General features: G+C 36.8%; 4 protein-coding genes across 4 annotated transcripts; 2 read left to right on the forward strand and 2 right to left on the reverse strand.

Moving 5' to 3' along the window:
• Positions 1-20,720: 20,720 nt before the first annotated feature.
• On the forward strand, positions 20,721-25,157 carry LOC141668570 (histone deacetylase complex subunit SAP18-like). The gene is made up of 6 exons (XM_074475502.1): positions 20,721-20,947; positions 22,306-22,338; positions 23,368-23,478; positions 23,967-24,062; positions 24,743-24,820; positions 24,898-25,157. Exons 1-6 carry the CDS (start codon positions 20,813-20,815, stop codon positions 24,928-24,930), a joined length of 486 nt encoding a protein of 161 aa, XP_074331603.1. The 5' UTR covers positions 20,721-20,812; the 3' UTR covers positions 24,931-25,157.
• A 3,201-nt stretch (positions 25,158-28,358) lies between these two features.
• On the forward strand, positions 28,359-30,172 carry LOC141663706 (gibberellin 20 oxidase 2-like). Its single transcript, XM_074469501.1, has 3 exons — positions 28,359-29,079; positions 29,201-29,522; positions 29,667-30,172. Exons 1-3 carry the CDS (start codon positions 28,520-28,522, stop codon positions 29,928-29,930), a joined length of 1,146 nt encoding a protein of 381 aa, XP_074325602.1. The 5' UTR covers positions 28,359-28,519; the 3' UTR covers positions 29,931-30,172.
• A 34,384-nt stretch (positions 30,173-64,556) lies between these two features.
• Positions 64,557-66,815, reverse strand: LOC141665314 (uncharacterized). Its single transcript, XM_074471294.1, has 4 exons — positions 66,718-66,815; positions 65,478-66,630; positions 64,956-65,384; positions 64,557-64,574 (listed from the first exon to the last, which is right to left on the reverse strand). The coding sequence occupies exons 1-4, from the start codon at positions 66,813-66,815 to the stop codon at positions 64,557-64,559; spliced, it is 1,698 nt and encodes a 565-aa protein (XP_074327395.1).
• Positions 66,816-68,645: 1,830 nt separating this feature from the next.
• On the reverse strand, positions 68,646-69,296 carry LOC141665315 (uncharacterized). The gene has a single exon (XM_074471295.1). The coding sequence runs from the start codon at positions 69,294-69,296 to the stop codon at positions 68,646-68,648; it is 651 nt and encodes a 216-aa protein (XP_074327396.1).
• Between the last annotated feature and the right edge of the window lie 2,793 nt (positions 69,297-72,089).

Below are 72,089 nucleotides of genomic sequence, written 5' to 3' on the forward strand. Positions count from 1 at the left end.
CTTTATCATGCTTTGTTTTCTTGCACTCTGAGGCAAAGTGACCAGGTTCATCACAGTTGTAGCACTTGATCTTTGTCATGTCTACATTCCCATCTTTAGAGTCATTTCCATCTTTTCTCCCAGTTGACTTCCTTTTACCTCCAGTGAACTTCTTCCTGAAACTTATGTTGCTCTTAGACTTCCTGAATTGCATTCTCCTGAAGCCCTTAACCAGCAATGCGGCCATTTGCATGACATCAGAATCTATCATGTTCTCATCAGTTTCAGGATCAGTATCATCATCAGGATTTGATGATAAATCTCAGTATCTGATTCTGGAAAATTGCTCTTCTTTCGTACAGCTCCAACAGACTTTTCTTTTGAAGTTTTATCATTTACTTTCAAAGCAACAGATTTCCCTTTGTTGCTTTTCCTCTCTCTCATTTGCTGAACTTCCAAATCATGGATTCTCAGCATACCATAGACTTCATCCAGAGAATTACTTCCAGATCATACTGATGTCGTATGATTGAAGTCTGAGTCTCCCATTCTTCACTCAAAGCTCTCAAAAACTTGGTGTTTGAATCCTCTCGATCATACACCTTTCCCACCAAAGACAGATTATTGAGCAGGGTCAGAAATCTGCCATAGATGTCAGTGAGACTTTCATCAGGCTTGGCCTCAAATTTTTTATATTCTTGAATCAGAATAGCCCTTATGTTCTTCTTGATGGCCATGGTTCCTTGACATTGAGTTTCAAGAGCATCCTAGATCTTTTTGGAAGTCTTGTAGGCTATAACCATGTTTGACATCACAGAATCAAGACTGTTATGCAAAATGTTTCTTACCTTTGCATCTTTCAGCACAGCTACTTTCTCTTCTGGTGTCCACTCAGTCTTCTCCTTCAGCTGATAATGTTCAGCAACAGTGGGAGTTGCAGGCACCAGTTTTGTTGGCATGAAGGGTCCATCATTGATTACATCAAGATAATCTGGATCTGTAGCTTCCAGGTGCATGAGCATCTTCACCTTCCATATTGGATATTCAGCCTTTTTCAAAATGGGAATTTTAATGCTTTCATACTTGTTCAGAGACATGTTTAGATCGTTTCTGATTATAAATTTATCAGTGAGATCCGATACCAATTGTTGCCCAGTGAAGATACAATTATTTAAAGGGGATTGGATAAAATTGTATAAATGTTTCGAACAAGTAATAAAATATAACAGCCTTTTATATTTCTGATAAAAAACTGTTACAAAATCCTCTCAAGAAATACTGATGTTCTTGAGAGCTGCTAGGTCGATTGATAATCGAGATCGATACACTAAGTGATGACCTAAACTGTGTTTATATATTACACAGCTACAACAAATCAATCTATGATATGCATTATCAAAAGCTAACTGAAACTGATACATATCTTAAACTGAATTGAAAAGGTCCTATAACTCAGACGTAAAGGATATTTGCTCCACATTATAAGGAACAGAACATATCCTCTAATGCTGACTGTCTTCAAATACTGATGACATCCAAATGTTGATGACATGCCAAATCTTGACGATACATCAGATCCTGATGACACCCGAACAGCCAGATCCTGAGCTTCTTCTGATCATTGAGAATTTAATGTGTAACATATTCTAAGTCAAGATCTCTACAAGTCACAGATTAAGTGTTATAGAGAAGTCATTTGAGAACTCCGGAATGACTTATCGAGAAGTCAGGAAAAGCTACTAGAGAACTCAGAGATATCAACAAGCCAATTTGAAGACATGAAGAATGGAGATATCGACAAGTCATTTCTTCACTAGAGAACTCAGAGTTATCGATAAGCCAATTTGTCACTAGAGAACTCAGAGTTATCGATAAGACAAGTTGTCACTAGAGAACTCTGAGTTATCAATAAGCAAAAGTGGAGACATGAAGATGAGAGATCTCGACAAGCCAAATTTTCTAATAGAGAACTCAGAGACTTCGATAAGTCAAAACAACTATAGAGTGATTAGAGATCTCGATAAGCCAATATACTTATCGAGATGTCAAGTTCTCTATATACCAAACTGGAGATCTTAAGGTAACACTCAAAGTACAAAGTGCAGATCAGTTCAATATCCAAGATTATCAATCAACAAACAATCTAATCAGTTGGATTGCCAAGTCTACAAAAGCAGTTTGAAGAGTACCAGATCAAAGGCCAAGATTAACTAGCAAAGTAAAGTCATAGGCGTGCAAGATTAGCAAAGATACACTAAGCTACAAATAGAAAGATTCGATTATCTAAAAATAGGGTTTAGTACATGCCTTTGCATGTTGTGTAAAAAATAGTGTTCACTGTTCTGTAAAGTAAACACTGGATGCTTTGTTAGAAGTAGAAAATTTAGATCAGAAAAATCTTGTATTCTCTCAAGGAAGAAGCTAAGCTCTTTATCAACAAAGAGCCTAGAAATTTTGTAGCAAAATATTCTTAATTTTAATATAAAATTAAGTGAGTTTTGAAAGATTCATGTTCACTATTTTATCTGTCTAAACTCAGCACTAACACATTTAACTACAAGATTTTAATTTACTTTGTACATTACCATAAACACTTCAAGAAAAGCAGAAAAACACAAAAACACATTCACCCCCCCCCCCCGGTCGGTGTGTGATTCATTATCTAACATCTTTAACATCACCCACGAAGATATCGGCTTCTGTTTTTCATAGACATCATCGATTTTTAACTGATGTCTATTGACGTTTTTCTTGTAATGTTTTGCCCCTACTTATTCAAATTGACTCGTTCTTAACCCAAGATGATCCAATACCAAATTTTGACTATAACAACTAATCCCAAATTTCGTATGACGTTGTAAACAAAATTTGAAATTCCAATATCAAAATCCAAGCAAATGAGGGCACGTTCTCAACCATGGTTGCGTCTTCAAAATCTTATCCTCCGTTTTGACCATGAATGCGCACTTTATCAATAAATACCCATTCTCTTCTTGACAACTTTAACCTTGATATTTTCAAGAGAGACTTACCACTTATGCACCACATCTCTAAGTTTAAGTGAGTTAACTCGGCGTAGAAACAAAAGTTATTATACAAAAGTGTGCACCTCCTGCAAGGCATTTCGTACTTCAAAGTGTAATCTAACAACAATATTATGGGGATTATCCTCAATTATTTCATCCCATAATAGCCTTTTTTTGCACACACCCAAAATCTTTGATGCTTCCTCAATCAAAAATTCCATTAATGAACTAAGCACAATAATAAGCATATTAAGAAAGCTGCACTTTGAGGGGAAGGAGCGATAAGAACATAATTCTAGCTCTTCGATCTTCAAATAATAAATAATTTTCAAAAGAGTTTCAACAAGTAAACCACTTGAACTTTTTAAGGTTTAAAGAGTTGAATCTAAACCAGAATAGAGCTTTTAAAGTTAAGAACATGGATAACCCATAAAAACACAAGTGTGGAGGTTGAGAAAACCTCTAATGTGGGGAGGACACATCTGGTCGGTGAGGGTGATCTTCTACCAATGACACAAATATAATTTTTTCAACTAACGCTATATAGTTAACCTCCTACGTCTTTCCAAATAAAAATCCAAACTGATGATCTCGTCTTTTCCACAAATAATGTGATTCATGAATGATAGATCAACTTAAACTATAAGAACAGTTCTTAACATATAGTTTAAGTTGACCTATAAGAAATAAGAAATTAGGATGCTTGTCGGTCGACTTTTCTTTGTTGGTCTTATAAAATCATCTCACCTTCGAAGGGCTCTCTCTCTTTCGGAGCGTCATCTTCTTCTACAAAAGTAGCATCCTTGGAGGGCGCATCCTCTGTAGAAAGAACCTCTTCCTTGACAAGACTTCCATCCTTCAAAGGTGTTGTAACATCCCGTCTTTTCAGACTGATAATTCTAAATCAAAAGTAAAATAAAACTTAATTTATTGATCACTAATCTTATTACAAAGGTGACTATTACAAAAGCGCGGCTATCGAAAGTCCAAAGGTCAATATACACTAATTCTAAATCCTCAAACTCCAATGCTATCCAACTCGAATCTTAAAATGAAACCTAAAATTGTAAGTAATGAGTTATACAGCCCAACAAGAAATCAATCGATCCAACTAGTAGGCCAAGTAACATATACACATAAAACAAAATACGATAATCTATACAATACGATATACGAACCAAACACTTTTCATACACTCCAATATTTTTATTCTTATTCGATACACATAATACACATAATCACATAACAAAAATAATTCAAAACCCATAATCCATATCACGACCACTACAAACCGGTGATAACGATCCTAAATTTTCTGAAAACTGACACTACAAAGTGACTACGGTCCTAAGTTCTTATTCAATATTTTCACAAATCCTGGCATAAATCAGAGATCTCAAATTTTCGTCTAGGCATCAAATATATACATTGATACATCTTTTATATCATATAATATTATCAATATATGATCACTTAACCCAAGTTTTGATGATTAAATATACACGCATAATATACAATTTTAAAAAAAATTCTAGCAAGATCAATCGAAAATTTACCTCAAAATCAGACCAGATCTGAATTTGATCTTTTTAACCCACTAAACGATGTTTTCTTGGAAAAACACGAAACACGGAAGTTTTAGAGAACGAAAAGACCTTTCTGAAAAGTCTAAGATCAACGAAATCTGATTTACCATGAATTTTCTATGAACTTTATAAGACTGCTGATTTTTGTGCGAAAAGACCATACAAATTTTGATATAAAAGATGAGGATAATGAATAAGATTTTTTATAGCGATACAAAACCATATATCTTAATCTACAAGTTACCATATTAGAATCTGCTCCAAATTTAGGCTCATTAGTCTAATTCAATTTTAAATCCTAGTCATTATATAATTTTAATCATTTTTCTATTATTTCATTATTAATATTACCCTAAAAATTACGGGATATTACTTACTACCCTACTTAAAAAGAATTTGGTCCCCAAATTCACAACAGTTCTATACGTTTACGCCTTCTAATTTCTTATAGGTCAACTTAAACTATGGTCCATAAGAACGCATCCTAAGGAATGTGCCAGTCTCATACCTAATACATTATGAAAGATAACCCGTTCTTAATACCAACTGTAATTGTAATACCCTACAAACCGGGGTATAGATTTGGGGCATTACTAATATTAACTACTCACTAATCTTGCACAAGCGGAACATAAATAAGATAATCACCCCGAACTACAACTACTCAGGATCTTTTAAGGTTAAGATTTGAAAATAAGAAAGACACACTAACTTTATTACAAACCAGTTTAAGAATAATCTGTCTCAAGAACTCTCTTTGTTACAAAACTTTATTCTAATTACATCTCATACTAAATATCTTTTATTCAACTCATCACTATTACTTATCCTGTTACACCTGATCTGGTAGCTCAAAACTCTCTTCTGGGATAGGGATGAACACTCTTGGTATAAGAGGGTCCCGCTGCTTGACTCGCTTCTTGACTATGCGAGTTCTGATGGGTTTCATTCTCTACCTTAACTGTAAAAAAATAGGAATAACAATAAAGGGGATGAGCCAAAATTGCTCAACAAGCCTGCAACAATATATATATATATAGTGTAAAGGAGAAGAATAAATGAATCGGTAAGCTACTGGTTTGTACAACCATCTGTTTTTGTAAAGAATAATAATTTGCCAATATTGGCGAGTGCCAAATGAACAAGACTGGAAATAAGAACCAACATATGCACTATAACCCGCTGATCAGTCCGGATATAATGCGGATCTATACCCAACTGCATAGACCCTACCAACATAAGGAGTACTCAGACAACTATGGCCTATTAATTAAAGGTCTGGGTAAAACCCAGCCCGTATCGTAACCATCCAGTCCAAAGCTTAGCATCCAGAACAATCGGAATGTTTTTGATGTATCCCAATATCAGGATATATTAGAGTATATATAACAAGGATAAAATTATTGGAATATGAATAGAGGATTCAATAAATTAGGAGAAATCAAGAATCGAAATGAAATATAAACAAGAATCAATAATTGCGTAACAGTGTATATGAACAAGAATTATCAAAGTGTAACTAACATGGAAAATGGGGTATAATTCACTATTCTGGACTTAAAATAGGGGAAAAACTTGCCTTGCGCTGGTTCAACTCACCACCTTCTGTCTCCTGCTTGATATGCCTTGTTGATACTGGATCAATCATAGAAAGATAGTCGTTTAGATAACTTACTTCATACGCGTATCTCGAATTGATACCACGTAACCTTAATTATCTACCCATACGTTTCTATCTGACTCGCATATCTAAACATATAATTACAGAGCACATAAGTTTCATATAATCATGTAAAGCACATAGCACATAAAGCATATAATGGATTTTTGAACTTATAAATATTTTTAGAATTGATACCAGACTCATACCTGTATTAACTAACCCTATTTGATTTTATTAATAATTTTTCAGGATTTATTTAAATCGATTATACCTATATTAGGGCTTATAAACAATTAACTATCATAAGACGACTCTTTTTCGGAATAAATTATGACTTACAATTATTTTTATTGAATTCGTTTCATTTTTCTGAGTTTAAGGGTCTCCGTTTCAATTAAATCGGACTAACGGTTTAATTACTACGAATTAAACAAGATTTAATTAATTAATAATCAATTATAAATAATTAATTATAATTAAATAATCCTTAATTATATTTTTAAATAATCATTTAATAATTATTTTATCTTAAAATAATTAATTCTTAATTATTAGAATTAATTACAATTATTCACAAATTATTATCACTTACTCGATTAGATCGATTACTTACAAATAAATAATCGATACAACTAACTGTTACGCTATTTATCGAATAAATAATTATTATTTGAATCATAATCTAACTCAACGATTAATTACTCGTATAAATATGAGCTACTCGCATTACTCGTATTATTATCGAATTATTATTGTTATTATTACAACTTATATGATTAATCGATCATCTGTATTTAACTATTCGATACGAATAATTATTACTATATTCTTCGAATAACTATCGCTCAAATAAGAATAAAGATAATAATCCGACGTATCATTCACTTATTCGTATTATTTAACTAATAATCGAAACCTTAATCATATTATTCAATTATTTTTAATTCTTATTTATTAATTAATTACCTAATTATTAATTAATAAATAACGAAATAATAATTAGATAAATAATTAAATACTTAATTAAATAACTAATTTCGAATTTCTAAATTAATAAAATAATTTAGAAATTATTATTAATAATTTTCAGAATTTAAATCTAATTTTTATTAGATTTTTAGAATTAATTAAAACTGATTTTGATTTTATAAAATATAATTAAATACAAAATTAATCAGAAACAGGAAATAGGGATTGAATTCAGGTTTTCCAGGATCAAACCCGGATCAAAACCGGGTCGAAAACCGGGTCGACCACGGGTCGTGAAGAACACGGCTGCCCGGCCAAAACTCCGACGTCGGCGGTCTTTTTTCCGGCGAAGAAAACGGCACCGATACGGGATATCCTAGCTTTCTTGTCCGTGATTTCTCCTCGCCAAAGTCCTGCAACCCAGCTCCTGCACATCTCCTTCTTCATCCCTCGTTCCCGGCCGTTCCCGATTCAAGACAACGGCGACGCCGCTTTCCGGCCAACCCGGAAATCGTAACGAAACTTAGCATAATTATATGGAAAATAAAGCCCTCGACACCTAGAATCTAACTGTGCTATCAAATTCAACCAACATCAAACGTATAAGCCTCAATCAATCAAAACCCGATTCGAAAACGGGTTGAAAACTCAACAACACAAATCACAATTCCGGGAATTGAAAAATTAATTAAAAATACGCCTAATCATCTACAGAACCTGGGCAATCTATTCATATAACTCTCATCAATCAAAACACAACGATTTGCAAATACCCAAATTAGTTCAAGAACCCTAAAAATCGAATTGAAATTCGAAGCTATAAAACATGAAATTGGTTACACGAATAGAAAGTAGAGATCAAAAGGATCGTTTTGGTTATTCACATGATAGATTTGGATAACAGAATCACCTTCAAATCAAGGATTTAATTCTGTAGTTGTTCTTCACCAACAAACCCTAATTCTTGATTTTCTGAATTTTTAATAATAATTAACTAATTAATTAATAATAAAACAGCTATTTATAGTACTGAAAAATATACCCCTAAATAAGATTAAGGGGCTAATTATACATTTAATAAAAATATTTGGCCCCAATTTTTATAATTTTTGGGTATTAATAATGAATTTTTAAATATCCGATAAATACAAAATAAATACTAAAAATTCCCAAAAATTATGACTATTACAAAAATGCAAAGAAAAATGATGTATGATAATTTCATGATCATATAAAAATAAAAATGTGATTTTTATGGGGCTTTTGGCACCCGAAGGGGTCCGGAAAAGTCATTTTTCGCGAAAAAGGTAAATTTGTAAAACATCTAGGGGTTCAAAATAGCGATATGGTATAGGTCGTTTTTGGCAAAACAGGGCCAATGATTTTGTTTGAAATACGGGCTTTTAAAACACTGTTTGAGCTGTACGGGGTTTAATATAAAACATATAACTTACGATAAAACACTCAATAAATATCCAAATCACATTCAGATCAAAACAGACAACACGTAGCACATAGCAATTAGGGTTTAATGACTCAACACATTTAATCACATAATAATACACATAATTTATCTTTATTATAATATAATACAAGCGTAATTTTCTCGGTCGTTATATTCTCCCCCCTTAACAGGATTCTATCCTCAGAATCACGCTATGTAAATAACTGAGGATACTTTTCTAACATATCACTCTCGAGTTTCCAGATTGATTCTTCAACCACTGGGTTCCTCCATAAAACTTTTACTAACGGTACAGACTTATTCCTTAATACCCTCTCTTGCCAATCTAGAATTCTTATCGGCTGCTCTACATATGACAAATCTGCCTGAAGTTCTATTGGCTCATATTCTATTACATGCCTTGTATCAGGGTTATACTTCTTGAGCATGGACACATGAAATAAATTATGAATATGCTGCATATGGGGTTGTAAAGCTAATTTGTACGCAACCTTTCCGACTTTCTTCAAAATTTCAAATGGTCCGACGTAGCGAGGTTTTAATTTTCCTTTGTTGCCAAACCTAGTTAGTCCCTTCCATGGCGATACCTTTAGTAGTACATGTTCTCCCTCTCGATAGTCCACATCTTTTCTGGATAGATCTGCATATTTACGCTGTCGATTCTGCGCTACCTCGAGTCGCTTTCGGATGAGTTCTACTTTTCCCTGGTCTGCTGAATCAGTTCTGGACCTAGAATCTTGCGCTCTCCAACTTCATCCCAACAGGTAGGTGATCTGCATTTTCTTCCATTTAAAGCTTCATAAGGTGGCATCTCGATACTTGCTTGATAGCTGTTATTGTAAGAAAATTCCATTCGCGGTAAGTGATCGTCCCAATTACCTTCAAAGTCTATTGCGCACACACGTAGCATATCTTCAATTATCTGAATAGTCCTTTCACTTTGCCCATCCATTTGTGGATGATAAGCGGTGCTCATGTTCAACTTGGTTCCTAGACATTCTTAAAATTGTCTCCAAAATCTTGAATTGAAACGGGGATCTCGATCCGATACTATAGATACGGGTACTCCATGACGCATCATGATTTCCTTGAGATATAAGTGTACTAACTTGTCCAGTGAAAACCTTTCGTTGATCGGAAGGAAATATGCTGACTTCATTAATCTGTCAATAATAACCCAAATTACATCGTGATTTGCTTTAGTCCTTGGAAGTCCCACTATGAAATCCATAGCTAAGTGTTCCCATTTCCATTATGGAATATCTAGGGGTTGTAGTAATCCGCTCGGGCGTTGATGTTCAGCTTTAACCCTTTGGCATATATAACACTTACTAACCCAATCCGCTATTTCTTTCTTCATGTCTGGCCACCAAAAGTTTTTCTTCAAGTCTCTGTACATCTTGGTGCTTCCGGGATGAATTGAATATCTTGAGCTATGAGCGTCTTGTAAAATTTCCGCTTTCAATTCCGGTACATTAGGTATCCAGATTCTCGAAGCAACTCGAAGTATTCCTTTGGTATCCTTCTGACTGGTAATCTCTTCTCCTGTCAAATTGTCAATTTTCTGATCCATTACTTCTTCTTGACACCTTCTTATCTTTTCCAATAATTCTGTCTGAAAAGTCATGGCATAAATCGTTTCAGTAGAGCTTTCTGGAACACGAACTTCAATCTCCAATTTATCGAGTTCCTTGATCAAGTCTTCTGAAGAGGTTAACAGGTTCAATCGTTCCTTTTGACTCAGCGTATCTGCTACTACGTTAGCTTTTCCTGGATGATAATTGATTGAAACATCGTAATCCTTGATTAACTTTAGCCAGCGTCGCTGTCACATGTTGAGTTCCTTCTGTGTGAAAATATACTTCAAGCTTTTATGGTCCGTGTAAATCTCACATCTTTCGCCGTATAGATATTGTCTCTAGAGTTTCAGTGAGAATACAATTGCTGCTAGTTCGAGATCGTGCGTCCGATATTTCTGTTCATGCGGCTTTAGTTGTCTAGAAGCATATGCGATCATGTTGCCATGTTGTATCAGAACACATCCAAGTCCTCGATACGAAGCGTCGCTATATATGACAAAGTCTCCTTGATCATCAGGTAAAACAAGCACAGGTGCAGTTACCAATCGATTCTTTAATTCTTGAAAACTTGCTTCACATTTCTCGTTCCATTCGAACTTTTCATTCTTTCGAGTCAACTTCGTCAATGGTGTGGCTATATTTTCAAAATCTTTAACGAATCTTCTGTAATACCCTGTTAATCCCAAGAAACTTCTGACTTCCGTTGGAGTCTTCGGTCTTTCTCAATTTAAAATAGCTTCAATCTTCACTGGATCCACTTGAATTCCTTCAATACTAATGATGTGTCCTAAAAATTGCACTTCCTTCAACCAAAATTCACATTTTGAAAATTTCGAATAGAGCTATTCCTTTTGTAATGTCTCCAATTTCATTTTTAAGTGCGCTGCATGTTCTTCTTCCGTCTTTAAATAGATTAGAATGTCATCAATAAATACAATGATAAACTTATCCAGATACTTCTTCAATACTCGGTTCATCAAATCCATAAATGCTGCAGGTGCATTAGTTAATCCAAAAGCCATCACGAGAAATTCATAGTGTCCATACCTCGTTCTGAACGCAGTCTTTGGAATATCTTCTACCTTGATCTTTAGCTGATGATAACCTGATCGTAAGTCGATTTTTGAAAACCATGTTGCTCCTTTCAGTTGATCAAATAAGTCGTCGATGCGAGGTAAAGGATATTTATGCTTGATAGTTAACTTGTTCAGCTCACGATAATCAATACATAGTTGCATGCTACCGTCCTTATTTTTCACGAACAATACTAGTGCGCCCCATTGGGACACACTTGGCCTTATAATTCCTTTGTCGAGAAGATCCTGTAATTGCTTTGCTAATTCCTTCATTTCAACAGATGCCATTCGATATGGAGCTTTCGAAATTGGTCCAGTCCCTGGTGCCAAATCAATAGTGAACTCGATTTCTTGATCCGGAGGTAGTCCTGGAAGTTCATCTAGAAAGACGTCGGGAAACTCACAAACTACACGAATATCTTCAATCTTCGGGGTTTCTTTTTCGGTGTCCAACACGTAGGCTAAATAGGCTTGACATCCTTGATGTAGCAATTATTTCGTCTGTATTATTGTTAAGAATCTCTGCTTTTGCTTTTCACATTTAAATGTTACCGTTGTATTTTCTTCGGTTTGCAATTCCACTTTCTTATTTGCGCAATCAATCTGAACATTATTACTAGCTAGCCAATCCATTCCTAAAATAACATCAAATTCTCCTAACCTGAAAGGTATCAAGTCAACTGAGAAATGACATCTCCCTACTTTAATATCACAACCTGGGCATACTCGATCTACCGTAACCTAATCATCATTTGCTAACTTTATCACTAGTACTTCATCTAACCATTGAACCTTACAGTCTATCTTAGAAATAAAGTTCTTATAAATAAAAGATCTCGTAGCTCCTGAATCAATCAATACTTGAGCATTTACGGAATTCACAGGGAGCGTACTTGCAACCATATTTGGACTCTGCACAGCTTCCTTCATTGAAATGTTGAAAGTCCTTGCCCTGGGGTGATTTTGTGGTGGTAGTGGAGGTGGAGGTAATGCTAAAACCCTTGGAATGCTAGCGGCCATTGTAACTCCTCTGTAGTCCTTGGCAATATGTCATTTTCTTCCGCACTGGAAACAAGTGACTTCTGCCTTTCCCATTGGACATTCTCCAGAGTAGTGTCCCCTCTGCTTGCACTTGAAACACGTGACATTTGGCTTGTTGCAAATCCCAGTATGCTTTTTACCACATATTCTACAATCAGGTATAGGCGGTCGGATAAGTCTTTGCTGATTCGGGGCTGGGATTCGATTACCCATCCTCTGGTTGCCCTGTTCTGGTCTCCTGAAGTTTACCTTTCCCCGGGCTTGAAATCTCGGCCTTCTGTTGAAACGGTTCTGGGAATTTCTTGGTCCCTTCTCTTTCTGAGCTGTTTCACTCTCACCTTCAATGATCATGGCTTTCTGAACAATAGCCGTATAAGTTTCCAGCTCAAATACAGCTACTCTTCTACGAATCCATGGCTTCAATCCCTGTTGGAATCTCTTGGCCCGCTTTTCATCCGTATCCACTTGCTCAGGAAGAAACCTTGCCAATTCAGTGAACTTGGTTTCATAATCCGCGACCGATAAGTTGTCTTGCTTCAGTTCCAGGAACTTGATCTCTGTCTGATTCTTCATGTAGCGAGGAAAATATTTCTCCAAGAAAAGATCAGTGAATCTATCCCAGGTCACCACACCTTCTCCTTCCAAAGCTTTATTGGATTCCCACCAGTAATTAGCTTCACCCTTCAGAAAGTAGCTAGCAAAATCCGTCTTCTGTTCTTCCTCAACCTTAACCAACGCAAAAGCTTTTTCTATCTCCTTCAACCAAGCTCTCGCCTTTGTAGGATCTGCGGAACCGGCAAATTCCGGAGGCTTTACCGACTGGAATTGCTTGAAAGTAACTACAGGTGCTGCTGGTGGTACTTGATGTTCTGGATGAGCGGCTTGCTGTAGCATTTGTTATTGAAATTGTTGTTGTTGCTACTGCATCTGTTGCTGCATCATCAGTATCTGCTGTTGCATCATCAGCATCTGTTGTTGCATAAGATGAAACATCTGATCCATATGATTGTTATCGTTCTGACCCTCGTTATTTCCTTTAGATGAGTCGGGTCTCGTTTTTCTTTTAGGTATCATATTTCTGATAATAAAACAATGGGTTCTTTTAATAACAATTTACTAAACAGGTGTTATGGAATAGAAACAGTCTTTATAATATTAAAACAGCATTAAAACAGTTGATATGGGGAAGAAAACAATCTATTAAATATCTAAAATAAGTGAGTAAAAACAGTGCGATGTTTAAATAAATCATTTTAAAATAATTTAATTTTTTTTGTAAACATAAAAGGTACAACATGATTGTAAATAAAAATAACATTTTAAAATATGCAACAGTAAAACAGTAAAATAAATGTAAATGCTTAAATGACTGGAAAAATAAAATAAAGAAAACGTGAAAAAGGTTCATCTTATATATATAGGTAGGACACCAGCTGCATGTGTCAATGCTTGATACAAAAATCTATAATATGTCAGTCGTAATGCTACTGCTATCAGTCAAAACTAGTAGCTACACTCATACAAACTAGTCATACAATACTACGCTGCATCTATCTACAGATAATATACAAGATACAATACTCCACTGTCTGCTGAGATCAGAATCCAGGTGGCACACGGCTCAGCTCCTCCTGCAAAGCCTCTAACACTGCCTCTGGAAGTCTCATCGCTCTGCGATACGCTGCCTTTGTACGTATGTCCTGCTGCCTCAAGTCAGTAAGCTCCTGAGAACCAGCCTTATGGATCTGGCATAATCTCTCTCTCAAGATGTAGTCTGGTCAGAGTGCTCGAACTAGACCGTCCTACTGTGTCTCAAACAACCCAAGGATCTCCCTACACTAATTTTGCCATCTAACCCTCTCCTCTCTCTCTGACTGGTACCGCTGATATGGAACCATGCGAGGCTCACGAAGATCTGTACGGGAACCTCGAGAAGGCAATGGTAATGTCTAATCCACCACTACCTCATCCATAAACTCTGGCTACAGGAACTGGTATACTCCGGGCACAGGGGTATAAATAGCTAGCGGTGCAGGAAATAAAACAGGCTGCTCCTGGGGTGCATATACAGGTGGCTCTAACTCTGGCTCCATCTGAGGCATCTCTGGAATCTCAAACTGTGGCACAGGAACCTGTGGCTCTAAGTCCTCCCACTGTGGAATGCCAATCATATCAGGAACATCAAACATCGGAAACTCCAATGGTGGAAAATCAGGTATATCCGGCTCAAAATAAGGGAAATAATCAACAAAGTCTGGTACTTCTGGTGCAGGGGGTACCGGCAACTGCTCTGGTGCTGGACCCTGTGATAGGGGTGGAGGTGGTGGTAATGGAGGGAAAACCTGCAGTGATGTTGGGGCTAGTACTGGTGCTGCTACTGAGTCTGACTCAGTCCGCTTCGCAGATGATGCTGAAGAAGCCATCTAATATACACAACAATAATAACGCAAGAACAATCAAATCACAATCCTAGATCTCATAACTTCTAATCACATAAACAAACAACCCTAACATTCTTACTTCTATCTTATATGATCTTCCTATCTTATCTTAACTCTAACGTTCTTGTTTTCAAGGGTCAAAACCTAAGCTCTGATGCCAACTATAACACCCTCTAAACCCGGGGTATAGATTTGGGGCATTACTAATATTAACTACTCACTAATCTTGCACAAGCGGAACATAAATAAGATAATTACCCCGAACTACTACTACTCAGGATCTTTTAAGGTTAAGATTTGAAAACAAGAATGACACACTAACTTTATTACAAACCAGTTTAAGAACAATCTGTCTCAAGAACTCTCTTTGTTACAAAACTTTATTCTAATTACATCTCATACTAAACATCTTTTATTCAACTCATCACTATTACTTATCCTATTACACCTGATCCGGTAGCTCAAAACTTTCTTCTGGGATAGGGATGAACACTCTTGGTAGAAGAGGGTCCCGCTGCTTGACTCGCTTCTTGACTATGCGAGTTCTGATGGGTTTCATTCTCTACCTTAGCTGTAAAATAATAGGAATAACAATAAAAGGGGATGAGCCAAAATTGCTCAACAAGCCTGCGACAATATATATATATATATAGTGTAAAGGAGAAGACTAAATGAATCGGTAAGCTGCTGGTTTGTACAACCATCTGTTTCTGTAAAGAATAACAATTTGCCAATACTGGTGAGTGCCCAATGAAAAAGACTGGAAACAAGAACCAACATATGCACTATAACCCGCTGATCAGTCAGGATATAGTGCGGATTTATACCCAACTGCATAGACCCTACCAACATAAGGAGTACTCAGGCAACTATGGCCTATTAATTAAAGGTCTGGGTAAAACCCAGCCCGTATCGTAACCATCCAGTCCAAAGCTTAGCATCCGGAACAATCGGAATACTTTTGATGTATCCCACAATCAGGATATATCAGAGTATATATAACAAGGATAAAATTATTGGAATATGAATAGAGGATTCAATAAATTGGGAGAAATCAAGAATCGAAATGAAATAGAAACAAGAATCAATAATTGCGTAACAGTGTATATGAACAAGAATTATCAAAGTGTAACTGATATGGAGAATGGGGTATAACTCACTATTCTGGACTTAAAATAGGGGAAAAACTTGCCTTGCGCGTACTTAACCTGGTTCAATTCACCACCTTCTGTCTCCTGCTTGATCTGCCTTGTTGATACTGGATCAATCATAGAAAGATAGTCGTTTAGATAACTTACTTCATACGCGTATCTCGAATTGATACCATGTAACCTTAATTATCTACCCATACGTTTCTATCTGACTCGCATATCTAAACATATAATTACATAGCACATAAGTTTCATATAATCATGTAAAGCACATAAAACATAAAGCACATAATGGATTTTTGAACTTATAAATATTTTTATAATCGATACTAGACTCATACATGTATTAACTAACCATATTTGATTTTATTAATAATTTTTCGGGATTTATTTGACTCGATTCTACCTATATTAGGGCCTATAAACAATTAACTATCATAAGACGACTCTCTTTCGGAATAAATTATGACTTACAATTATTTTTATTGAATTCGTTTCATTTTCTGAGTCTAAGGGTCTTCGTTTCACTTAAATCGGACTAACGGTTTAATTACTACGAATTAAACAAGATTTAATTAATTAATAATCAATTATAAATAATTAATTATAATTAAATAATCCTTAATTATATTTTTAAATAATTATTTAATAATTATTATATTTTAAAATAATTAATCCTTAATTATTAGAATTAATTACAATTTATTACAATTATTCACAAATTATTATCACTTACTCGATTAGATCGATTATTTACAAATAAATAATCGATACAACTAACTGTTACGCTATTTATCGAATAAATAATTATTATTTTAATCATAATCTAACTCAACGATTAACTACTCGTATAAATACGAGCTACTCGCATTCCTCGTATAATTAACGAATTATTACTGTTATTATTACAACTTAAATGATTAATCGATCATCTGTATTTAATTATTCGATACAAATAATTATTACGATATTCTTCGAATAACTATCACTCGAATAAGAATAAAGATAATAATCCGACGTATCATTCACTTATTCGTATTATTTAACTAATAATCGAAACCTTAATCATATTATTCAATTATTTTTAATTCTTATTTATTAATTAATTACGTAATTATTAATTAATAAATAACTAAATAATAATTAGATAAATAATTAAATACTTAATTAAATAACTAATTTCGAATTTCTAAATTAATAAAATAATTTAGAAATTATTATTAATAATTTTCAGAATTTAAATCTAATTTTTATTAGATTTTTAGAATTTATTAATACTGATTTTGATTTTGTAAAATATAATTAAATACTAAATTAATCAGAAACAGGAAATAGGGATTGAATTCAGGGTTTCCAGGATCAAACCCGGGTCGAAAACCGGGTCGACCACAGGTCGTGAAGAACACGGCTGCCCGGCCAAAACTCCGACACCGCCGGTCTTTTTTCCGGCGAAGAAAACGGCACCGATACGGGATATCCTAGCTTGCTTGTCCGTGAATTCTCCTTGCCAAAGTCCTGGAACCCAGCTCCTGCATATCTCCTTCTTCATCCCTCGTTCCCGGACGTTCCCGATTCAAGACAGCGGCGGCGACGCCGCTTTCCGGCCAACCCGGAAATCGTAACGAAACTTAGCATAATTATATGGAAAATAAAGCCCTCGACACCTAGAATCTAACTGTGCTATCAAATTGAACCAACATCAAACGTATAAGCCTCAATCAATCAAAACCCGATTCGAAAACGGGTTGAAAACTCAACAACACAAATCACAATTCCGGGAATAGAAAAATTAATTAAAATACGCATAATCATCTACACAACCTGGGCAATCTATTCATATAACTCTCATCAATCAAAACACAACGATTTGCGAATATCCAAATTAGTTCAAGAACCCTAAAAATCGAATTGAAATTCGAAGTTATAAAACATGAAATTGGTTACACGAATAGAAAGTAGAGATCAAAAGGATCGTTTTGGTTACTCACATGATAGATTTGGATAACATAATCACCTTCAAATCAAGGATTTAATTTTGCAGTTGTTTTTCACCAACAAACCCTAATTCTTGATTTTCTGAATTTTTAATAATAATTATCTAATTAATTAATAATAAAACGGCTATTTATAGTACTGAAAATAATACCCCTAAATAAAATTAAGGGGCTAATTATACATCTAATAAAAATATTTGGCCCCAATTTTTATAATTTTTGGGTATTAATAATGAATTTTTAAATATCCAATAAATATAAAATAAATACTAAAAATTCCCAAAAATTATGAATATTACAAAAATGCAAAGAAGAATGATGTATGATAATTTCATGATCATATAAAATAAAAATGTGATTTTTGTGGGGCTTTTGGCAACCGAAGGGGTCCGGAAAAGTCGTTTTTCGCGAAAAAGGTAAATTTGTAAAACGTCTAGGGGTTCAGAATAGCAATATGGTATAGGTCGTTTTTGGCAAAATAGGCCCAATGATTTTGTTTGAAATACGGGTTTTTAAAACACTGTTTGAGCTGTACGGGATTTAATATAAAACATATAACTTACGATAAAACACTCAATAAATATCCAAATCACATTCGGATCAAAACAGACAACACGTAGCACATAACAATTAGGGTTTAATGACTCAACACATTTAATCACATAATAATACACATAATTTATCTTTATTATAATATAATACAAGCGTAATTTTCTCGGTCGTTACAGTAATAGCCCACCATTTCTGACTAATAACTCTAAATCAAAACTAAAATAAAACTCAATTTATTGATCAATAATCTAATTACAAAGATGACTATTACAAAAACGCAGTTATAGAAGTCCAAAAGTCAATATACTCTCCTCGAACTCCAATGCTATCCAACTCGAATTTTAAACGAAGTCTGAAATTGTAAGTAATGAGTTATACATCTCAACAAGAAATCAATCGATCCAAGTAATAGATCAAGTAACACATACACATAAAACAAAATATGATAATCTGTAAGATAAACAAATACTTTCCAAACACTTCAATATTCTTATTTGATAGATACAATACACATATCACATAACAACAATAATCCAAAACCCATAAAACAAAATATGATAATCTGTAAGATAAACAAATACTTTCCAAACACTTTAATATTCTTATTTGATAGATACAATACACATATCACATAACAATAATAATCCAAAACCCATAATCATACTTATAATACGCTTTCAATTATATCATTTAAAGTTTGAAATTTCAGGATCACACTTGCCTATCTTATATTGCTTTATTAAAAGTAGTATATTGAGATTTTGATATTTATCTTCATTGCTCATTTCATGCTCATATTATGAGCCACGTGTTGAAATGAAATCAAATAACAACTCCAAATAGTTAAATTGTTAAAATCTTTCCGTGAAAGACAGTAGCAAGGCTTTTTAAAGTATACTTTAAAAAATAAAATAAAAACTAAATATATCACTATTTCATGATTGTGATATCTTATTTACAATACTAATTGTAATATAAATCCTATGTTATAATATACTAAAAGAATTCATCGAATTAACCTACATATAATATTCAAAACACAATTCTCAATTGAGTAACATGAATGATACAATAATAAATTGATGAAACTTTTAAGAAAAGATATATTAATGATCACATCTTAAGTACAGTTTGTAAACTAATACAACAAAAATGACGCTTGAATTTTCAAGTGATGTATATTAATAAATATGTAAATTTTCATTTTGAGTTGTGATATATGATGTTTTTTCGGTTTTTCAAAATATATCTCATATAATATATATTTTAAAATAAATAATCATCATATAATATAAATTAAAAATATTAATATTAGTAGATTATATTTGACTCGGATCCTTATAAACTATCCGATTAAAAAAAGAAAAATATGATATTGACTCATATTTGGTGCGGACTTTTAAAATCGGAAATCGGTTTACAAAATTTACAGTTGTTATAGCACCTCTTGCAAAATAAATAAAATATTTATTTAGTGATAAAATTTTCTTCACATTATTCCTTTTTCGCAATGATTTATAGGCTATAAAATTGAATCTTCCAATCTTTTATAGCTTAATTGTATATTAAGGTTGAAAATATTATAAATCAACAATATTGATTCAACTCCTGCAATACTCATGGGTCATAATTTTAATACATACTTGAATTTATATAATATATTAGAAATATAAATATTATTCATATTTAATAGATACGAGCTTGTATTACATAATGTAAGTCAAATATATTTATCGTATTACCACCTAGTTGAATATCAAGATTTAAGTTTATTAATTAATATTTTTGATCTATATTTTTGTATTAATTAGTAAAAAAATATCCAATGTCTTATTTATAAATTAATAAGTACATGTTTTAATAAAAGGAATTTAAAATGTAGAAGAAAAACCTGAAAAGATTAATCAACACTAGAGTTGGTGTGGTTTGTTATTTACGCGATCAGCATTTTCAATATTTCAATATCAAAAAGTAAAAAATATTATGTCGTCCCAGATTCTGGGTTCGATCCTGACTCACCCCGAGAATTGTTGTGAACAGATACTCATTTTTAAGGCTATAAGCCAAAATTAGTCAAAAAAAATAAAAAAATTTACCAAAAATATTATTTTTAATAAAAATATTTATAAAAATACAGATACGGGTTATATATGTCGTTGATATTTATGAAAAAATACCTTAGAAATAAAGTAAAAGAAATTACAAGTACTCCGGACGTGGAGACCTGAGGCTATATTGCAGCCGTCAAGTAAGGTGAAGTACAGAGAGAGAGAGAGGAGACAGAATAGGATGGACGGGCAAAGAAGAGGCGGAGGAAGACCTTATAATTCGGGTTCGGTTCGGGTACCACCCGGAGCTCCACACCATGCTCCACCTCCCCCTCCTCCTAAATCACTCAATCAAGAACCCATCGATCGCGAAAAGGTTCGCTCCTCGCCCCACTCTCCTTTTGTGTGTGTGTGTGTGTGTTTTAATCTTTATGCTTTTCTTATAATTATTACAGAAATTTATTCAATCTGATTATTGTTGTATATATGTATTAAAGATATCATCTTTTGGGGTTTATATCTGCTGTCCATTGTTTATTATTCTGTTTTCAAGGCTATGTTTCTTTTTAATTTTTCATTCATTGCTGGCTTCTGAATTTAGGTATTTTATTAAAATTGGTGATTTTACCGTCTTTTTTAAGTTAGCTAAATACACAGATTATTTGGAAACACTCTCGATGTTATGTTCTTTTAAGTGCTTAAGTTGTGTACTTATTAGTAGAACAAGTGAACTGAAATTAGCTAATGGCAGTGTTGTTATGTACTTTTCATGTACACTTTTCTCTTATATTTTCTATGCAATGACTTCCAAATCAAGTGAAATGTCCTATTTGTGAACCAAAGTGAAGTCGTAACTAGTAGAACATATGGGAAATTAGTGGCTACTTTGGTATTGTAAAATTGGAGATAGTCATCCAAGACATACAAAAAATAGGATAAAAAATGTGGCAATGCTTGACCCCATGTTCTTTTAGGTTCTACATTTGAGCATTCTGAGTCATGCTGACTAGGGAAGATGTGGCATACTTCTGTCATTAGATATCACAACATGCATGAAAGATATGAAGAAGGGTAAAGAGCTTTACAAAAGAATTGAGATATGCGATTTAGAACATAGCTATTTATTTTTAACATTGCAAGATAATTTTATATTTTCAGGAGGATAAGAACTCAACTTGTAAAAGCCTAAAAAGGAAGACTACCCTAGTAATGCAAGCTTCGTTTTATCCCACTTAAGAAGCTCGCTAAAAAACCTTGTCATTGAATTAAGCATATAATATTCACACCTGTAAAATAAGAAGAGAGGATTTAATATAAAGCATCCATCAAGAAATGTTATAAACCAGCTAGAGCATTGCTAGGAGATTATTTGTTATGTGCTTCTCCTTAGTCCTTAGGATATGTGCTTCATCTGATTATAACAAAGAAGTTTTAGTACTTTGCTCATGCAAATTAAAGAAGATGATTCTCCTCCTTTGCTTAATACATTCATGTGAGGACTACACTTGTTTTAAGATGGATATTCTTATTTCTTCTAAAACTAATGGACATCATCCTATTTTGCTTCTTATTTTGAATCTTTCTTTTTCCGGGCTGAGTTCATTTTTTGGTTATAATGCTATCAGCTCCACACTTCTCTTTTTTTTATATATTTTCTGGAAACAGTATTTGATAAAAAAATAACTTCCAACCTGTTGTCTTTAATAATACTGATTATTTCATGGTGATTTGCAGACATGTCCGCTCTTGCTTCGTGTTTTCACCAAGGTAAGTGAAATCCTTAAAAAGTAGCATAATGTGCCATTGACACAATTTACTTTACTTTTGTTTGTAAGTATTGTTAATGTAACCACTGATTATCTCTTGTTAGCGCATTGTCTTCCTCAAAGGCTGCATTTCCTAAAATCAGAATAAATTCATCGTTCGTGCATCTATGTTTCTGACTGTCTGTTTGCCTGTCCACCTATGTGTCTGTTTCTTAAGCTTTAAAGTAATTAAATTTACCTTCAATTAAAAAATGATTAGTTTGTCTAAAAAGTGGCTAGTCTGTCTACCAATGTATCTGTTTCTTAAGCTTTCTGTTCGGGCCGGGGATCTCAAATCTCATACCCGCCCCCATAGGAAATATTTGGCCCATCCCTGCCATGTTCCCGCGGGGATTTATTTTCAATCCTCATCCCCGCCCCACGGGCAATGTGTAGTCCCTGCCCCGCCCCTTTTAGTAATTTTTTTTCAAATTAATTATTTTTAATGATTTTTATTTGAAATATTATTTGTTTAGTGTATATAATTTTGTTGGAAATTCGCACTACATAAGTAGTTACTAAAATGTGATATTAGTTTAGAAGATTTAGAATATTCTCTAAAACATTTAAAAAATAATTAGAAAATTATAAATATAGAATCATATAATATGAATATTGTATAATATTATCAACAAAATTATCAATATTATATTGTAAGTTATAAACACACACATAGCGGGGCGGGACGGGGCGGGTTCACCCGCGGGTATCACATACATACCATACCCGCCCCATATATATGCGGGGAAAATACTTGGTCTCCACTCACTGCCCCATTCCCCATTTTATCGGGGCGGGTTCGGGGAGGAGGGGGGGTCCCCATATTCCCCACCCCATTTAGAGACAGGTTTTCACGTGGTTTATGGTTTCCTAGAATTTAGACTAAGTTGCCGTGAAATAAATTAGTTACAAAATCGTATGTTAAATGAATATGTCTTTCAGTAGACAGTAACTAAAAGATTCATCCCAAATTTTAATGTAACTTTTGCAGGTTGGTGCTCATCATTCTAATGAAGATTTTTCAGTGAGAGGGAAGGAGCCTAAAGATGAGGTCCAAATTTATACATGGAAGGATGCCACGCTCCGCGAGCTAACTGATTTGGTACATATTTCCTTCTCTACTTGTATATGCAGATTTAATGATTTTGTTCCTGAAATTGTAGTATTCAATGTATTATTAATACATCTCACTTAATTGAAGTTGAAGTTAGCACTTATTAGCGTGGGTGCTGTAATAGTACCTGCTAGTAGCTTGTAGATGTAGTTAATTAAATACCGTGAAGCCTGAACCCTTACTTGGTGCTGCTTATCTATTTATGTGAGCCTTATCAGAACTTTATTATTAGGCTTCCTCGATACTTCTGATGGGGTTCTTATGGTTAGCAAGCCGGATGGGCTAAACTGGGGTAGTTCACCTTATCTGCTCCCCCTATAAAGTAATAATTCAAATGATGAACAAAACCATATTTTATGACATATGATCACCAATATTTAAAACCTCACATGAGTCTGCTTGCATGCTACTTTTATTTCCTGAGAAACTCTAATTTGGTGATTATGCCTTATGGTATTGGTTGTGGCTCATTTCAGGTCAAAGAGGTTGCTCCAGAGGCCAGAAGAAGAGATGCAACATTGTCCTTTGCTTTTGTATATCCTAGTAAAACTGGGCGGCTTGTAGTTAGAGAGGTAAGTTTCACATTTTATTGGATAATAGTTGTTTTTTTTCATGTGCGATGTATACTCAGGCACTCGACATTAGCTTGTGCATTGTGTTTTTATTAAAAGAAAAAATTGTCAGATATTGTACTCTAGTCATTATTGACACCTGGTTTAGTGGTTTCACATCGCTCCTTATTTTTTATGTAAATCCTTTTCAGTTTTCAAGTTCTTGAAATTGTAGATTCCAGAACATAACATTTTCCTTCCATATATACCCTAAATACCGGAAAGAGTCAAGAATGTGATGCAGGATAAGAATTTAAATACAAAACATTATGGAATAAAACAGGAACTGATGAACTTAGGTGGATTAACCATATAAAATCCACCGTCTTAAGAGTTTCTCTGCTTCATCAGAGGTTGTAATTTTTGTGAATTGCAGCTTATAACTATAGGGAAATTTCTAAATAAATGATTCAGTAAATTCTATAAGCTAAAGAAATATGCCAGGATTGCTTGCAAATTGCAATATTATATAGGACTCAGACTTCCAGTTAAAATTATACACAAGAATATAGAAGTAAGACCCTTAAACATTTAAATACTTTGTCCAAGGGGTTGGCTAAAAGTTTCCTGCGAGTCTGGATAGCTAGCAATGTATAATACTTGTATGGCTCATTATTCTTTAATTTTGATTCTATTTAAAGGTCGGAAGAACGTCATCTGTTCCAAATCCAAGAAGACCGGACGATAGTAAATTGGCATTGAGAGACGTTGACTTCGAAGTGAGTTAGTGTCTCTTTGTGTTAACATATAATTTGCAAACCATGAATTTGTTTCCATTGAGCATTGTTAATTACAGATTGGAGATTACCTGGATGTGGCGATTCTGTAAAGTGGATCTTCTTGTGCTCAATCATCCGGCCCCTTTTCTGATCCTTGAATGTTTTGCAGAACAATACTCTTAATTTTCCTGTTGATACAATGGCTCTCTTGTGTTGATCATATTATCTTGATTCTTGATGGAATCTTGAGAATGACAATGTCGGATTCAGAATACACTTCTAGATTGTGTATCCGGTGCTTGATTTTCTTATATATTAATTGTCTTATTTATTTGCATTTAGACTTTGATTTCCTTTACTTCGAAGTGATGTAATGTGTATTAGAAGTCTACCGGCATCTAATGTTGACGTTATATGACAATAGAAGCAGTAAAGGCGTAATGCATATTAAAGCGATTGTGCAATTTAAGAAACATCTTCTGAATATGTTATCTCAAATAAAAAGCAAGAAAAGCTTAATATCAGCTCATGTGATTACGTACGAGATTGGTTTTACGCTTCCTACATTATTTGTCCTGTTAACCACTGTTATTTAACATGTGAATTATGACAATGTAGTGTTATCATAGTTTTGAGTGTAGTGTAAGTGTTAAAGTGTGGCTAGCTTCAAGTAGAAATGCATGTACATCATTACCTCTCTGGAAATCTCTAACAAATAAACTGTTGTAGAAGTCTAATATTATTTGTAAAACTTCATGGCCTCATTCTATACACTGGTAACTCAAATCCCAGACCCATGTTCTAGGGACATGAGGCAAACCTAAATCTATCATCTTCATCATAAAATCTCATGGGGGTAAAATCCACCAAGTGTTTGGCGGAAATTGGCACCAATTTCTCAACATTTTCATCAAATACTTGCTCACTTTCTTAAAGCTTCTGGTGACCTCCTTTCCTTGCAAGTGAATGTTGATGTAAATTCCACATGATTCCTCCACTCTTGCCCATAGAATTTTTATCTTTCTTTCTTGTTTTTTTCCCTTACGTAACAATCAGAACTATTTTTTATTTTTTATACACCAAAAGCCTGGAGCAGAGGAATGATGTTTATGAATTATGATTATGATTGCATATTTATTATTGCTACTTATAATGCATTTATTATATGCCGGATCTCAAATATGATCCGAGCCTAATACTCCATTTCCTTGGTAATATTTTATGTTGCTGATTTTTTTAAAGATATGTCAGTGTGTCTTGGCCAAGAAAATTGTGAATCAGGGACCTTTAGTTGTTTGGGGGCCTGAGGCAAGGTAATGACCTCATCTGCATCAAAGCAAAATTGGTCCCTGGGCATGATGTACTGCGAATCTGATTCGATAACTTATGCCCAAACAAATATATGTCCTAAAACTTCTTATCTATCTTCAGACAAGATAATCCTTGATAACCTTTGCAAGTCAATCAGCAATCATATTAACTTGTGTTTTTCCCACCTAGTTTCAAAGTTCTTGTCTTTCTAATATTTCAAGGACTTGAGTGTAGCTCACAGCTGCCCTGTTAGATCTCCTCGACTCACAGCTGCCCTGTTAGCTTCACCAAGGATTAATCGTGCCAGGGCTATCATCTTGTTGGCCATTCTGGCTAATCATCAGTACGACATAAATTTCATGAAAATTTACCAAGATTTGTGATTACAATTTTTGCATTATCTGTTAAGTTTGATTCTATTAATCTCAAGTATATAGAAAAGAAAAGCTATCGAAATTATGAATCACTAAAGCCGGATACAGTAGATATTTATGTCACTCCTTTTCTTACACGAGCAGCAGTATTTAACTATGTTGTTTGGAAAGGCAGAAGTCTGGGCAAGTGCGCGCACATATGCATATCTTGAATCTTTATTTCTGTAACCTAAATACAAATTGGTTTTGCAAACTCAATATCAAGTTTGGAAGTCACTGTGCCATGCTCTATTGTACTAGCCAAGAATGTTACTATCGTAACAAAGATATATAACTAATATCACTGCTGTCTTGTCTTATAATGTAACATCTAATTCAAGTAATTTTAAGCAACAGTCCAGTGTAAGCCATCACAACACACACACACACACGGTTATATACTTATATTTCACGTTTTGCATGTACAAATAATCCAATATCACTCTTGCCTGGATTAATTGGACTTCTATCTCTACCTGTTCTTATCCAGAAATGCATGCATGTTAATTGTTATATAAAGGTAAGTTGGTCACTAGTTGATGATAATCACTTAATTGTCCTACTGAAACTAGTAATAAGCATGCGAGTTGTGACATTTCCTAATTTCCTCATATTCTTTAATTCTTTTCTAAAATGAACATTGAACAACTTGTTTTTCTTTATTTTGCAGGGTAACTGCAGGCTTTATCTGGCTTTTAAGATTGTATATCAAATCTTAAGGATCTAATTTACATAAAACTAAACCTGGCCAGTAAACTAACCACACAATCAAACAAATTCGGATATGATTCGATCATGTAGCCCTTTGCTCAAATTTAGTATTCTTTTTTCACCAGATTTAGTTCATATCAATTTTGAATATGATCCATGTATCAAATTGTTTTGGTGGATCCAAATCAGACTTTGGACAATATTGTTTGTTGTATACCCCTGTTAATGACTAATGAAAAGACTATTGACAACTGCTGTACTCTAAATTATAAAAAAATATATATAAAACAAGTGGTATTTTTTTGTTACTCTTCAAACAAAGAATAAGTTACTCAGATCACTATCAATCTCTTTTGAAGGAGAAACTACATTTAGAGATAAATGTTAAAAGGGCACAAAATTGTTAACATATCCTTAAAAAGAACATGGTCCACTAAAAACACAAAACAATATAAAACTTACTTTGTTATCTGACTGTGATTTGAGATGTGCAGCAATTTATTACCATGAAATAAGCTTCTGTTCCCTAAAAATTAGATGGAGATCAGTGACACGGGTTGAATCATCATCTTCATTAAAATAGAACTTCTTTCCTTTTAAAATCTACCATTGTCAAAAGTTATTCTCCAAGTAGCTCAACTTTAGATATGTGTTCTATATATCAACTTTAGATATGTGTTCTACAAATCAACTTTAATCTCTTGTATCTTAGATTTTTAACAAGTCACAGTCAGTGTTTACTGTTTGAATTTTTGGCTTCACAAGAGCTAGCTTATGCTGCTAGAGAAAGGTATTCATTATGATTGTCAATAAAATATATTCTTCACGGAAGTTCTAGTGATTAGAGTTGATATATTAACTATTACTGGCCCAAGACAAAAACATGCCTGGACAATACATAATCCTGCTAAAGGTATCCCATGAAAGAGAACTCTCTCTCTCTCTCTCTCTCAAATTGTATGCTGTTAAATTATACAATCTCTGTATTACCCTCTATATAGAAAAACAAAACACGCACAGAGGACGTAGTGTCATGCACACTAAATATATGAAAGGGATAGAGAAGAAAGACATAATAGTGAATTCTATATAAGATTCCAGCTTTTGTTCATCGAGTTCCACAAGAAACGGCTTTGGCTTTTCTCATTATTAATCTAATTCTCTATTCTCTCATTCCCACCAACCACCCATCTATTTTGAGCTATAGCATACATGCATCTATATAAATAAGACTCCTGAAACTGTTTTAAGTATCTATTTAAACATGCCAATGCTATCTCCTATTTCACTTAAATCTTGGTCTTCACCGACTAAAGATTTAAAAAAGGAACAAAAAGAGTTTGTATTTGATGCATTGCTTCTTCAAAATGAATTAAACATACCTGCACAGTTCATATGGCCTGACCATGAAAAGCCTTCTGCTGATCAGCCACAGACACCTCCACTAGTTGTGCCTCCCATTGACTTAAAAGGCTTCCTCACTGGTGATCCTGCTGCCATCTCAAATGCCATAATGCTCATAGACGAGGCCTGTCAAAAGCATGGTTTTTTCCAAATTGTGAATCATGGAATTGATTCGAAACTTATAAATGAAGCTCACAAGAATATTAGCAGTTTCTTTGGATTGCCACTCTTGGAAAAGCGAAGAGCAGAGAAAAAGGCCGGTGATGTTTCTGGATATGCTAGCAGCTTTACCAACAGATTTTCCTCAAAGCTTCCATGGAAAGAAACACTTTCATTTCAATATTCTGCTGATCAACAATCTGCCTACAAAGTTAAAGATTATTTCTCAAGTGTAATGGGAGATGAATTTAGACAATTTGGGTAGGAAATTTACTGACAATAAACATGTTAACTTTGCTCCTGATTCTTGAGCTCTAATTACTCAACATATGACACACAAGAGTACTCTATTTTTTATATTAATTTATCTTTCTTTTTTTAGGAGGATTTGCCAGGAATATTGTGAAGCTATGAGCAATCTCTCTCTTGTTATCATGGAGCTTCTTGGAATGAGCCTTGGTATTGGTCCATCGTATCTTAGGCAATTTTTTGAAGGAAACGACTCAATTATGCGGTTAAATTTCTATCCTCCTTGCCAGAAACCGGATCAAACTTTAGGAACTGGACCTCACTGTGATCCTACATCCCTAACAATTCTTCATCAAGATGATGTTGGAGGTCTTGAGGTGTATGTTGACAATCAATGGCGGTCCATCCTTCCCAACAAGGAAGCTTTTGTCGTAAATATTGGTGACACATTCATGGTAAGTTCAATATCCGTATTCTACTCTTATATCACACAACAGAAATATAAAATATGTCAAGTGAATTAACTTTGAACTAGCTGCAAATATTTAACACTGAACAGCATGGACATTTATTAAGGTACTTCTGTAAATCTGTATCAGGCTCTATCTAATGGAATTTACAAGAGTTGCTTGCACAGAGCTGTTGTAAACAATTGTACACCAAGGAAATCTCTTGCTTTTTTTCTTTCCCCAAAGATGGATAAGGTGGTAAGGGCGCCAGAGGCATTAATTAAGAAAGACGGTGCAAGAAATTTCCCAGATTTCACATGGTCGACTTTTCTTGAGTTTACGCAGAAGCATTATAGATCAGATATGAACACTCTTGAGTCCTTTGCACACTGGCTTCAAGTTCGAAATAAATAAGAGGAGCATAAGAAAGTAATATGTAAGATGCGCCCGCTCTGCTGCACTTTATGATTTGGCCAGGCTGAGATTGTAAGAATTAAAGTTGGTGAACTGGAAAGAGACAGGGCAGAAGAGACCACAAACAGGGGATAAGTTAAGGCCTTGGGTACGCTGTTACATTCTTGGACTACTAATTTAGGAGCGTAAAATAATATAAACATGTAAGAGGCAAATTAATGAATAAAGAGAATTATCAGTTATGTATCGGGTCTTCATTTAATCTGTTGTTTGAATAGAAGAATTCAGCTTCAGTTTAATTTTTCTTTGTAGGTTCTTCCAAGTTCTGGTTGTAATTTGACAGTTCTGTAAATTCCTTATCTAATGCCTTGCTGGATAAATAATATACTAGTTTTACCAATGACTAGCCAATGCGTTTAGAAAACCTCAAGGTAATTGATAAATTTTGATGTATATTTGTACTTTCATTAAAGTTCGGATACGTGTATTAATCGGATTCACAAGTGCACCTTATCACATTCATGTCCCATTAGAGTTTATTATTGTTGTTGATTAGCTTTTGAAAAGAACCCAACAAAAACAAGCTTTCTTATCTCTTACACACAGAATACACAATACAGATACCCACCACCGTCTTTAAAGAGCACCGATTAGCATCTAGACAACTGCAGCATCCCCAGGGCAATCAGTGTTAGTATAATAATAGACTGCAAAAGCTTCATATGCTTAATATATAGTGGCATGATGCATTATTACATTACTTGACCAAATTTATCATGTAGTGCTGAAAAGTTGTGAAATATAATTTACATGGTCATGTTTCATTACCTACTAGCTCGTCAATTATATAGTCTTTTAATTTTTAAAGATATCACCGTTTATCTTCAGGCCATGGTAATGCATACTGGATGGAAAGAAGCTCAGTCAGGTGATTTTTCATCTAGAGCCAGTCAAGTTGCAAGTTTTTGAAAGTTGAACTGGGAAAAATACTGTACGATACAAAAGTAAATATTTTGCATTTACTGAACAAGACAGCATAACTGCACGGTGTGTTAATGGATCTAAAAGATTATCTTTAAAATGATTTTCAAAGTTTTAAGATTCAGGGAAAGCTTAAGTCTTTTGTCTTCCATTATTTTCCAGTACCCATGAGAAGACCTAATTTCGATGATTTAGAAAGGTAAAATACAAATTTTGATAACAGGCTTGCAAATTTACATTGTCAACCAGTACAAACACTAAGACACTAGTGGAGATAAATTGTTACGGTACAGATTTAATAGTTAGAAGAAGCCATTTTGGTACAGAACAACTGCCTATTGGAGTATCTTAACTAGTTTATAAAAAATCGTTTTATTAATACTCAGCCTGAATGTTCTTGTCTTTTCTTTAGAGGTAAAACTCATCATGTCTTTTATATGTAAAATTCGGGTTAATTTATACTGATACATATCATTTTCAAATAACTGAACGATCCTCTGTTCAGAAATTAGTATGTTTGTTTCACAATTGTAATTCTGAGATCGTATTTAAAGTGTAAGAACTAAATTTCTAATATGAAGTTAACTATACTTGGTTGTTGGCCCCTCAGTATTTCCCAATAGTTTCCAGAGCTGCATTTCCATTATTTACACCATGTTCCGAGTTGAAGACATTTAAGCATATATACATCTGTAACCCTCTCTAATTTGACGAGTTTCCTCGCGAGAATCAGGCTGTAAACTGTTAACGACTTCTATTCTACAAACCATACGACAATCAAATATTTAGTTACTTGTTTCTACAAGAAAAATTATTGGTAATTAGAACTTTAGATGACTATGAACCAGTGTCTTAGATATTTATGTAATTATTAAACCAACACTAGAGAGAAACATTCAAAATATTCTAGCTGCAAGAGTTCAAGCAGACTCAAACATACCAGTGGTAGCAAGACATTGACATGGGAAAGGAAGATGTTATGAGAATATATATTAAGAACAGTGACACCAAGACAAGTTATAAAACAAAAGATCAGACAATCTTCTTTTATCTGAATATAGTTTTAAAATCAAACAAGTTCATTAAACAAAATTAAATGGACATGGGACGGGGCATGTATCAGTAACAAATAGTATGTTAGCATTAGATATTCCAGAAAATGCCATAAAAGTATTAAATAAAATAAAATAGAGACTGTACCCGTTACTCGTAAATTGATATATGAAGTAAAATTCTGTTTATCAGAAACTAAGTGCACCTGTCCCCTTTCTCTTGCCCTCATTCCATAGTTCCGCCGGGTCTTGATAAGTAATAGCATCTAGTTAATCTGTTGGATGCAGCTGAACAAAATAAATTGCTGCCAAGGTAAAACAATTCGGTAATCTGATTTAGGTTGTCAGTTTTGTTGGCAATAGCTAATGGCATTGTAATAATTTATTTATTTAAAGAATATGAATTCTTACACAGGTTGTCCAAGAGGTAAAGATGTGCTTATGCATATAAATGTCAGCACAGAAAAATTTAAAATCTTTATTGTTTCCTAGATCATATGTAACAGTATGTATAATTACAGATTACTTTTTAAATATAATATGTTTAAGGACAAATTGACATTAGTAAAATTCGGACCAAATCAACTCAGCTACTCAGCTTAATGTTAATAGTAGACAGATTTCATACTGTGCCCCCTGATCACAATGTGGCTCAGTCACTGCATATCTGAACAATTCCGATATGGCGACCAATAATATGTGATGATAACATTTTAACATCATGGTATAACACAATCAGAATTATCATGAAACACTAAGAAGGTATCAAAGAGAATCAACAACTGCAACATAAAGTATGTATTCAAAGCTGCTGGTAGTAGCTATTCCAAGAAATATCACTGATTACCCTTTACTAAAACATTGGTCAGGAGAGTTGCTTAACTATTATGCTGTTGATAACAAGTTTGAGAAAGTTAAAATTTTTAAGTCAGCACTTTGACATATATACTCAAACCACATCATATGAATTAATCAGCAAAGAGATAAGATTCAGCATTATAATTGATAACCAAACTTTACTAAATGGAGTATAATGTAAGCAGCATTATATAAGTATTGCAACCTTTTGACCAGATTGAGGACACGCTTTATACTCATGAATCTATGCTTAAATAGCAATATCTACTCCTGGTCCCTATCGGTTGTGGAACGCTCTGCTTAATACGTGTTTAAATCATACAAGCTATCTTTTTATTCATATACGTCCACTAACACTAAAGGTTAGAGCAGAGATCAGGAAATTTTTTGTTTATGATAGTGGTGAAAAATTAAAAGGAGACATCAGACACGTATATTCAGTTAAAAGGAATATCAGTCCAGCTCAACGTTGGTGCAAGTTCAACACAAGCCTAGGCAGGCTGAGGGATGAGGATCAGCACACAGTCACACACACATGCACGCATAATTTGTTTTGAATTATGAACTCAGACAAAGCCTGTCCCTTCTTCAACCAGTTTTCTTCTTACTCTTCTAAAATGAAGGTAAACAAAAATTGATAAAGGGAAACAAAAATTGATAACCTACAAAAATATCCCTTACACGGGAGTTGCCCGTTAATATTACCCCGTTAATAATCTAAATCATCCAATCATTCACCAACCAAGATTCACCAAAGACTAGAATAAATAGGTACAAACCCCTAAAATCCTAAAATTGGGAGCCTATACAAGTCCCTAAAAAGGGGGTTTTGGGGTTAACAATTTATTACTTGCTCTCTACACATATACACACACACCACTGCATTATATATTTGAATAGCTATTTTCTTCTTCTTCTTCTTTTTCTTGATCTTCAAGAAACCTCATTGTTATTCTTACACCGGAGTTGCCGCGGGGATACCGCCCCCCTCTGGTTCTGTTTTGCAGAAACCCCACCTTGCAGCTTAACCACTTAGCCCACGCCACGTGTACGAAACTCCAGTTTGTGTAAGGAAGGGAGAAGTCCCGAAGAAGAAAGAGGGTTATCAATGGCGCTAGAAGGAGGGGACGAACCTCCTATTCAGTGGTATTGCTTTCAGCCGTCATTCTTTACACCCCCAGTAAGGTTAACATCCATACTTTCTCTTAGATTTATTTTTCGTACCGTTTATACCTTAAAACCATATATATCGTTGTATTTGTGGTATTTTGCATGTTTTACCCTCAAAAAATGACCATGAAAAAAAGTAATACAATTGTTTCCGGTTCGGTTCATCTTACTGCCATCCCGCCCAGGGATGGCGAAATGGAGTAGATGAAAGAGGAGCCCCTCATAACTCGTGTTTTATCCCAACAACTTCAACCAGGAGACCAGAGGATTACTATTCAGAAAGCGGCCCACAAGTATACTATTGTCTCGTGTAGGAAAAATTGTCATTGTAAGAAAGGTTATAGATTATAACTCATGAATTCAACGTGTGAAGGTAAAACGAGATTGATTCAGGCTGGGATCTAAAAGGTAAAATAAGTTTTGAAAAAGATTTTTGTTGATATCTTGGAGATGGTCAAGATAGAGAAGCACTAAAAAATAAATAACTGTAACATAATCTGATCATGCAACAATGTAAGGTAGGTCATCAACGACTTAACGCAAATTTTGCGCGAATTTTTGGAGGAAGCTCTTAAGAATAATTTTGTAATATTCCATTTTGTGGAAATTTATCGGAGATAAGCAAATTTTCTTTTTAAATTTCATCCTATTGAGTACCTGCAATTTTTCCCCTATCCTCCATTACGTAGTCGCCTTAATATTTTCTGAGGGGTTTTTATCGATCATCTCCGGTAAAAAGCCACAATCATTTTTTTTGTCCGTTTGTTATAAGTTTCTTCAATATTCTTTCAATTTATTAAAAAAAAATTAATCTCTCATTGTGAAAATTTAATTTAATTTTGTTATGTTTTAGTGTTCTTCGTGTTTGTGATTATAGATTAATAGGACTTCCATGGTCATAATTCGGTGATAAAGTATTTCATGGGATCGTATTAATGATTGATTGCTTAAAACAATTCGGCGAATGCTAATACATATATTCAAATTAAATAAAAATATTATTGTTGAATTCTTATTTGTTAGATAAACAACTAAACGACTTCTGCTTCTGCCTTCAGTTAAGGATAATGACACACACCAGGGAGGTTGGTAAGAATTGAGGGACAATGCCCCCCTAACCTAAGTGTCACTCGGCCGTCTTGCCTCCATTTCCACTTTTCGTAAGCGAGTCCGGGCCTTTTCCAGCTGTTCAACAAAACTGCTTGTTACAAATAACATCTTGTTGTTGCATCGAAACATATATTCAAAATATCGTTTAGTTGTTTATCTAACAAATAAGAATTCAACAATAATATTTTTATTTAATTTCGATTATATTTATATATGTAGCGTATGCCTTTTCATTGTTGAGTTAATTCCCTTAATTTAACCGAAATAGGGTATAATTTGGTTCAACGGTTATCCCCTAATTTGGTTATTAAAATAATAAATAAATAATGTTATATTTCCGTTAAACTACTAAATTGTTAAATTACTAGACAGAGTCTACTTATTCTACTAAACTACGATCACAATTTATCCTATTATTAAAAATAGATAAATAGTATTATATATCCGCTAAATTACTTGTTGGGACAAAGGCCCACAAGGAGGCACAGGCCCAATAAGAGGAATTAGGCCCATCAGGGACTCTATAAATAGAAGGAGAATAGTACCAAAGAGGGGGTTGGCTAATTAGGATTTAGACTAGGGACTAGATATAGGAGCAACAGTGGCGCTAGAAGGAGGGCTCGAATCTCAAAACAACAAAATGAAACAAGCAGCCCTCACGATGATTCTGAGAAAGAAGAAACAACCACGGTGATCGAAGGCACAACTCTGACCACCAAGGACGTTAAAAGTGTGCTAAAGAAACCAGATCTGAAGCAAAAAATGGTCATTTAAACTCAAACCTTATTGTTTGATCAACCAGACACCATCCCGGCTGAAAGACCGACCCAATCAGATCCGGTAAGTCAGAAAAAACAACCTAAAGGCCGTGAGAGGGTTGTTAGATATATTTGTGATATCATGTTGTTAGGAATATATGTATTAATTTGATGATAAGTTAAACAAAACACTTAAGTAGAAATCTAGTGTTTGTAGCCTCAACGGATAAGACCACTTTGGCTATCCGTTGATGGAGTAGCTTTACTTAGAAATAAGTTTAGTATTGTAGCACATTTCAGTCTCTGTATTTAAGTTATAATTCTTAGAAGTTGTGGGAAATTATAAGTCATGTTGACTACTAGTGGATATGCAAATAGGAGGGCTAATTGTAAATATTACATGCCTTGTAATTTTGTATAAATGAAGTAGTATCAACTGATAGATTAAAGGCCTTCAACGGATGAGAAACAAAGCTTCAACGGATGTCTCTAAAGCATCAACGGATAACATCCATCAACGGATGAGTGCATCAACGGATAAAGCTTCAACTGTTAAAGCATCAACGGATGTCACTAAAGCATCAACGGATAAAGCCATCAACGGATGAAAGTTTCAACAGATGCTCAGTTCCATAGCAGTTGGTAGTGACAATTCATAAGCTGACAGAGGCACATGGGTTGACAGAGACAATTGGAATGTGGTAGCCTCTTGGAGGAATCAAGAAAAAGCAGTATTTCCATTCTGGTGCAAACAAGGAAGTATTCAAAGATTCACAGATTATCTTAGATTGCATTGGATAGAAAAATGAAGAAGAAACATGTGAAGAACTATTTTATGATTGTATTTTATCTTTGTCTTTACTTGTAAACTTGGTGATATATAAACCAAGTGCAGCTAGTAATTAGAAGTAAATTTTCCAGAGCTGTTTAGAAAAACATAGAGAGAAAATCATCTAGTTTGTACCAGGAAGTAGCTGTGAACAATTCTTTGTATCACAGATATTCTGAAATACACATCTCTGGTGGAACAACAAATCCACCAGAAAAGTTTTTAAAGCCTTTGTGTTCTTTACATTTGTGTCTTGAATATACCTCTGTATGCACCTGCTCAAAGCAATTCACACACATCTGTTCATCATACACTTAGCTTTTGAAATTGCTCAAAACTTGAAAAAGTTTTGAGATTTACATTCAACCCCCCTTCTGTAAATCTCATTGTTAGTTCCTTGGGAATAACAATTGGTATCAGAGCAAGCTTTTGACATACAAAGAGTCTAAAGATCTATTCTACTAACATCATGAGTAAGAAGGATATTGGAGTGAAGATTCCAATCCTGGAAAGAGATAATTATCATCACTGGAAAGTGAAGATGCATCTACATCTCCTCTCTCAAGATGAAAGCTACATAAACTGCATTGAGAATGGTCCTCACATCCCTCACAAAGTGGCCACAGCCGCCGTTGCCACATTTGCTGTTGGACAGTCTATTCCCAAGCCAAAAGCAGAATGGACTGATGAAGATATTGAAGAGGTTCACAAGGATAAAAAGGCCATGAACATTCTGTTTAATGGCCTAGACAAAGATATGTTTGATAATGTCATTAACAGCCAAACTGCTAAGGAAATTTGGGATACTGTACAACTTATCTGTGAAGGTACTGAACAAGTTAGAGAAAATAAAATGCAGTTTCTCATTCAACAATATGAATATTTTCATTCTGAAGAAGGAGAATCATTGAATGATACCTTCAATAGATTTCAGAAACTATTGAATGGATTGAAGCTGTATGGCAGAGTGTACCAAGTCAAGGATTCCAACTTAAAATTTCTGAGGTCTCTACCAAAGGAATGGAAGCCTATGACTGTTTCACTAAGGAATTCTCAAGATTATAAGGACTTCATACTTGAAATATTATATGGAATTCTGAAGACCTATGAACTTGAGATGGAGCAAGATGAGCTGTTGGAGAAGGGAAAGAGAAAAGGTGGATTAGTTGCACTTGTAGCTGAAAATGAGAGAACTGAAGCCAGGAATGAAGAAAAGACAATGCCAAGTCTCAAAATTGGCACAAGCAAATCAGAATCAAGCAAGGGAAAGGAGCAAGCAACTGAGGTTAAAGACAATTTCAGTCAAGATGACTCTGATGATGTTGATGAACATCTGGCTTTTCTGTCCCAAAGGTTTGCAAAGATGAAATTCAAGAAAAACACTAGAGCCACTAAGCCAAACAAGAACATGGTGGACAAGTCTAAGTTCAAGTGTTATAACTGTGGCACAAGTGGACATTTTGCAAGTGAGTGAAGAAAGCTAACTTCTGAAAAGAAGAAATTTGAGCAAGTGGATTACAAAAAGAAATATTTCGAATTGCTCAAACAAAAGAAAAGGGCTTTTCTGACTCAGGAAAATGACTGGGTAGCTGATGAAGCCAATGAAGATGATGATATGGAATATGTCAACTTAGCCCTAATGGCTAATTCTAATGAAAATGAAACTAGTTCATCAAGCAACCAGGTAATCACTACTGACCTCTCTCAGTTTTCTAAAAATGAATGCAATGAAGCTATAAATGATATGTCCAATGAATTATATCATTTATGTGTTTCCCTTAAATCACTGGCTAAAGAGAACATGAGAATTAAAGAGAATAATTTGTTTTTAAGTGATATGAATGATGTGTTAGAGGGTAAGGTAATTGAGCTTGAAAAGATTAAAATCAAATGCTTATCTGTTGAGAGTGAACTAGAAGAGTTTGTTAAGAAAGTAGAAATTCTTTCTAAACAACTAGAACGTGAGCAAGAGGTAATCAAGGCCTGAAGAACATCTAGGGATGTTGGTGCTCAAATTGTCAAGGTTCAAGGAATTGAATCACTCTGTGAGAATGCCTGGAAGAAAAACAAAAAGGAAATGGAATTAATTGATGGACTGTCAACGGATGTGGAATTAACGGATGATGAGAGTCATCCGTTGAAGGAAGAAAAGGAGCATCTGTTGAAGGCTGATCAGTTTAAAAAGGCAAATGACTCTAAAAAGGGTAATTTGAAAAATCTCAGTAAGAAGTTTGGTTCAACTTCCAAGAACTTTGTCAAAGAAGAAGCTAGCACATCCAAAGATGCCAGTAAGGTGAATATAGGACACATGACTTTAGATCAGTTGAAAAATAGGCTTAAGTTGGTTGAGGATAAAAAGGAAACTAAAAGAAAATCTAATAGAAATGGGAAGGTAGGGATTAACAAACACAACAACTACACACCTGATAAGTATCCTCCTAGAAAAAGTTATGTGCATTGTAGTAGTGTTAATCATCTATCTGCTAACTGCAAATCTGTTAAGAATGCTCCCATGCCTTTAACTCCTTCCATGCCTAACATGTCTATGTCACCACTGCATGCTATGCATGTTATGTCTCAACAGAATCCACATGCACATTTTGCAAACATGCCATATGTTAATAATCCTTATTTTGCTGCATTTAATATGCCTCAAATGCCATACAACATGCCTATGTGGAATAATATGTTTGCACAATCTATGCCTTATCAAATTCAACCAAATGTGCTAAATGATTCTGTGACTAACCCTACACTTCAACCAACTACATCTGAGACCAAGGTTGACTCAAAGTTACCTAAGTCAAAGGTGCAGGAAGTGTGAAGTCTAGGAAAAAGACTAACAAGGCTGGACCCAAGGAAACTTTGGTACCAAAATTAACTTGATTTGATTTTGTTGTGTGCAGGGAAAAAGAAGAAATCTATGGTACTTGGACAGTGGTTGTTCAAGGCACATGACAGGAGATTTCACCCTGCTCACAGAGTTCAAGGAGAGAGCTGACCCTAACATAACCTTTGGAGATGACAGCAAAGGGTTCACTATGGGATATAGCTTGATTTCAAAGGAAAATGTCATCATTGATGAAGTTGCATTAGTTGATGGTCTCAAACACAATCTATTGAGCATCAGTCAACTATGTGACAGAGGGAATACTGTTTCCTTCAATTCTGAAGCCTTTGTTTTTACCAGTAAGAAGGACAACAAAGTGGTTCTAACTGGAGTTAGAAAAAGGAATGTGTACTTGGCTGACTTCAACTCTACAGATGCAAAATCAATTACTTGTCTTTTCAGCAAAGCAAGTCAAGATGAAAGTTGGCTTTGACACAAGAAGCTGTCCCATTTGAATTTCAAGACAATGAATGATCTAGTCAAAAAGGAGTTAGTTAGAGGAATGTCTCTAGTGGAAGTCTCAAGGGATGGACTGTGTGATGCTTTTCAGAAAGGAAAGCAAAAGAAAGCATCATTCAGTAAGAAGCTTGAATCAGCAATTGATGAACCATTACAACTGCTACACATGGATCTTTTTGGACCAGTCAATGTATTGTCAATTTCAAGGAAAAGATATTGCATAGTGATTGTAGATGATTTCTCAAAGTTTTCATGGACCTATTTTCCTGGATCAAAGGATGAAGCTAGTGAAATCATTATCAATCATATCAAGCAAGTCAACAACCATCCAGATTTCAAAGTAAGGAATATCAGGAGTGACAATGGAACTGAGTTCAGGAGTTCTACCATGAGGTTGTTCTATGAAGAAAATGGGATTATGCATGAGTTCTCAGCTCCAAGGACTCCACAACAAAATGGTGTGGTGGAAAGGAAGAATAGATCACTAATTGAAGCTGCAAGAACAATGCTTGAAGAGTCAAAACTCCCAACATATTTTTGGGCTGAGGCTGTTAACTGTGCATGTTACACTCAGAATATTTCTCTAATCAATCAGGCAAAAGGCATGACTCCCTATCAATTGTTCAAGAGAAGAAAACCAACCTTAAACTTCCTTTATGTCTTTGGTTGCAAATGCTACATTCTAAGGAACCAACCTGATCACAAAGGCAAGTTTGATGCAAAGGCTGATGAAGGGATATTTGTTGGTTATTCTGCTGGAAAATCATATAGGGTCTACAATCTAAGAACCAACATTGTTCTGGAATCTGTGCATGTTGTGTTTGATGATAAAAAGATTGATGGACTAACAGATGAGGGACATCATGAAGGACTCAAATTTGACAACATTGAGATATATTATGATGATAATGAAGATGAGAATGATGGAGAAGACACTTCAAAAAGGATTCAAAATTTGCCTTTGGATAATGCACAAAATGCTGTATCAGTTGAAAATCATAACTCAGCATTCGTTGAAAGACAAAGTGCATCATCCGTTGAAGTGCATAATGGAGCATCCGTTGATCATAGTTCATCAACGGATAATCAATTTACATCATCAGTGGATAGAACTCCCAGTTCCTTGCAAAGGACCAATAACTCAGGGGGAGTTTCAACCAATCAACACTCTATCTCACATCATGAAAACACTAAGGCCACCTCATCTAGAGCTAATCTACCACCTTAAAGAAAATGGACCAATAATCATCCCTTTGAACTAATCATTGGTGATGCAACATCTAAGGTGCGAACTAGAAAAGCTACGCAAGATGAATGTCTATACAGTAGTTTTCTATCACAGGAGGAACCTAAGAGAGTGGAAGAAGCTCTATTGGATCCAGATTGGATTTTAGCAATGCAAGAGGAGCTAAATCAATTTGAGAGGAACAAAGTATGGAAGCCGGTACCCAAGCCAAAGAACAAGAGTTCTATTGACACAAAATGGGTATTCAGAAACAAGATGGATGAAAATGGCATTGATGAGACATTTTCTCCTGTTGCAAGACTTGAAGCCATCAGAATTTTTCTAGCCTATGCAGCCCATGCCAATTTCAAAGTCTATCAAATGGATGTCAAGAGTGCATTTTTGAATGGAGAATTGGAGGAAGAAGTCTATGTGAGCCAACCTCCAGGGTTTGAAGATCCAAATTTTCCAGACCATGTGTATTATCTATTGAAAGCACTCTATGGACTAAAGCAAGCACCTAGAGCTTGGTATGAGACTTTGTCAAAATTTCTCCTAGATAATTACTTCACAAGAGGTACTGTTGACAAAACTCTTTTCTTTAGAAATGTTAATGGCTTTACAATACTTATTCAAATTTATGTAGATGATATTATATTTGGTTCTACAGGTGATAAACTTTGTAAAAAGTTTGCTAAGTTAATGCAAAGTAAATATAAAATGAGCATGATGGGAGAGCTAACTTATTTTCTTGGTTTACAAGTTAAACAAGTTAGTGGTGGAATTTTCATTAGTCAAACTAAATATATTTATGATCTTTTAAAGAAGTTTGACTTAATGAAATGTTTCTCTGCAAAAACTCCCATGGCCACTGCCACTAAGCTTGAATTAAACAAGGCTGAAAAGTCTGTGGACATTACAAGCTATAGAGGCATGGTTGGTTCACTTCTATATTTAACTGCCAGTAGACCTGATATAATTTTTTCTACATGTCTTTGTGCTAGATTTCATCCTGATCCTAGAGAATCTCACTTAGTTGCTATTAAAAGAATTTTCAGATATCTCAAAGGGACTCCAAATCTAGGAATTTGGTACCCCAGAGAGTTTGGTTTTGATCTAATTGGCTACTCAGATGCAGATTATGCAGGTTGCAAAATAGACAGGAAAAGTACAACTGGCACCTGTCAATTTCTAGGGAATAAGCTTGTTTCATGGTTCAGCAAGAAGCAAAATTATGTTTCTACTTCAACAGCTGAGGCTGAGTACATTGCTGTTGGTAGTTGTTGTGCACATATATTATGGATGAGAAATCAACTATTTGACTATGGGCTGAATGTTGACAAAATTCCAATATTCTGTGACAACACAAGTGTCATTGCCATTACTGAAAATCCAGTGCATTATTCAAGAACCAAGCACATTGACATCAAGTACCACTTCATAAGGGAACATGTGATGAATGGTACAGTGGAACTTCATTTTGTTCCAAGTGAAAAACAAATTGCAGATATATTTACCAAGCCACTTGATGAATCAACATTCACAAGATTGGTAAGTGAGCTAGGTATGCTTAATTATTCCTAAATTCATGTCCTTATTGTAATTTGTTTTGTAACCTGAAATGAATTTGTTGCAAGAACAAAGTTGGCTTTAAGTAAAGCTCATTCTATCAATGGATATTCCCTATCCGTTGAAATTCAAAGTTGTTCTATCAACGTATGTCCATTATCCTTTGAAAGACAAATACATTTTTGGTAATTTTATCCTTCAACGGATAAAACTGTGTTAGTCTTCAACGGATGACCGTTTACCTCATCCGTTGAACTGTCACATCAGTCGTTTTGAGTTAGTCACGGCCGTTGATTCTATTTTCTAAACCGTTGATACACACACACATATATATATATACAGTTGTATGTATTTGTATTAAAGGCAGTTTTTAGAATACATACAGTTTTTTTTATTCTCAAACGGCTGTAATTCATTTAAAAATATTGTTTAATCATTCTTTTTATGTTTTAATTTGAGAAAGTATAAAAGCCCCTTTGAATTCTTATTTTCACTTTACGCTTTCTTGCAATTTTCAAAAGCTTTTACTTTCTTTCTCTCCCAAAACTCTCAACTTTTCTCTGCAACTTCTACCCACAACAATGGCACCAGTAGTAAAGATAATGTCCCAATCTGGATTTGTCTATGAGGAAAACAATTTCGTAGCTTTGGTGGAAAAGAATGAAGCCCACTCAGATTATCACAAGATGATGGACTTCATCAAAAACTGCAAACTGAGCTATGTAATGCTGGAAGCCCCAATGATTTACTGTGAGGTAGTTGAGGAGATTTGGACAACTGCTGAGTTCAACCCTACCGATATGACCATCTCCTTCTCTCTCAAAGGTAAGGATTACTGTATTAACTGTGATGATATGCAGTCCTGTTTTAAATTACCTGAAAATAATGCCATGATACCACACACTGATAATGATGTATCTAGCATTTTAGATTCCATAGGCTATTCCCTTGATTCTACTAGTTTAGGCAGTATTAAGAGAAAAGGCATTAAGAAAGAATGGAGTTTTCTCAGTGATGACTTTATCAAGGTTTTCTCTGGGAAAATTAGTAATTTTGATGCAATAACTTCAGCTCTTGTTAATATGCTCTATATGTTGGTTTCTGACAGGTACTATAATTTTAGCAACTATGTTATGCTAGAATTGGGTACTAGGTTAGGTAACAAGGCTAATAGACCTCATAACATCTACTATGCTAGATTCTTTATGTTATTGGCTAACCATGTTGCTGAAGGTTTGGTCATAAATAATGAGAGTAATAAACTCAAACGCTGGGCACAAGAGAAGAGGATCCTTGTAGACCTTTTAAGAATTAACCTCAACAGTCATGTGCTATTGGTATACTTACCAATCATGGATGCACCTCAGGTAAGTGAGGTAAATACTTCTTCAACTCCTACTACTTCCAACCCCGTCATTTCTTTGCCTTCAAGTGTGGCCATGGAATCTGTGTTAATGCCCCAACAGATTCCTACCAAGGCCACCAAACCTAAAGTTTCAAAATCCAAGTCAAAGAAAGCCACCTCTGTTGTCTCTCAAAAGACAAAAGTTGTAACAACTATCATAAACCCTGAGGGGAGTGAACAGGGTGTTAGTGGTGAGGGGAGGGGTGAACATCAAGAAAACCCCCAGAATAAGGTAGGAGAGGTGAGTGGTACCCAAGCTAGCCAAGCCACAGTTTCTCAAAAGACTGTGGTGGTTGAAAAGGATTTAAACTCATCCCTAGTTGTATCCTCCCAAAAGGGTGCAGCTATTGAAAATAGTCCCCAACCAGGGACACAGAACAAAAGAGGGAGGGACACTGAAGCCACACACTCACCTGTAAAAGCCTTCACAAGAAGAAAGAAGGTCAAAACCCTAGTTTCAATACAGGGTGCACACACTGCACATATACAACCACATGTATCTATGCCTTCTCAAATTCAGCTTGATGTGTCTCCAACAAATGTGGAGTCACAGCCCCATTCTCTCAAAATTGACACACACCAACCACCAAATTCTTCATCACCATCTCTGGATATGGACATGATATTCACATCAATTCTTGATTCTTCCTCTTTACAACTCAGGGAGGAGCCCCACTCAAATACTGGTGATCATCATCTTTTAAATGATTTGTTGGATCATCAGCCAGTTCTTTCAGACTTAGTTAAGAATCTGTGTCACCTAAATTAAAATCAATCCACACAGATTCAACAATTATGTCACTTTCAATTTATACTTCCTTTCCTTCTTCAACGGATATCCCTCATCCGTTGACAAGTGGTTGTTCTTCAACGGAGAAGCTTAACAGCAGTTATCCGTTGATACCATCAGTTTCAACCTCAATAGATATTCCTTATCCATTGATAGTCTCTACACAAACAACTGAATTAACTCCGAGTGTAGAAAACATGATTACTGTACAATCACTTCTAGGGTTGAGGGAAGGGAGTGAAAACTTGAGTGAGAGGCTGGGTTGCTCCCAGGAAAAAGGAGAGCTTGAGAGTCTAAATATGCATGCTATTTCTTCCAACATGGCAAAAAAAAGTGAGAGGAGTACCACCTTAGTAGGTGAAGGTGAGGGTGTGAGGAGTGTGAGCCAGGGGGAGCCCCTGATGCAAGAAAAGAGAGAAATTGAGAGAAAGGCAGGTACAGGAGGTATAAGGGTGGATCCAACCATTGCTAGAGAGTCAATGATTGTGGATGATGCTGACAAGGAAAGACAATTTCAGCAACATTACAGAGCTGAAATTGATAACATTTCCTTGGATGCTGACACTTTACTCATCCTGTGTCAGCCTATCAACTGTTGGCTACTCAGGGCAACGAGGAGGCAGAAAAGACTTTAAACCTAGTACATACTTCAGAATCTCTACAAAGGGATAAAGCTGCTGTCAATATGATGCCTTCTACAGCTGGTGAGCCATCTGAAGAATTTGGAGTAAATTCTAATGATGATGACTCTGATTCTTTTGATGGAAGTATGAACTTAGGGGGAGATGAAGGCCCAAGTTCTATTCCAGAGTTACCTGAATGGGCATTGACAAAGGAGTCTACACCAGGGCATTTCAATGTATCCTTAGTCAAACAATTTATGGCTATCCAAAAGGCAATTCAGGAAACTTCCAATGCTGGTACCAAGGCCATTCTCCAAGCCCACTTAGATTCCCTACATCTCATGAAGCTACAACAATTAAGACATAATCTAAGTGTGGATGAACTTAAGAAGGATATAGCTGACTTGAAGTCCTATAATACTGAGAAGCTGGATTCAATCATGCCCTTTGGTACCATGCAGGAACTATTACCGAGACTGAGAAGAGAATCAGATGCTGAAAAGAAGATGGCCAAATTGGAGGAAAGAGTTCAAGTTATTGAAAACTCTATGGTCACCATTCTTCATAATCAATAGTCTCAGACTAGTCTTCTAGTGCAACTGGCTAAAGCACAGGGCTTGACCCTTCTCCTTGATGATAACAAAAAGGGGGAGAATAAAGGGGAAAGGGAAGGGGAGCCATCTACACACATTCAAATATCCAAAGTGCTAGTTCCTGCCATCACTACTTCTCCAACACTTCAAATCAAAGGAAAGCTTGATGGAATTGATCTAATCCAGCTAGCAGCAGCTGAGATGAAGGTGAAAGAGCAAAGGAGAAGAATTGATGAAAGGATGCAACAAGTGTTTGGCTCTACAACTACAAAATCCTTATATGTGAAACATAGCACAAAAGTTGAGTCAAACATTATGGAGCACAAGCCGGTAAGGAGGAATAAGGTTGGAGAAACTTCTTTAAGGAACCTGAAGCCCATGGTACTCAAGCCAACCACTAGATTCAACAAAGACTCTACAAAGAACCCTATAAGCTTTGCTCAACTAAAAGAAGTGGATTTTCCTCTTCCAAAGCCTGATGAAGACAAAGTTTTGGGTGGTAACATCATAAAGCACAAAGAGACCAAGGATGTAGTGGAAAGAATGGATATGGCTATCATCTATAGAGAGGGAAAGAGTATCTGTGTGATGCAAGGACATCCCAAATTCTCAATAGCCAAGAGGGAAGAGACCACGAGGCTAAAGGAAGAAGCTAAAAAGCTGAAGGTTGACAAAAGAGCACAGGCAAAGCTTGAAAAACAGCTAAAGTCAAGTCAAATTAAAGAAAAGAAGAAGATTGAAGACAAGAGTGAAGAAGACAAGACTGAAAGCATAAATATGGATATGAGGAATATGGTTGGTGAGAGTGTGGAGGAAAAAGTGAGGAAAGAAAGGAATGACCGAAAGGGAACAGAAAGAAGGCGAAGGCAAAAAGGAAAAGTGAAGATAATACTGAGGAAACCCAATCAAAATCTAAATCACTACCTTCCACTCCTGAACCTTTTGTTGCTGATCCCAGTATAAATATCCATGGTGAACAAATCATCCCTAAAGAGGAACCTATTGATTAGGACACCATAAAATTGCCTACCTTCTTAACTACTTCTCCACCACCAAAGAAACTGAAAAGAAAATCCAAATCAACACATCATCTAACCTCAAGTAAATTTACTCAGAAACATAAACCTAAGCCTAAGCCACAAGCCTCAAAGGATGATTATGTTCACATTTGTGACATAAAAGAATATACAGATATTGAACTCTTCCTGGATGAGCTGGAGGAAGTAAGGGGAATAAACGCCTATGGACAGCTACCAGAAAGGCTAGTGTTCAAGTATAAAGGAAGTGTGGAAAGGACTTGGCCTCTTCAAAGAATTCTAAGTGAGGGATATTCTACCTTGATTAGAGTCTACTCAGCTATCAAAAGGGATACTGGCTTTACCAGGACTGCCAAAACTAAGATTCTCAACAAGATTGCTAGCATAAGGAAGAATTGGTGGGAGTCAAATTCCTTGCCTAGAATATTACTCATCCCTGAGCATGAAATTACAATTCATAAATCACCTCATTGGTTGATGGAGTTCAGAGACAATAAAGGAGTCAAAAGATATTTCAGACTTGAAGACCAGCTTAAAATAAAATTTCCAGTAATGAAACTCTCAAGGACATGCAATCTAAGTTGGATATCAGTGAAGAAGATGAAGCTGAATTCTACGGACAACTCCAACTTCAAGTAGAGGAAAATGACATGAGGCTAGGGAAGAAAACAAGGGAACAAAGGAAAAGAAAATGATTTGCTCAGACTAAAGGAGCACCCTTGGAAACACTGTAAATCTTCAATTCTATCTCAGTACATACACTTTTGCAGCACTTTTGAATTTCTACTTGGTTTCAACTTATATATTTGTTAAGTATTTTGTTATCATCAAGTTAACCCTGAATTTATGCCTACAATTCTAGTAGACATAAATAGGGGGAGATTGTTAGGAATATATGTATTAGTTTGATGATAAGTTAAATAAAACACTTAAGTAGAAATCTAGTGTTTGTAGCCTCAATGGATAAGACCATTTTGGTTATCCGTTGATGGAGTAGTTTTACTTAGAAATAAGTTTAGTATTATAGCACATTTCAGTCTCTGTATTTAAGTTATAATTCTTAGAAGTTATGGGAAATTATAAGTCATGTTGACTACTAGTAGATATGCAAATAGGAGGGCTAATTGTAAATATTTCATGCCTTATAATTTTGTATAAATGAAGTAGTATCAACTGATAGATTAAAGGCCTTCAACGGATGAGAAACAAAGCTTCAATGGATGTCTCTAAAGCATCAATGGATAACATCCATCAACGGATGAGTGCATCAACGGATAAAGCTTCAATTGTTAAAGCATCAACGGATGTCACTAAAGCATCAACGGATAAAGCCATCAACGGATGAAAGCTTCAACGGATGCTCAGTTCCATAGCAGTTGATAGTGACAATTCATAAGCTGACAGAGGCACATGGGTTGACAGAGACAATTGGAATATGGTAGCCTCTTGGAGGAATCAAGAAAAAGCAACATTTCCATTGTGGTGCAAAGAAGGAAGTATTCAAAGATTCACAGATTATCTTAGATTGCATTGGATAGAGAAATAAAGAAGAAACATGTGAAAAACTATTTTATGATTGTATTTTATCTTTGTCTTCACTTGTAAACTTGGTGATATATAAACCAAGTTGCAACTAGTAATTAGAAGTGAATTTTCCAGAGCTGTTTAGAAAAACATAGAGAGAAAATCATCTAGTTTTTACTAGGAAGCAGCTGTGAACAATTCTTTGTATCACAGATTTTCTGAAATACAAATCTCTAGTAGAACAACAAATCTACCAGAAAAGTTTTTAAACCCTTTGTGTTCTTTACATTTGTGTCTTGAATATACATCTGTCTGCACCTGCTCAAAGCAATTCACACACATCTGTTCATCATACACTTAGCTTTTGAAACTGCTCAAAACTTGAAAAAGTTTTGAGATTTACATTCAACTCTGTAAATCTCATTGTTAGTTCCTTGGGAATAACACATGTCTAATCTGATTTATTTAGTTTCAGAACTTATTATCAGAATATCAGAACTTAACTGGAAATCAGAACTTACTGAAGACAGGAAGTTATCAGAACTTAAGGCGTTAGAACTTATATCAGAACTTAAGTGCGGATACACTTCAGGGATGAAAAGCGGCTGATTTACAGGAGAGGATCTGGATTAAACAAATAAAGATATGTATGGAGATTTGGACAGCTAAAGGACTACAGAAGATAATATCTGATTGATATATTTTAGGAAGAGATATATTTCATATCAATTAGAAGATATCTTGGAACTGTGTACTATGTAAACACAACTTAGGGTTTACACTATAAGTGTTATCATTCATGAGAAAGATTATTCTTTGTAACCCTAGCACCTCTTAGTGATATCATACATCACTGAGAGAGTAGATTAACCTACTATAATAGAGTTTGATATATTGAATAAACTTGTTTCCTGTTACATACTTGTGTTCATAATCGAATTGATTATAGATACTATATTCAACCCCCTTCTATAGTATCATTGAGGCCTAACAAGTGGTATCAGAGCCAATCTTTTAAGATTACAAACAGTTAAGATCCAAACAAACAATCAATCATGTCTGATCAAGCAAAAATACCAGACCCTCAAGAACTTGCAAAGGTTTAACCCATGAATAACACCAGTAGTATGAAATCATCAGGGTTCCTATGCTCAGAGTGATGAGTACCCTGTATGGAGTGTGAAGATGGCCATGTTTCTGGAAGCTATAGATCCAGAATATTTAGACATAATTTATGATGGTCCACACAAGCCCACAAAGCTTTATGTTGCAGTTGGGAATGAGCCACATAGGATGATTCCCAAAGAAAAGAGAGAATACACCACTAAGACATCTATTCACTAGGCAAGGATGCAAAAGTAAGACACTTGCTTCATAGTGCACTTGACAATGTCATGTCAAACAGGGTGATTGCATGCAAGACTGCAAAAGAAATCTGGGATGCATTGGAAGGAAGATGTCAAGGAACCAATACCATCAAAAAGAATAGGAAGACAATACTCACACATGAGATGAGCACTTTGACTCAAAATATGATGAGTCACTAACTGAGACATATGATAGATTCAAAAAGTTGTTGAATGATCTGTCACTAGTGGATAAGGAATATGATACAGAAGATTCAAATATGAAATTACTACTAGCTCTTCCTGAAAAGTGGGATTTGAAAGCTACTACAATAAGAGACAACTATGAACTTGCTGATATGTCTCTTGATGAAATCTATGGGATGCTCAAGACTCATGAACTTGAGATGGAGCAAAGAAAGAAGAGGAATGGAGGGAAGTCTAAGACAGTTGCTTTAAAGGCGGAAGAAAATCCAATTGTCTCTAGGAAGGCAAAATGAAGGGCTCTCATCATACAGTCTGATTCAAAGTCATCAAATTCTGATGATGATGATTCAGAACCTGAAAATTTATCTGAAGTGGATGTTAATGCAGAGATGATGTAACTGTGTGCTCTTATGGTGAAGGGTATCACAAAGATAGCCTACAAGAAATTCAGAAAGGGTAAGAAGTTTTTCAGGAAAGGTGGAGGTTCTGACAAGAAACGGTTCAGAAAGTCTGAAGGCAAAGGAGGAAAGTCTGACAGGGGAGACAACTCAAATGTCAAATGCTATAATTGTGGTGAAAGAGGACACATCTCTCCTGATTGCAAGAAAGAAAAAGGTGATAAAGGCCATGCACTTGTCATAAAGAAGAAAAACTGGGCAGACACTTCAGAATCTGAAGAAGAGGTGAACTATGTCATAATGGCAAATGCTGATAGCAGTTCTGATGCTGTTAAACTAGAGGTACCTCTATCAACCCTTGCTTTTGATACAGATGATATTACCGAGTTGAGATTATTTCTGAAAAACATTTATATTAGCTATAGAGATCAGACTTTAGAGAATGAAAGATTAAAATCTGAAAATCTAAAGTACAAAAACAGAAATAGCTATCTTGAAGAAGAGTTAGTCCACCAGAACACTATTCAGACAGAGAGAGATAATGTTGTATATGTTAAGAATGAATTGCTTAAACAGAATAATTATCTAAAATCTGAATTAGAAAAAGAAAGAGAAATCATTAGGATTTGGACTAACTCGGGAAAAACAACTCAGAATATTCTAAATAGTGGAAACTGGAAAGAGGGGCTAGGTTATAAAGATGGTAAAAGTGAGAAAAGGACTTTGCCAATTAAGCGAAAGATAAATCTTGTTAAATTTGTTGCAAAAACTGTTGTGTCTGATTCTGAAGAGATGAAAGACTCTAAAATAGAAGTCAAAGAAAAGTCAACTTCTGACAAATCAAAACAGGATAAACCAGCTATGGTAAACATTGGCTTAATGACAAAGAAGCAGCTTAAGTATAAGCTGAAAGAGATTAAAAATGTGAATAAGGTAAAGAAAGCTAGGAAAAATAGGAATGGAAAGGAAGGTGTGAATAAAAGTAATAATTATATGCATGTTCCTAATGCTCCTACGAAGAAATGTTATAATTGTGGAAACTCTAACCATCTTGCTTCTTTTTGCAGGAAAAATAAAGATATAAACTCTTTACCTCCTAAATCAGGAATTAAGAGTCAGTCTGTTAGGTTTAAACCACAAAATCCTTGTTTTCATTGTGGTAGTTTATGACATTCTATTTATACTTGTAAGGAATATCATAGTTTGTACTATGATTATTATGAAATAAAACATTCTTTAAAGAAAGTTAGTGTAATTCCTTCTAGTGTAAATTCTGATACAAAGTCTGATATAAAGTATGATAAAAAGCATGTTAGCATAAACTCTGAAACTAAATCCGCTGCAAATGCTAACAAACTTAATAAGGCCAAAGGATCCAAGCAAGTCTGGGTCCTTAAAACTAATCAATAGTGGTCTTTGTGATTGTAGGACAACGGGAAAAATATCCTGGTTCTGGACAATGGATGTTCAGGATATATGACTGGAAATAAAGCCCTGCTATCAGACTTTGTGGAGAATGCTGACCCAAGAGTTTCTTATGGAGATGTTAACATGGGAAAGACTCTGGGATATGGCAATATCAATCTTGGGAATGTCATAATTGAATCAGTAGCTCTTGTCTCAAGACTTAAACATAATCTGCTAAGTGTGAGCCAAATCTGTGACAGAGGTTATCATGTGGATTTATTTGAAGAACACTGTGAAGTTGTAAGTAATTCTACAGGCAAAGTGGATCTGAAAGGTTACAGACATGGTAACATTTATGAAGTTAGTCTTTCAACAAATTCTGATGGTTCTGCAATATGTCTGTTAAGCAGAGCATCAATTGAAGAAAGCTGGAATTGGCACAAGAGACTCTCATTTAAATTTCAACAACATAAATAAGCTAGTAAAGAAAGATCTTGTGAGAGAACTGCCAAAATCAATATTTGCTCCTGATGGTCTTTGTGACTCATGTCAAAAGGCTAAATAAAGAAAATTTTTATTCAAGAGTAAAACTGAATCCTCAATTCTTGAGCCTTATCACTTACTGCATGTTGATCTATTTGGTCCAGTCAATGTCATGTCTATTGCAAAGAAGAAATATGCTATGGTTATAATGGATGAGTTCACAAGATACACTTGGGTGTATTTCTTGCACAAGAAGAATGAAACTGCATCTACTCTAACTGATCATGTCAGACAGCTGGACAAGTTAGTCAAAGATTCTGTTAAAACAATAAGAAGTGATAATGGCACTGAGTTCAAGAATTCAATCATGGAAGAGTTCTGCAAAGAGCATGGAATTAAGCAGGAATATTTTGTACCTGGAACTCCACAGTAGAATAGAGTTGTAGAAAGAAAGAACACGACTCTTATTAAAGTTGCATGAACTATGCTTGATGAAGCAAAGCTACCAACCTATTTTTGGGCTGAAGCTATGCAGACTGCTTGTTTTACACAGAATGCTACACTCATAAACAAGCATGGAAAAACACCATATGAGTTGGTGAAGAAAAAGAAGTCAAATCTCAAATACTTTCATGTATTTGGATGCAAGTGTTTTGTTCTTAAGACTCATCCTGAACAGCTGTCAAAATTTGATCTAAAAGCTAATGAAGAAATTTTTGTTGGATATCCACTTTTCACAAAAGCCTTCAGAGTCTACAATTTAAGAACAAGGGTTGTCATGGAATCTATCAATGTATCTTTTGATGATTAAAAGATTATTGGACTTGAAGATTTCAATGATCATGATCAGCTGAGATTTGAAAATGAAGATGTAAATTTTGATTATATAAATTCTGATGACCTAAATCCTGATCTTATAAGTTCTGACGGGTTAAATTCTGATGTCATTGAAACTGTGGTAATTGCTCCAAAGGAAAATGCACTTGTTCAAGGGGAGCAAGTTGATGATCATACCACACCTCAAGACTCTGAAGAAGCATCAAAACCAGTCACTAGCTCTTCAAGTTCTGATTCATCAAGTTCTGATGAGCCAAATTCTGACAATTCTGGAAACTCTAATTCTTCAATTCTTGAAGGATCCAACTCAAATTCTGGAATCTCAGAGAGCATAACTTTAGGGGGAGCATCAAAAAATGCTGATGGAGACAACATGGATCATGGGGGAGGATCCAGTTCTAGAGATCAACTTCCATCTGCTAGGAAGTGGACTAAATCACACACACATGACTTAATAATTGGAGATCCTGAAGCAGGTGTCAGAACTAGAATAACAACAACAAATGAATGTCTCTATCATTCCTTTCTATCTCAGACTGAACCAAAGAAAGTGGAAGAAGCTCTTCAAGATGCTGATTGGGTGCAAGCAATGTAGGAAGAGTTAAATGAAGTTGAAAGAAATAAAGTCTGGACCCTAGTGCCAAGACCAAAGAACAGATCCATTGTTGGCACAAAATGGGTGTTCAGAAACAAAACTGACAGTGATGGCACAATTACAAGATACAAAGCAAGGTTGGTTGCTAAAGGTTACTCTCAACAGGAGGATATTGACTATGATGAAATATTTGCTCCAGTTGCTAGATTGGAAGCCATAAGAATCTTTTTGGCTTATGCTGCTCACAAGAAGTTTAAAGTCTTTCAAATGGATGTGAAAAGTGCTTTTCTCAATGGAGAATTGGAAGTAGAGGTATATGTTGAACAACCTCCAGGCTTTGTAGATTCAAAATTTCCAAATCATGTCTACAGGCTTGACAAAGCACTTTATGGCCTTAAGCAAGCTCCTAGAGCATGGTATGAGACTCAGGCTCAATTCCTTGTGGAAAGTGGATTTCACAGAGGCACAATTGACAAAACTTTATTCTATCTCAACCATGGAAAAGACTTACTTTTGGTACAGATATATGTTGATGATATCATCTTTGGCTCTACAAATACAAAACTTTGTGAAAGATTTTCCAAGTTAGTGCAGTCAAGATATCAAATGAGTATTGTTAAGAGAGGAAAATGGTACAACACTTTTTGGAGGAAATCGCTGAAATAACGGGAAGCACGCCTGGATTTAGGCCTAATCGACGGCCTATTCATGACAGCTATATACACCCGACTCGCCGGAATCCGGTGGCGAGCAAGGCTGTGTTTGGACTGAATTTGCAAGGTTCCCGAGATGTGGTGACTGAATAATTCCTATTCAGTCATAGACGTACTCGAGAGATCTCATGGAATGCTTCTACTCAATTATTAGTAGTGAAACGCGTATGTGTGTAACCCCGCAAATGGCCTACATATCCTATATTTATAGGAATCAATTCCGCATATAGTTCTAATTGCTGTAGGACTCCTTATTAGATCTGCCAACCACGTTTTTACCCAAGCCTAGGGCTGTTCTTGATCTTTATCGGGGGAGGTTTAGGCTAAGATAAGAGAGTCCTACTTCTAATATACCACTAACCTTTGCTTATCCATGTATTTATTGTATTTATCAACCATATACATGTATATTCCATGCATGCATTAAGTTAATCCGTTTATGGGTAGTTGTAAGTTGCTAGGAGTCGTTTCCTTCTTGCTATCCCATTATAGAGTTCATCTTCGACTAGGACACTACTTCTGCAGGCCTCTTGCTACTGTTAGAATAGCCCCAGCTAAGCAGCTTGCCCTGAAGACCCCGGTGTCTTGGCACACCTCAGAAACCCTAGGGTATTTTGCATCCTCAAAGTGTGTGTCTAGCCTTCCCTCGCTAACACCCCTTCATATAGACAATCACCATATTGCATATACCCCCACAACAGTAACACACTCGAGTCCAATACCCCCATACTTTGCCATCCACAAAGCCCATTTCCCTTTATGGGCCATTAATCCGGCCCACGGCTGATTTTAGGCACAACAACTACCCCCCGGTTCCCCATAGTCATTATATACTTGGGGAACCAAAACACTTCTCATTACCTAGGTTTTTTTTCAGTTAGACCCCTTTGGGATTCACTATATCCAGCCTTACGGGTTCATGGCAATATCTCTGGTAGAAAACATAAATCATTGTTACTTGACGTTTTTCCGATTCACTATCATGTTGTAGGCTTTAGGGTCCCCCGCGTATCATTACATACACCTTGGGGGTAGGAGACCTTGGGGTAATTCCCCTTTATCCTCTATGCCCTAAACCTTCTGTTGGTCATACCGCCTAGAGCCGATAACCCTATGTTATCCCTTTTATCCTCAATATAGGATTTGAATTTAAGTCCATGTTGATCCATAATCATTTTTAATGCTGAGTCCTTGCAGTGTTCAAATCCTTGATTTTAAAATTCAAAAAACACTTTAAACCACTCCTAATCCCACTCTTTTTCCTAGAAAATAGCCATATTGAGATTTTAAATCTATCTAGGATTACGTAATCAATTAATCAATTTATTTAAGTGGCTATTTCCCCCAATCTTGCTGACCTCTCCACCTTCTCATATATATATAACCCATTAGTCCCCCTCCCCCTTTTTCTTTTACAAACACAAAAACGACGCAAGAGAGAGAGAGAGTGCAGAGACAAGAAGTTTTCCTTTAAACACATCCGATCTCCATTCCGCAACAAGAAGGCCGGTCTCCATTCGAAGCTTCAATACCGTAATCGAGCTCTCCTTCCTCTCTGTTTGAAAGGTATCAACCCTTCATATCCCTTTCTTCGATTCTCATATGCACTCCTGCATCTATATACGCACGTTTGTATATATCCATGTGTTTTCCTAGCTTGATTGAAATCCCAACTTTTAACATGCTTAATATCGATTTTGTTGCCCGACGTGATATGCATGCTTGAATATGTAAGGTCATTACCGGCTTCGCCATTCGTTTTGATGTAGTGAATATTGGCTGGAATCGGCCCCATTTTCCGGTGACTCTTCACCTTCCTCCACCTCCATCTCTTAGTATACATATGTATGTCTCCCTTTTCTTTTCTTTTTTTAAAACATGCATGAGTAAATCGACCGTTGATTGTGTTTGTGGTCTCGTAATCATCTATTTTGTGTCTCGTAGACCCGAAAGTGTAAACAACTTCGACCGATCCCTGTATCTTATGTTGATGTTTGGCCAATAGATCTCTAGGTCCCTTGTCCATGGTGTAATCAGGGGTATACCCCTCCTAGGGTTAGATCTGTTTCCTTAATACCCCTTAATTCGGGTGTATACTAATATCTTTTAGACCCCTAGGACCCTGCAGTCTATACCCATTATGCATGCCTTCCCTCTTGGATCCTTACCAATTGTGATACCCCTATATCCTTCCCTCATTAGTCACACGGAAGCCCCTTCTTCACGTTGTGTAAGAAATCTTAGAGTGGATAACTTACTCTATTTTTTCTTTCGCAGATGTCTACATCTAGGGCTTCCAGTAACTCTAAGGGTTCAGCCATGGGCGGTGTATTCTCCTCTTCTGAAAACACAGCCAGTGATGCCCTTGTTCCTGTCAACTTATCCCAAGCCTTTCTATCTTTATCCTCTACCGTAGGTGGCCTAACTCGCTCTAAAGTGAAGGTACTTGACCCCCTAAAGGCCCAGATATCCCTAAGGACAGCCTCTTCTTCCAAAGGTAATAGCCCTGTTGACCTGGCTTCCTCTGACGAGGAGGTATATTCTCATAACCAGAATACCCCTGTAGTTAGGACAAAACTCTTTACTGAGGAGACTGAGTCCTTGATTCCTGAAGAACCCTCTGATAATGAGATTGCTTTAGCTGCTGGCCATTCCCACGGGGATGATGCCAATTCCCATATAGACCCAAAACCATACGATTGCCTGAAACCCTCCATGACTTTGGTGACCCTTGATAGCCTGTCAGACAAGATAGTCCCTGGGTGCACTCTGGTGGTACCTCAACGCCACGAAAGGTGCCAGAATTTTGCCAACCTTCAATCATATCAGTCTACGCCAAAAGCAGTGATATCGGCCCAGTTCTTCAAGCAGGGCTTCTCTCTCCCCTTACATCCATTTTTTGTTGAGATCCTCAACTTTTACGGACTAGCCCCTCATCAGCTAACACCCAACTCATACCGCACAGCTGCGAGTATGTACATTCTTTATCACCAAGAGTATTCTGAGGCCTTGACAGCATATGAATTTGGCTACTTCTACCAGTTAAAGCCATCGGGTAGGTCTAGTGGATTTTTCTACCTTACCTTGTGGAATGTTCATCATGGCAAGTGCATGACAGGTTGTAAACAAACGATGGCAGGTTGGGCTAATCAGTTTTTGTATTGTTATGATTGCCCCTCGTATCGTACGACCTTTAACGACTCCCCATATATGCCTGTTCAATCTCTCTTGGAAGGAGAGGAATTAGCTAGAGCCCGGGGTATTTTGGAGAAGTATAAGGGCCTGAAGGATGATTCTGGTCTTTTTACCCCATAAAATTTATGTGAGTTAAAGTTTGGTTTACCCAAGGAGCACGCGACTCCTAACCCAGGTATCATTCTTGCTGGAGAGACCCTTCATCCAAGGGGCTCTACCCTTTTCTCATATAGTCCCTTCCTTACTTAATTTCTTCTGCTTGTTGAGAAATATATGTTCATGTACCCCCTCCTCATGCATTCTTAACACATTTCTCTTTTGCATGCCTTTTATTTCCCTGTCTATTATGGCTAACGTGTTTATGTTGCATTGCAGACATGTCTTTTGTGAAGAACCCCACAAGCTATGATGACCTTTTTGGACAAGATGTAAAGGCTAAAGCTGCTTTGAGAGCTACCCCCGTGTCACAGGCTCCCTCTCGCCAGGTTTCAAAAGATCACTCATCCGGGCTTCCCAGTAAGAAGGGTATTCGCCCTCCTGCCGATCTCCCTGCCAGCTCTGGTTCCCGATCTGCAAAAAGGCTAAAGCCTTCTCTGGAAGACCCCCCATCTCACAGTTCACCAAAAAAGCAGAAGTTCTTTGAGATGGTGGGGAATCAAATCCCAGAGACCGCTGTAGCAGAGTGGGACAAGCTGAGGTTGGTGGAGGCTGCTCGTGACTGGTCCCTGGCTAGTGCAAAGGCTCTATTCTTGGATATGAAGTTTGGGGAGCAGATCGCGGAGGTAGCTAGCAGCGACAAGAAGTTAAGGGAAGAGATTAAGCAGCTTAAGACCAGCTTATCAGGGAAAGAGACCGAGGTTAAAGGCCTTGAGGAGATTGTGACCAAATTGAAGTTGTCTGAGGCTAGTTTAAAGAAGGAAAAGGGGTCTCTATCCAAATCCCTACAGGTGTGTCAAAAAGTGAATAAAAGCTTATCTAAACAGGTTGACAGTTTGAGTATTCAAGTTGAGAGCCTATCTGGTGAGGCTCGAGTGGCTAGGGAAAAGCTGGTCTTTAATACTGGTCGTGGGGCTGATATTAAGGACTGTGTGAAGACGGCGTATGAGAAATTCCCCGATATCCCCTGGGCTGAGCTAGGACCAGAGGCCGCAGAAGTTCTGGAGGAGGTGAAGGCTCAGAAGGCCAAAAAGGAGTATGTTCCAAAGGTTGACCCCATCGAGGGTGTGATCAAGGCTGCTAGTGAAGAAGCCTCAGACACCCGGATCATGGAGCAGACCCTTAATGTGAAACCTTTGATCATTGATCCCCCAGCTGTTGAATCTCCAGAGAAGGAAGTCGAGGAAAAAGAGCCTTCTCCTGCTGTTGACGCGTCCGGGGCTACCCCAACCCATGAGGGTTAGTATATTTTAATATTTTCTTTGGCTAGACCATGAACTTTAATACCCCGATGTGGGGTGGATTTTACTATTTCCTAAACTTTTTTTATCTCAGGCCTTTGTGCCAAGACTTGGTTTCATCTGGACGAGGGCGCGGGCACCTCCGAATGCCTCACAAGTTGTAATTTTTAACGACTTGATCCACTCTGCTTTTGCTTCTATAATTAGATTATGTGCCATCTTTCCTTAAGTGTTTCCATGTATACTCTAGGGTATTCCCTGGTAGGTTAATATCAACTTGTGATATATCCCTTGAGGTAGGTCTTAAAATAACCAACCTGTTAGAATTTTGCACAAACCCTAGCTATATTATCCTGTGCTAATAACCCATACTTATTCTCGTATATCCCCTAGGCAGATTGCCTTAAGAATACATAGCCCACTTATCATAGCGAGCCTAAGTTGCGCCTTATGCCCGTAGACCATAAGTAGGATTTCGTTATCACCATATGATATCACTCCAGATTTGTATTAAGTTATGATTTCTTGTATTATATTTTGAGGGTAATTTCCTTACCCTTCCGTAGGTAAATTCCTTACCTTTCTACGGGTAAATTCCTTACCTTCCATGGGTAAATTCCTCACCTATCCATGAGTAAATTCCTTACTCTTTCCGTGGATAATTCTCCACAAATAAGCTCAGCTTTCGGGGGTAATATTGTGCAATCATTTTTCCATCTTGCGTACCCCCCGAGCCTTAAACATGTATATGACCTGTCTCACTAGATCTCATATAACATGCACTGTTACAATATTCCCATGTCCATCCTTAGTGTATTCCACACTTATCCATTTCCCGGGTGACCAATATATCTGTGGCGCCCTAAAACCCAGGATCAGGAGTCTCGGAAGCCACGCTATCTAAACTTACACAACTCACACTACGATATGTTAATACTCACGCTTCACGACCCCACACTTAACACACACACACACTATAGGTTATTGTCTTGGAAATGAACCATCATTACAAGAGAAATTTTATTACAACCCAAATATAATTAGACTTACCGGGGGTGACCTTTAAGTAAGGTTAATCCATCGGCCGAATATACGTTTCTTATTTCTTATCTTACATAAACCATACTTATAAATAAGTCGAACTATAAACAACTGAAAACTAATCCAGCTTATTCCGACTACCTGAGGTACTGCACCAAACAATCTATGGGACAGCTGGCCATTTCCTACCCGTTTCCTGGCTGTGGTTCTCATGGCAGGCATCTTGATTCACTGTTGTGTTGTGTCAATTTAAGAAAACAAGTGTGAGCTAAGATGCTCAGCATAATAATGTACAGTATGAAAATGACTGTATAATAACATCATATATTATATATATGTTTTATTTAAAAGTAGATTTCTTGGTGTCCCACACCTTCTTATGAAAACAATTTTTTTAAGGGGGTTTTATAACCTACGAATACCTTAATAGTAATCCCAGCACCTAGGCTTGGGTTACGGTATTGCATATCAATTCCAATTGGAAGAGTTTGGACATCTCACAGGAGCCACCGCATACGATGATCAGTCGTCCTACGGAAGTAACCTTCTTTACTAGTAAAAGGATGAATACCGTCATCTCTCGGGTATCACCCTGGCCGCATTCGGGCTACGTGTCCCATTTTCGGGTATGCACATACTTCACAAGTTCCTGAGTACACAAAGTACCTTCGCCTGCGGTACCTTTGGTAGCCCATCCAGCACACGTAGTACCAGAGTCTACCCCTCCATTGTCCTTCAACATAATTCTATCAATCTCGGGAACTTGAACCACATCGAAGTTCCCCAAGCGTTTTGCTTGTTGATAGAGATAGTTTATCTTTTTAAATATAAGTGTACATATATGTATATACGTACTTCCGAGAATTTCGGAGGAAGTACTAGGGATGTGAGTTGACCGTTGTCAACAGATAATTAATAAGGGAAAAAGTTTCTTCTTGAAACTATATTTAATATAACAATAAGTCGGAATAATATTCACCAATGATCTGAAATTTAATCGAATAATACTTCTAAATCAGAAGGTATATCAGGATCTATGATATTTCAACCAATAAAAATCCTTAATAAATAATCATTACTTAAATAGTAGTCTATAAATAATTTAAATGATAATTGATATTAATCATACCTCGAATGAGTTATCCTCTAAAAGATTTATTTAAATAGTATTCCTCAACTAGTTTGTGTTTACATAATTAATAATCTATCATGATTAATCGGGTTTGAAATAAATAAACGTTGAAGTATACTACTCCTATAATAAAGGAATACGTATATAATATTTAATATCCGAATCAATAAAATATAGTTGAGGGAATATGCTCGTTGGGAAATCGTTTTAAAAGTTCGAGGTGTTTTAATGTTTCGTAAGTGGACGATGAGTCCCTTTAAAATGTACTATTATGGACTTATATCCGCCCTATAATATCTCCGGAACGATTCCCGGATTTTATCTTAAATCCCGACCGACCCTCGGTCTTATATAATACATTACGCTTAAAGCGAAATAACATTTCACGATATATACTTAGCGTACAACATCGCTATATTATGCGAAAATTTAAAAACTACGTATCATGGCAAACATTGTATTTAAGAGATGATAGTAAAACAATCCTTTCACAATACAACAGTAAAAATGGAGTTGGGTTTGTAAACTTGCCTGGGTATCTCGAGGTGGAGGATGCTCTAGGTTCCGCTCGGAAATCTATAACCATAAACATATTTAATTTCGTTAGGTTCCGTCCTAACTTATGGTAACTCGCACTTATGTGCTACTCATTATACACCCTCTCAATTCATACTACCCTTAACATTTCTTTTAAGTCATAAACACTTTATGGTCACTTCATTTTCCTAAGTATCTTAGTTCATTCTCAATATCGACGTTGGCTCCGCTTAAGGATTCTTACGGTTTCTACTCGCGCGGTATCGGCTCCGACATTTTTATAAAATTGAGAAATCATTATTTTCACTTGAAATTTTTATGACAGTTAGGAAACTCCATATTTTACTCTCTGTAAAAATTTCATGATTTATGAATACTTTTAAGTCTATCCTTTGTATTTTCAAAGTTCGTGATTCGTAGCAGTTTTTGTCGCGTAAAACAATTTTACTAAAACGATCATAACTTTTGATCCGTAAATCGGAATTAAGCGATTCAAGTGCCTAAACGATTCTTATAACATTGTCTATCTTAAAAAAAGGTTATTTCTCAAGAATCTACAGTTTACGACTTCGAGACTTTCTGCAGAAACTTAAAGTTACGGTTTGTTGGTTTTAACGAAGTTACGTTTACGATCGGGGTTTCGTTTACGCCTTAACTATCAACACAACCACCAAAAATCATCATATCATCATTAACACACAAACTCCTCTCAAGAACATCATGTTCTTGAGGCAACAACAACCAACCTTAAATCTACTTAGCTTAATCATCAAGATTTGATCAACAACACTTCGTAAGCTAGGTTTACTAACACCCACTAAATGGATCTTAAACATGAACCTTAAATAAAGTTAGGCCAAAGATTTTTACCTTTCTTGAAAGCTTGAGATGTGTTCTTGAAGATGGTGGAGGCTTGGAAGTGCTTGGTATGATTTTTGGAACCTAAAACCACTATTAAAATCAAGAAACCAGAGAGAGGTGACTATGCACACTATTCACTAGTGAGTTTCTTGAATTTATTCCACCCATCAAACCTTGATAAAAAGAGATGAAAGATTTTTCTTACCTTATTTTAGTTGCTAGGAGGCTTGCAAAATAATTATGGGATTTTACAAGAACTAGAGCTTGGAGTTTTGAATTGCAATTTCCTCTTTTTTTCTTCAAATTGCCGAATGGGAGCTTTGTGGGGGGGGGGGGGGGTATTTATAGCACTTGGTTGCTTCTCTTGGATGATTTCTAGGTTGCTTCTTTGAGGGTGACTTGATATCTTTGCAAGTTGATCTTTATTCTTCCTAGGATAGCTTAGGTTTATTCCTTGTCTCCAAATCCATGGACATATCTTTGTAGCTTGCTAGCTTACAAGCTAAACTACAAGGTTAGCTCCTTAGCACACTATTTGCTAGCTAGCTTGGTCATCCTAGGGTTAGCTCACTATTTGATGAAGTAACCATGGTTACTTCCTTACCATGGTTTAGTTAGTGCGTTACGTTTAATTAATCGTTTACGCGTTCACTCGGTTACTTAAACGTTCTCCGCAATACTTATTCGTAAATGGTTCGCAATGAAATTCTTTTCGTATTTATTCCTTATATTTTTATTTATCCTAATTGAATATAAATCCGTAGGATTTTAATCTCGTAATTATATTGTGATTCCCGTAGTCCTTGATAAGTCGTAATTACGGTCGTTTTTCAAAGTTCGTTTTTTTCGAAAATTAATAGCGTTTACATACACTCATTTGGTACGTATAGTTGTAATATCGATTCCGAAACTCATTTTCTTATGCACTATATAGTGTGGGCTCAAAAGTTTTTCCCGTCTGTCAGGGTTACTATTCATTAAACGTTTTACAGGGTCTCAAAAATTCGAGTTATTACAATATCTATATTTGTTTCATAGAATTCCAAGGTACCCATATATCCCTTGGGCTTTCCCATTAGCCCTTGTGTTCTTGATTAACAGGTCCTGAAGTTATTCCACTTCATGTTAGAGAGGTTTTGAAGCATCCTTACTTCGTTTTGAGTCTTACATATTCCCGGCTTTCCCAAGCCATGTGCAGCCCTTAGCCATTATCCGAGATTCGTATAGCCCTAGTATCCCCAGGTTCTCCGAATCCGTTCCGACATAATCCATGTTAAATTCAATTTTATCCATTCATAATATTCTACTTTCAATAAAACATAGAATTTTTAATTTTCCTTGTAGCCATCCTATTCCCAGGCTATTCAAAATAAGTGTATATACCTAAATACTTTTATTCCGAGTTATTAATTTTTTGCTTAAAATTATCCCATTTCAAGGCCAGACAAGATAAACGTATGTGCCCATATATGCATGCTACTACCCCCCGAGTTCTTTAGCATTAACTATTTTTATGGTGAAGAACTAGAACAAGAAATATCATATCAAGAAACATTCGCATTCCTCAAAGCAATTATATTCTAAGTAATCATGTTATATTTGTTTTAAACATATGGGCTTGACTGCGATGATTACGCAAAAAACAAAAATAATAGTCTATATGCCATAAGTAGATAACGCAAAAACAAGTCATGATTTATTAAGGCAAATTGCCTGAACGTGTTTCCCCCGAAGGTGTAAATGTACTACCTTCTGGCTGTCTACTAAAACAGGTTAATAAGCTAAACGAATAATCCCTAAAACATAATAGCCCTAACCAATGGGCTATCTTTATATATCCTATAGCCTGAAAGAGGCCTATGAGAGAATTATCTTGATCGGTTTACTAATTGTACTTCTTTAAGAGTTCAGCATTCCACGCCCGTGGAAGCAATTTTCCGTCCAAATTTTCCAGATGATACGTGCCTTCCCACAAGACAGTCTTTATTTTATACGGGCCTTACCTTCCTTAGGACGAGGTCCCAAACCTGCAACGGCCGGGCTCTAACCTTCTTGTCAAAGTACTTACGGGTCCTTTGCTGGTAGGCAGCTAACTTTAGCTGGGAGGTGGCCCGTACTTCTTCTACAAGATCCAAATATAGCCGATGATTAACCTCATTATCCGTGGGGTTATAATTATCACGCCTGAATGACCCAGAGCCTATCTCCACAGGAACCATAGCCTCACATCCGTAAGCCAAAGTGAATGGGGATTCTCCAGTGGTTGTCCTGGGTGTAGTATTATAAGACCATAACACCATGGGCAGTTCTTCAGGCCAATACCCCTTCTTCTCCTCCAACTTGGCCTTGAGGGTATGCTTGATTATCTTATTCACCGCTTTAGTTTGCCCATTGCTTTGAGGGTGGCAGACTGCAGAGAAACCCTTCTGGATCTTTAGGTCATCACAAAGCTTTCACATTTCTTTACTGTCGAATTGCTTTCCATTATCCGAGATCAACTTATAAGGGACCCCGAACCTGCACACAATGGCCCGAAAAACGAATTCCTTCAGCTTGGCTGCCGTAATGGTAGCCAATGGCTCAGCCTCTGCCCACATGGTAAAATAATCAACGGCTACTACAGCGTACTTTACCCCGCCTTTTCCTTTAGGTAATTCCCCAATCAAGTCTATCCCCCAGACAGTAAAGGGCCAAGGGCTAGTTATTTGCTTCAAAGGTACAACAGGGTTACTATTTAGGTTAGCAAACCTTTGGCATCGATCACACGCGCGGGCGAACTCATGGGCGTCTTTCTTTAGAGTTGGCCAGTAATATCCCTGTCTCAATATCTTATGGGCAAGAGAAGTTCCTCCGGCATGATTCCCACAAATACCCCCATGTACCTCCCGCATAATGTAGTCACATTCGTCTCCAGCTACACACCTCAAAAGAGGCCTGTTAAAACCCCTTTTGTACAGATTTTCATTGTAGATAACATACCTTGTTGCCCTGTACTTAACCCTCCTAGCCTCATCCTTGTCCGCAGGGAGTGTTCCTTTTGTGATATAGTCCAAAATGGGAGTGACCCACGACTCTTCCCTTTGAATTTCTACCCCCATGACCTCAGCCTGAAAGATACTAGGCTGCTTTTGGATCTCCAGGGGTATTACTCCCAACAGTGTAGCCTCCCTTTGAGATCCTAGTTTGGCCAAGGCATCTGCATCCGCATTTTGTGCACGGGGAATTTGTTCCAGGTTGACTTCCTTAAATTTACCCATCAGCTCTTGTGCATGCCTCATATATAAGTCGGTACGGGGGCCTCTAGCCTGAAAGCCTCCTTTGATATGCCCGACCACTAGCATCGAATCACTGAACATATTGAGATTCTCAACCTTCATCTCGAGGGCCAGCTTTAATCCTGCTATTAGTGCCTCATATTTAGCATCATTATTGGTTGCCTTGAAGCCAAAGTGAATAGAACTTTGGAGCTTATGCCCTTCAGGGCTAACCAGCACTATACCCGAGCCTGTTCCATTCCCATTCACAGCCCCATCAACATATAAAGTCCACCAAGGTGAGCAGTTTTCCGTGGGGATTTCCGTAGGTGTTGATTCAGTGGCGCATTCATTCCCACTTACCTCACACGAAGAGGGGAATTCCAGGAAGAAATCGGCCAAAGCTTGCCCCTTAATAGCAGTCCTGGGCTTATACTCCACATCAAATTACCCCAGCCCGATAACCCATTTCATCATCCTTCCCGAAGCTTCAGGTTTGTGCATAACCTGCCTTAGGGGAAATGAAGTTCTGACTTCCACCCGATGCACTTGAAAATACGGCCTCAACTTCCTTGAGGCTAAAATTAGGGCACAGGCCAATTTTTCCATATTCGTGTACCGGGTCTCAGCGTCCAATAGTCTCTTACTCACGTAATAGACAGGGTATTGCACCTGCTCATCTTCCCGGACCAATACTGCACTGATTGAATAGTCTGAGACGGCTAAGTACAGCAGTAGGGTTTCTCCCTCCAAGGGCTTAGACAACAACGGGGGATTTCCTAGTTGTTCCTTGATTTTGGTGAAGGCCTCTTCACATTCGGTTGTCCACTCGAAGTTCTTTCCCTTTTTATAGCTGAGAAGAACTCCTTGCATTTGTCCGATGATTTAGAGACAAATCGGTTTAAGGCCGCTATCCTCCCTGTAAGGCTCTGCACCTCTCGAACGTTCCGAGGGGATCTCATTTCTAATAGCGCCTTGATTTTAGCGGGGTTTGCCTCAATACCCTTGTGGTTCACTATGAATCCCAAGAATTTCCCCGACTCTACCCCGAATACGCACTTCTGGGGGTTTAGCTTCATCCTGAATTGTCTTAATATGTCAAACATCTCTGAAAGGTGTATTACATGATCCCTTGCCACCTTCGACTTTACTAACATATCAACCACGTATACCTCCATGGTTTTCCCAATTTGATTCTTAAACATCATATTGACTAGCCTTTGATATATAGCCCCAGCATTAACCAGACCGAAGGGCATTCCAATATAACAATATAGCTCCCTGTCAGTAATGAAGGATGTATGTTCTTGGTCGGGCTCATACATAGGGATCTGGTTATATCCCGAGTACGCATCCATGAAGCTCAGAAGGGCGTGACCTGCTGTTGAATCCACTAGCTGGTCAATACGAGGCAATGGGAAGCTATCTTTTGGGCCGGCCTTATTCAAATCAGTGAAGTCCACACATGTACGCCATTTTCCATTAGGCTTCTTAACCAAGACAGAATTCGCCAGCCACATGGGGTAGAATGATTCCCTTATTAGGCCGGCTTTCAATAGTCGGTCGACTTCTTTTTTCAGGGCCGAAACCCTTTCTCCACTTATAGCCCTTCTTTTCTGCCTTATAGCCCTTTTGTCGGGGTCAATATTCAGGTGGTGACACATGACTTTAGGATCCACCCCTATCATGTCAGAATGGCTCCATGCAAAGACATCCAGGTTCTTCTACAGGAACGATGTCAGGGCTATTTTTAATTCGGCACTTAGCTGTTTTCCAAACTTGAGTTCTTTTGTCGGATCAAAATCATCTACCATAACTGAGACGGTGTCTCCAGCTGCACCCGCCTTTTCACTCGATTCCGGCATTCGAGGATCAAGGTCTATTTCCACCCCAAGTTGAGCCTCTTTAGTTTCCTTTTTTCAGGTAAAACGTCGCTGGCATCAAGGTTTTCAAAATCACTGTCATTGACCTCTTCAACTACCCCCTCCACCAGGGGTTCTACAACTTCTACGATTTTCCCAATTTTCGGGGCCTCCAACAAGAGTACTTATTTATGGGTACCTACCCCCTGAAAAGAGGCAACATCCGTGTATGGCTCTTCGCCGGGATGTTGCACAATCATAATTGCATTACAAGATTCCCTTTTTGACTTCACTTTCCACTGTTGAGGGGTATTTCCGTTTTTCTAATTAGCCGGTTCCAAGTATCGGTAGCACTCTTCACTTGAACCCGCATCAAACAGATGCCTACTTGCTCGCATAGCCATATGCAGAGCTCTGCCGTAACATTCCCTAGAGTCTGCATGGCAGCCCTTTACCCATCCAATTCTATTAGAGGTAGGGAATTTTATAGAGAAGTGATGAATAGACGTAATAATTCTCATTTCCCTTGGCAGGGGTCTGCCAATAATCCCATTATAGGAGATATCTTCATTTACCACTACAAACTCAGTGATTCGCGTGGCTGTCCGAGGCTCTTCCCCCAAGGTAAAAGGCAATTTAATTCGCCCCACCACCAAGACGGGGGACCAGTAAATCCGTACACATCATTATAGCAGGGTAATAATTCACTGTCTACTAGCCCCATTTTCTGGTAAGTGCTATAGGCTAGGATGTTGACGGAACTCCCATTATCCACCAACATTTTGTATACATTAGCTCCTCCAATTAAAGAATTTACGACTAAGGCATCATTGTGGAGGTGATACACGTGTCGGGCGTCTGCCTCTCTGAAGGTTACGTCGACTGATTCCCCCTTAAAGTACTTGGGAGGCCTCTCTGACATATTATATACATTAGTGAGGATTGGCCCCCTTGCCTCGTGAGCATAATTCTTCATGGCATTTCGTCTTGAGCCCCCAATGTAAGGACCTCCGATGATAGTATGGATGCTTTTGGCCCTTACGGGTCTCTCGGGATTTCCTTTTTCCCCTTCATTTCCAGCCTTATCATCTTCATATCTTTTAGCTTCTTCAGCTACAAATTCCGTCAGAAACCCCTTTCTGATCAGATCCTCTATGTGGTCCTTCAAATGACGATATTCCGTCGTCTCATGTCCATTAGCATCATGGAAAGCACAATATCGAGCCATATCCTTCCTTTCAGCGGCCCATTTTGGGCTGGTTTACGGAAAATGCCACTTTTTCCCCCAACTTCAAGGATATGCCCTATTGGGGCAGTTAAGGGGGTATACTCCGTATACCTAGCAGCCTCTCTTTTGGCGGGATATTTATAACTTGCGCTCCTTTGAGAGCCAGCGGTATTCACCGTAATTGGGGCTTTCTTATCATCCTTTTCTGACTTCTCCGTCTGGTTCCCACTATACGGGGTCGTCCCATATGAGGTTCTACGAGCATACCCCCTTCCTTTGGGGCTATAGGACCTATTCCTTTTATTTTTGCCCCAATTTCCCGAGCCTCATGGGGTATTGTCCCTTTTGAGTTTAGCCAGAGATTCCTCCACCACCTTTTGGGGCTCTGCCTTGGCATAGAAGGCTGCTAGGGTCCTTGGCTCTCACCGCTAAAGTTCTTTCCAGGAATCCGTCCCTGGCTTAACCCCGACTATCAAAAAACTCTTATAAGTCTCTTCTGAGGCTTTCCTCACTTTGGGTACTTCGTCGTTAAAATGCTTCAGGTACTCGTTCAAAGTCTCATTATCCTTTTGCTTGATATTCGTCAGCGTATTGGCAGACGGGCGTATGCTACCGATGCCCCGAATTGGGACAGGAACATTTCGCTCATTTGCCTCCAGGACCTGATTAAGTTAGCTGGAAGCCTCTTAAACCACTGGTGGGCGTTATCCCTTAGTGTAGCAGCCAGTAGACGGCACTTAGTCAAGTCATTAATTTGGTACACCTCCATTTCCGTGTTAAAGCGGCTCAAATATTCTAGGGGTCTGTGATTCCACTGAACTTTAAGTCCCCTACCCCCCTGTAAGAACGCGAAAGAGGAGAGTCCCTCACTCTTCTGGTAAATGAGGATGTAACAGTCAAACTAGAGCGTGCATGCTTTTCGTCCTTTAACCTTCTCAGGGCTACCCTCAAGTCTTTCACCTTATATTGTTTGTCTTCCCATCCGAGAAGAGACTGCCCTCAGCATCTGAGTTATCAGTGGAATCCCCACTGGAGGGTATCACAGAATTATGATGAGAGCTAGCACTGCGCTTCTCCTCTTCCACAACCGGGGTCTTCACTGAACGGGATCTTCGATCCTGGGTATGAGACCGAGAACCTGATTTCTCCCTCTGAGAAGCCCGAGAGACTGTTTTTTCTCTTTGAGACCCCTTTGAGGCTGACTTCTCTGTTTGCTTTTGCCATTCAGCTCTATCTCGCATCTCCATCAGCTTATAACGCAGGTCCTTGTTATTCAACTTTTCCCCTATCCTATCAAACACGCTGATGCTACGCGTGGGGGACCTCTCGGACTCGCGATAATCCTCCTCATCGGTATCCCAATCGGGATTTTCCTGATCAGTTTCAACGTCAGAAAACGTTGGTTTCTTCTGATCATCTTCCAGGTCCTCTTCTTCATCATCAAAGTTAAGGCGAACCGGTGAGACTTGAGCCTTTTTAGCTTTTTGGCCACTACCATCATATTTTCGCCTCCACCTTTTCATTCTTAGGGACTTCTTCTCCAAGGAAACAATCTTTTGACTCATCTGTTCAATCTTCCTGAGGAGCTCCGAATTCGTAACTCCTCCATCTCCTTCTTCACGGTCATTATGACTCTCGCTTGGTGTTCGTTCATTACCGGAACTTCCCGACATCTCTCCTCTCTAGAGATTAATTCAAGCACGATAATCTGCCCCTCCTTCTAGCGCCATAAATGTTGTGAGAGGAAAATGGTACAACACTTTTTGGAGGAAATCGCTGAAATAACGGGAAGCACGCCTGGATTTAGGCCTAATCGACGGCCTATTCGTGACAGCTATATACACCCGACTCGCCGGAATCCGGTGGCGAGCAAGGCTGTATTTGGACTGAATTTGCAAGGTTCCCGAGATGTGGTGACTGAATAATTCCTACTCAGTCATAGATGTAATCGAGAGATCTCACAAAATGCTTCTACTCAATTATTAGTAGTGAAACGTGTATGTGTGTAACCCCGCAAATGGCCTACATATCCTATATTTATAGGAATCAAGTCCGCATGTAGTTATAATTGCTGTAGGACTCCTTATTAGATCTGCCAACCACGTTTTTACCCAAGCCTAGGGCTGTTCTTGATCCTTATCCGGGGAGGTTCAGGCTAAGATAAGAGAGTGCTACTTCTAATATACCACTAACCTTTGCTTATCCATGTATATATTGTATTTATCAACCATATACATGTATATTCCATGCATGCATTAAGTTAATCCGTTTATGGGTAGTTGTAAGTTGCTAGGAGTCGTTTCTTTCTTGCTATCCCATTGTAGAGTTCGTCTTCGACTAGGACACTACTTCTGCAGGCCTCTTGCTACTGTTAGAATAGCCCCAGCTAAGCAGCTTGCCCTGAAGACCCCGGTGTCTTGGCACACCTCAGAAACCCTAGGGTATTTTGCATCCTCAAAGTGTGCTTCTAGCCTTCCCTCGCTAACACCCCTTCAGATAGGCAATCACCATACTGCGTATACCCCCACAACAGTAACACACTCGAGTCCAATACCCCCATGATTTGCCATCCACAAAGCCCATTTCCCTCTATGGGCCATTAATCCGGCCACGGCTGATTTTAGGCACAACAAGTATGATGGGAGAGTTGAGTTATTTTTTGGGACTTCAAGTCAAGCAAACTGAAGAAGGTACTTTTATCAGTCAATCCAAGTACACCGGAAATCTACTCAAGAAATTTGGAATGCAAGACAGTTCTACTGCATCAACTCCCATGGCCACTGCCACCAATTT

Source organism: Apium graveolens, chromosome 6 (genome assembly GCF_009905375.1).
Source record: "Apium graveolens cultivar Ventura chromosome 6, ASM990537v1, whole genome shotgun sequence".
Classification (NCBI taxonomy): domain Eukaryota; kingdom Viridiplantae; phylum Streptophyta; class Magnoliopsida; order Apiales; family Apiaceae; genus Apium; species Apium graveolens.

Coding starts and splice junctions, on each gene's coding strand:
- LOC141668570 (XM_074475502.1), top strand. CDS start 20,813: ATGGACGGGCAAAGAAGAGGCGGAGGAAGACCTTATAATTCGGGTTCG. Junction 22,339..23,367: donor TGCTTCGTGTTTTCACCAAG/GTAAGTGAAATC, acceptor TAACTTTTGCAG/GTTGGTGCTCATCATTCTAA. Junction 23,479..23,966: donor TCCGCGAGCTAACTGATTTG/GTACATATTTCC, acceptor GGCTCATTTCAG/GTCAAAGAGGTTGCTCCAGA.
- LOC141663706 (XM_074469501.1), top strand. CDS start 28,520: ATGCCAATGCTATCTCCTATTTCACTTAAATCTTGGTCTTCACCGACT. Junction 29,080..29,200: donor GATGAATTTAGACAATTTGG/GTAGGAAATTTA, acceptor TTCTTTTTTTAG/GAGGATTTGCCAGGAATATT. Junction 29,523..29,666: donor ATATTGGTGACACATTCATG/GTAAGTTCAATA, acceptor AATCTGTATCAG/GCTCTATCTAATGGAATTTA.
- LOC141665314 (XM_074471294.1), bottom strand. CDS start 66,815: ATGGAAAAATTGGCCTGTGCCCTAATTTTAGCCTCAAGGAAGTTGAGG. Junction 66,631..66,717: donor AGAACTTCATTTCCCCTAAG/GCAGGTTATGCA, acceptor GTATAAGCCCAG/GACTGCTATTAAGGGGCAAG. Junction 65,385..65,477: donor AATTCGTTTTTCGGGCCATT/GTGTGCAGGTTC, acceptor GATGACCTAAAG/ATCCAGAAGGGTTTCTCTGC.
- LOC141665315 (XM_074471295.1), bottom strand. CDS start 69,296: ATGGCTCGATATTGTGCTTTCCATGATGCTAATGGACATGAGACGACG.